The sequence below is a fragment of the Nyctereutes procyonoides genome, unplaced genomic scaffold, assembly GCF_905146905.1.
Source record: "Nyctereutes procyonoides isolate TBG_1078 unplaced genomic scaffold, NYPRO_anot_genome, whole genome shotgun sequence".
NCBI lineage: Eukaryota > Metazoa > Chordata > Mammalia > Carnivora > Canidae > Nyctereutes > Nyctereutes procyonoides.
This window is the reverse complement of record NW_026575044.1, coordinates 31224378-31280298: the sequence shown is the minus strand read 5'-3', so window position 1 is coordinate 31280298 and position 55921 is coordinate 31224378. Positions and strand designations below refer to the sequence as shown.

General features: G+C 37.4%; 1 protein-coding gene and 1 non-coding gene across 6 annotated transcripts; one reads left to right on the top strand and one right to left on the bottom strand.

The window, feature by feature from the left end:
• Nucleotides 1-9066: 9066 nt before the first annotated feature.
• DSC2 (desmocollin 2) lies at nucleotides 9067-40709 on the bottom strand. Of its 5 annotated transcripts, none has more exons than XM_055323821.1 (17): nucleotides 40313-40709; nucleotides 33989-34073; nucleotides 32717-32913; nucleotides 31644-31763; nucleotides 30239-30394; nucleotides 27607-27751; nucleotides 26520-26686; nucleotides 22436-22570; nucleotides 22021-22206; nucleotides 20029-20285; nucleotides 19583-19725; nucleotides 16845-17075; nucleotides 14368-14604; nucleotides 13486-13610; nucleotides 12013-12270; nucleotides 11296-11341; nucleotides 11077-11209 (listed from the first exon to the last, which is right to left on the bottom strand). In XM_055323821.1, the coding sequence occupies exons 1-16, from the start codon at nucleotides 40379-40381 to the stop codon at nucleotides 11306-11308; spliced, it is 2547 nt and encodes an 848-aa protein (XP_055179796.1). In that variant the 5' UTR covers nucleotides 40382-40709; the 3' UTR covers nucleotides 11077-11209; nucleotides 11296-11305. The 5 variants fall into 5 exon arrangements, with proteins under 5 accessions (XP_055179794.1, XP_055179795.1, XP_055179798.1 ...); XM_055323822.1 differs by having other exon boundaries at nucleotides 31644-31754; XM_055323819.1 differs by lacking the exon at nucleotides 11296-11341 and having other exon boundaries at nucleotides 9067-11209.
• A 9789-nt stretch (nucleotides 40710-50498) lies between these two features.
• LOC129509181 (U6 spliceosomal RNA) lies at nucleotides 50499-50604 on the top strand. Its single transcript, XR_008664295.1, has one exon. It is a non-coding gene; the product is annotated as a U6 spliceosomal RNA (small nuclear RNA).
• The last annotated feature ends 5317 nt before the right edge of the window (nucleotides 50605-55921 follow it).

Sequence of the window (55921 nt, the reverse complement as noted above, 5' to 3'; positions counted from 1 at the left end):
TGTGTGTGTATATATATATAGTATATATATGTACAATATAGTATATATATAGTATATACAATATAGTATATATATACAATACTATATATATATATATATATATATATATATAGGTGTTACCATAATTCAGATCAGATATAGAACATTTCTTTCACCCAAGTCAATACCCATTCCCACACAGAGGCAACCACTGTTATTTTTTTTAATCACAGAATAGTTTGACTTCCTTGTAATTTCATATAAATGGGATCACACACTGCATTGCCATTACACATTGCTATCTATTACTGCACCATTTTTTATTTGTTGCACATCATTTTTGCAATATTCCACAACTTAGTTGTTTAAAACAAGAACTTGTTATCTCACAGTTTCTATAGAATGTAGGCATGGCTTTCTCTGGCTCAGGCACTCTTATAAAGACTGTAGGGTGTTTAGGTGAGATTGCCATCATGTCAAGTCTCCACGGGTATTTCTTAGTTCACTTACGTGAATTTTGCCAGGCTTTCCTTCATGACTGTTAACCAGAGATATCAGTTCCTTGCCACATGGTCCTCTCTAGGGCAGTCCATAACATGGATACCTGGCTTCCCTGAGAACAAGCAAGAAAGATGAGGTAACCAAAATGAATATCACAGACTTTTGAAATCCAGTATCAGAAGTAAAATTCTTTCACTTCTGCCTAATTTTGTTGGCTATAAGTCACCATGCACACTCTAAAATCAACAGAAGGTGATTATGGCAGGACATGAACACTGGGAAGCAGAGATCTTTGGATGCCATCTTAGAGGCTGACCGTATGCTTTTGTGTCTGGTGTCTTTCATTTATCCTACTAATAATTAGAATAATGACTTGCTTTACTTAAAATATAAAACTTTCACAGACAGGGTGAGAATTTTAGTGTTTCCTTCTCTCTTCGCTAGTTTATATTATCAGAATAAAGGAGTTGATAAGCATTTTGTTTGCTTAATTCAAGTTTATATCCATCCACTTTTGAAAAAGTTTTATCAAATTAAATTATACAAAGCAGATAAAAATAATTAGGTATCAGTAAAACAACTGAAGTGGGTTAATTACTATCATTGAGCCCTGAATTTTGCTTGTAACTTTCTGGATATTCAGGCAAGGTATCATACTTTTAGTTTTGGAATTACATAGCTCTCATCGTGCAATAAAAGAAAATTGAAAAGTTCATCTATAGTGTTAAATTTCATCTTAGCATTGTATTAGCATGCTAAAAGAACCATTAAGTAAAAAAAATGAATCTTGTTTTCAAATATACTTTTTCAAAACATTTAAAACATTTGAATGTGATGTTCCAATATTGAACATCTTCAAATGCAAGCAGCATATATATGTAACTTCTGTCCTATCTCAAATAGGATGACTTTTGAATATAGGGCCATCTCTTTCTACAATATTACGCATTAACACAGGGAGCCCTAGATTATATCAAAGGATCAGTTGGTAGGTCATTCATTTCCTCCTTTCTGAGCAGAGTCAACTTTACAAGGTTTTAGTAAGACTTCCTTTAAAGGAAACATGGTAAAATGACTAAACAAATGATAGAATATTACCATTTTAAATTTCTTTCATAAATGTTGAGACTCAAGAGATGAACTTTGTCTAAATCACAAAAGATGAACTTTGTATAAATTGCCAAAAATATTATGGCAACTTTCCTAAAGCCACTCAGGCTAAGAAAGCAAAAGGGAGCATCCTTAGGAATTCAGTCAGGTGAAGACAAATGGTACAAATCAAAGCATCAAAAGAGTCCCAGCTTTAAGACAGAATTCTGTGGATTTGCCCACCAAAGACATGTGTATAGGGCCACTTACCAGATTCATGTAGGCGTGGAGCTAAAACCAAATTAATCCAACCACCCTTATCCTCCCTCTGGTATATAAGCCCACATACCACAGACAATCAAAATAAAATCTCCTCAACTTGGAAAACGTTTGACGATCAAAGTTTTACTAATGCCAAATTATCATTTCACTCATACTTAACATAGACTCAGACAATTATAATTGACTATTAAATATAGTATAACTCCTCATTTTATTGAAGAAACATATATACCCAAAGAAGTTCTATGACTTACTGGAAGATAAGAAGGTTGAGCTAAAACCCCAGAATTTTAGACTTCTATTTTTTTCTCTTAGAAAAATTTTATAGAGGTAAATGAGCCAGTTAATCAAAACCAAAATGGTTGAAAGCAATAGTGTTGTATTCTTTCTTGCTTGCTTAAACCTAAAATGTTTTGGCAGGGTTTAAGTTATTATCATTCTTGGAAGAAATGCTATGTTCAATTAAAACTGGAGAAAACAAAACTGTATGTGCAAGTTAAATCCTGTTCTGGTTTCTAGGAAAATATCCAAATCCTTTTATTTTCCTATAGCTTATTTTCTGAAGCCTTATGTGTAATGAATCATATAGAGCTTTAGAAATATTTTATTATGTAGAAGGTTTTTAAAATGATCTTATTATGATTTCTATATGCATTATGCAAAAAAGGAATTTAAATTAACTGATGTTTATTTTTAAAATCTTGTAAAATGAAACATTAAAGTATAATTATTATAATGTAATGATAAATTTCTTTTCTTGTTTCAATTCAGTCATTTACTGTGAATATAGTATGTTCATAATAGGCTTGACATTAGTAAGGCTTAGATTTAAGGGTTTTCTTCACAGGTTGGCAAATCTCCAAAACTCCTAAAGCCTATGAGCTTTTTTTTCTCTTCATTTCATTCTATTAATTTCCCCTGATTTTATAAATAATAATATTCATTGTAAAATGGAAACACAGAAACATATCATGAAGAAATATTCTCATCATCCAGGGATTACTGCTCAATATTTTAGTTATATTACATACAGTCTGATATTTAAATGAATTTGGGATTATACTGATCTGGAGAATTATTCTATTTTTTTCACCAGCACTATATTTTATGCCTATTCTTATTTAACTAAATAGTCTTCAAAATAAAATGATTGCATGATATTCCCTTATCATCATTATCATAAAAATAGCAGTAGCTACCATTTATTGATATATTCATTAGCCAAGCACTAAGATAGGATCTTTATATCTATTTCCTCATTTATTCCTATTTTGTTTCCATTTTTGTGAGTAAGGACTCTGAGACTTCTATGACTTTCCAAGCTTACCCACTTAGTGAGACCAAAACACAATTTGAATTCATGTCTTGCAGACTATGAAGTCAGTATCCATGAACATTATATACATTATACTCGATTGTGGTATGTATCACAATAACATATTATAATTCATTTACTTTCCTGTCATGGAGCATCTGGTTTATTTCCAATTATCCATGTACTTAATTTCACTGAGATAAACATCTTTGAATGCATATAGGATCTTTGCACCATTATCTTACTTCCTTAGGATAAGTTCTTTTTATCTGATTTGACTGGTAATTTTGCACTGAAGCTTGTATGTTGACACCCACCCCTTGCCCTCCACTTCTGGCTTTCTGAACTTCTCATTCCCTATGAGTTCCCTCACGTTTCTGGTTCTTAGAAATTTTCCGATTGGCCTGTCCATGGAAACACTCCTTTAACTGAAAACTCTTGACTCTTCCCTCATGTTCCTTTCCTGTTTCATAGGCCCCTTTGAACGTCCCAGCCATGATAGTCACCCTATAAACATTACCTGTCACCCTACCTGACATGCCTTCCACACAACAGCTTAGTGCTGCCAAATAGCTGCCACCTCATGGACAGGTTATCAGAAGCATATGTTATTGGCCTCTCTGGTCCTATTTGTCTCTGGAGATTTGCCAATCCCAATTTGTTTTTGGAATATATGCAATATAATTTGGATGCATCTTATTGGCTAGCCACATTTATGTAGCAAAATTAGTTAACTTCTATTTACTCTTTACTAACTGTACTTGTCCCACGATACTTTCTTATGATTGTGCCTCTGGTTCACCTCTGTGTGGTAAGTAAGAACCGTGGAGTAGAGAGTACATTCTGAAATGGTTCCTTTACTGAAAGTGTAGAATTTTACTAATCTGTGTTTACTAATCTAAGTGTAGATTTTACTAATCTAGTACTAATCTGTACTAATTAGTACAGTTCTATCATCTTGTTTAATTCATCTTATGTGAAGAAGGAAGCTGAAAATGCTTAAGTGTCATAACCTCTAAACCATCACATAGACCCAGTCAATAAGTCCCTATCAATGGTTCTCAAATTTCAGAGGATATAAATAAAAGTGGCCTAGAAAACTTACTGAGAAATGAAGGCTTTTATCCTTCTTCCCTGTCATCCTTGTAATTCTGATTTCATAGGGGACCTTTATTTTGACAGACACTACAGGTGATTGGATGGAGATAATCTGTGCACCTATTTCAGCAAACTTGTTCTAATCCTTGTCAACTGCAAAAGAAACAATATTCTGCTCTGTCCTCTTTCCTGCATCCTAACATAAGAACTAAAAAAAAAAAAAAAAAAAAAAAAAAGGCAGCTAGTAGAAACTCCAGTTTTAAACTCTTAGGTATGCCCAGATTTCCTGTTGGAGCATGAGGGCACAGTCACAAAGGAGCTAAACAGTGGCAAAAAAAATAGCCCTTGACTTCCTTTGCACTGTTGCTACCAACAGAGGGCCAAGTTCATATATACCTGGAACTTAAAACATACCAAATGGGTTTGAAAGTAAGGAGTATGTCCCAAAGCCATGATACAGTCATGGTCCTCTATAAAATAAGATGTGGGTCTTTTTTCATAAAAGCTCAAAATGTTTTTCATAAGCTCAAAATGTTCTGCTTACTACACTAGCTATATGCAAAGCACTAGTTTCCTTTTCATTTCCTATTTTGTCAGCACTATGTTGTTTTGTTTGACATGAAGACTCTATGCTGTGTGTTTAATTTAAAATGCAGCTGGGGGGGGATCCCTGGGTGGCGCAGAGGTTTGGCGCCTGCCTTTGGCCCAGGGCGCGATCCTGGAGGTCCAGGATCGAATCCCACGTTGGGCTCCCGGTGCATGGAGCCTGCTTCTCCCTCTGCCTGTGTCTCTGCCTCTCTCTCTCTCTCTGTGACTATCATAAATAAATTTAAAAAAATTAAAATGCAGCTGGGTAATGCATTGATTTGCTCTCTTGTAAAAAGTTGAGGAAAAGTGACTTAAGCTGTTATGCAGCTGTTGGGGTATTAATGGGCAGGGGATGAGGACAGAGGACCCACCTAGGGAGGAAAAACAAGATCTCACTTTTTAAGATTTCAGTTCTTAGACTGAAACCAAGACCCGGGACAGAGGAAATAAAAAGAGACATGAATGATTCCTAAAAGCCAAAAAAACAGAAGCAATAGCTGACTTGTTATTTACTAAGTCTAGCCCACCATTCACTGGTTGGGTCCATTCCTTAAAACAGCAGGGCAGGCATTTCTGTCTTGTGTTATCTTCAGGCCACATTATCAGCTCACACTGCAATAGATAGAGTCACTGCCTCCCAAACTCATGGCTACATGTGTCTTTTCCTTTCCCCTCAGTTTCCTTCTGGTGGTGCACTTGAGCACCGTGGTGTCCTGTTACAGAATGTTGTCCTGCTCTAACTCCCAGGAAGCTCTTGAGATCTGCATCACTTTTCATGTCTTCTGGTTTCTCAAGATACTTCCAGAGTCTAGGCCTGACTTTCAAGTTTATAGATAATTAACTTGGTTTTGGCAAACCCATAAGAATCATTTCTAAAATATGAATGGCTCTTTGTTGCTTTTCCCCAGTGGGGCGGGGTGGTTAGCCCCTTAACAAAATTTATTTTCACTAGTGTTAGAATATGTTGTAATGAGAAGATGATCAAAAAAAAAAAAAAAGATTTACACATTGGTCAATGAGTTTCACATTGAGGAAGAAATGGCTTTAAAAAAATTTTTTTTTAAATCAAGTAAACTCTACCCCCAATATGGGGCTTGAACTCATGACCCCCAGACCAAGAGTCACATACTCTACTGACTGAGCCAGCTAAGTGCCTTGGAGATAAATGGTTCCTTAGGCAAAACTGCTGTCTAATCTCAGTCAGGTATCTACGTGAATTAATTCATCCATTCATATAACAAACGTATAATAAGTCTACTGTTTTATATGCTGAGCACACAGTGGTGAAGATGAACAAGAACAATCAAGGGCTATATTTTAGTGTCGTGTAGCTGGTTCTGAGGTCAGGCAATTGTTGGAGGTAGGAAGGAATTAACTAACCTGAACCAGAATTTGCCACTCCCACCACCGCAAGGGAGAAGCAGAAGGCATTCCAAAATCTCACCATTTCACTTTTTAAGTAGTGAATGTGAATGTTTGATGGTCTATGTATTCGATGTCCCAATGAGGAAAAAAGAATTCAATGCAGAATCTAATATACATCACATCTCAAATAGAAAATTTATGTCAAGGGACTATTAGATAGTTTGCTAGGAATCAAATAACTTAATTTGTAATCTTCTTCTTTTTTCCTTTGTGATGTGGGCAATACAATTTGACTCACCAGAATGTACCGATGGACCAGAGTTTGATGTGCGTACAAATGGGAACACTTTTCCTTGTCTTCAATAAGCTTCCCATATGAAAAGAACACACACACACACACACACACACACACACACACACACATGCACTTATGCATGCATATACACACATGACTATACACCTGTAAGTGAAAATTTTGTAAAATTTTGTGTGTCTAGAGCAATGTGCCCTAGACACATAAATGTCATGTAGCTAGAAGAGATGGTTTTTGAACTAAATCTTTTAAAAAGTCATATTTTTTCAAGAAGGAAGTGGATAATGAGTAGACACTGCAAAAGCAGGCCTTATTATGAGCAAGGCACAAGACAGAGTATGTGTGTGGGGGGCAAGGGAAGATTGGTATTTGAGTGTGATTTGCATTTCAAATTTATCCTCTAAAATCACAGAAGGCCCTATGCAGGAGAATGCCATGATCATATTTGTTCTTTGGCAACAGGTGAAAGGATGGAAGAGGGAAGAGTTTGGAGGTACAACCACTGTTGGAGCTGAGTGATGCTGAGGAACTGAGCAAGGATACTGTGGAAGAAACATATGAAGAGGAATGGAGGACAATAAAGGTAGGGTACTCATGCTCATGAACACTGGACTTGGGAGTAATGGAAACAACCTGACTCACTAGAATAGTAAAGTTGTTTTGCATCATCTGGAATTTTCTTTACTTGTATTGAGCACTTACCATGTGCCAAGTATCATGTGATGTGTTTTACAAGCATTGGACCATTCCATATTCACATCCACTCAAAACTACATTGTACTACGTCTTGCAGTAAAGTGTGTGGGTGGGAAGAGTAGCTAATTCATCTTGTACCTTGTCATACCAGCACACAATCTGTGTTACAAAGACCTCACATGGCTGTACTGGGGAGGCATTAAATGGCCATATATAAATGAATGAATAAATAAACTTGTATTTAAAATTCTCAGAAAGTTCAGCAGTTGGGGCAACAAACAGAATGTGCTATGCAAACAAGATAAAAAAGGAATTGAGTTTTATGATGTCTGCATGGGGTCTTGGAGCTTCAATTATTCAAGGCAGTTATAAGTATGATGGCTGTAGACACACACAAAAAAAATATTGGATTTCCAGTATGTTGCTGCCTAAGGGGTTGACCAGGGCAAAGTCTGGTGTCAAGACTTCAATGTGGAACCCAAGAAAAGCTGGAGATGGAGACTAAAAGGGAGGCCTATAGTCAAAGTCAGATTCTGCACAACACGATCAGGAACAAGATAAAAAAATATCTTTAAAATAGGGGATCCAAAAAATAAAGCAGAAAATGATTTCAGGGATAACCCAAATACAGACTAAATTGAACTAACAATACAGCTCTGTTGCCTTCCACCTGTTGAAGTAGCCCTTCCCATTTCTTAGGGGAAATCTCTCAAGGAGGCAAAATCTGATAACTAGAAATTTTATCTGTTTTTCATTTAAGTCTCAAGACCTATCACACTGATTTGTGGTCTATGGATAAGATGTAGCTTTCTGAATACCAAGAATGAGAGATCTAGAAACAATTATGAGCCATGAAGTTCCCAAAGGCCATCACAGGTAAAATACAAGTCACGCTTCTGGGAAAGATGAATGGGAATATGATGGCAAAATGTCAGCTGTAAGGCACAATGCAACTTGAGACTGAAGCTATGATTATCCCAACTAAGGCATTTTCTTCTCTTATGATAATAATAGCAGCTAATGTATATTGAGTGCTCCTTCTGCACCAATTCTTTCCATGAATTAACTCTTTTAACTCTGACAACAAAACTATAAAATAGACTTCTACAATCCCTTCAAATATAGAGAATATAGTAGAGGAAACTAGACTCAAAGTTAAGTGACTACTCAAATCCCACAATTAGTAAGGGTGGAGTTGGGATTCGCATCAAGGCACTCTCTGGAGTCTTTGTACTTTTAGGGTTACTATGGTGACTGCCAACTGCCTTAAATTCCCTGGCAAGCAACTGCTTGTCTCAGAGACAGGGAATCTCTCTAGCTAGAAGTGAAGCCCAGAAAGGGCATGACAGGAAGAGTCTTAAGAATATATAAGTTTTATAGGGTTTTAGAATTAGTGCCCATTTTAAGAAGTAGATGTTCTCCTTTCCATCCTATTTAAACTAAATAGTTTCATAGTATTTCAAATTAAGCAATCCTTCTCAGATGTTTCAGAAATCTTTGCAATATATGATCTGAACCACTGGATCTCTACGACCCTGTCATGAGGTAATCATATGAATAGACATATTCTCAAATTAACAGACATTCTAAAGTAAAGCAAAGCAACTTTCAATTATCCTATTTTAGTTGGTTTTTGTTAATATGAATCAGGATGTACATGTGACATATTTTAATCATTTAGTATTATAGGAGTGCCTTTTAGGTGGACCACTCTATATGAATTTCATGCTTAAAAGCTATTTTTTATTCAAATGTCTTACAGTCACCCTAGGAAAGGAGTTATATTACCATCCCCCATTTTATGATGAAATTTTGAAAAAAAACCACACAGACACAGAGAAACTATGTAACCAATATCCCGTAGCATCACAACCTTTAGAATAGCAAAATTATATACATTTGGTGAGAACAATGGACCAGTGATCTCTCCACATCAAACTCTAAAATTCTAAAAAATGTAGAACACGATTCTAAAGAACAGACTCATTTCTCAAAGTAAAACAAATGCAATCTTATAAGGTCATATCAGACACATGATTAACAAACACACTAATATTTTAAAACTACTTGATTTACTTTCTCATAACTAGTAATACACACATTGTGGACATGATTTATTTAAAACTTTGAGAAATAGTATTTTGACCGAACAATAATAAAACTATTAAAAAGATAAATTGATAATGGAATAATTACCCAATGTTAACCTTTAAAAATAATTGTTACAAGCCAAACTTGTGAATTTTAGATAGGCACATTATTAACAATTGTAACTATCAGAAATACTTTTAAAATGTCCATGCAGTTAGTATACATAAAAAATTCATTAGCTGAAATCAGCTGTGAAACATGGTCTGAAATTTGGTTGGCTGTTAAGTTTAATGTTGTCTTATTGTTTCAAAATATAAATAGATTGGCCCATTCTACATTTGTTAAAAACTGTAATCTTAAAATATGAAACAAAAAACTCTGATAGATATAACTAGGCATTTCATCTAAAAAGTTGTAAAATACTTATTCCTGGAGAACTTTCACAATCCCTGTACCTCAAAGCTTATTTCAAAACCATCATTATTTCTCATTTAAAAACTATACCCTTGCATTGAAGATATAAACTGTAAATATGCTATTATATACGAACCACACATATGCCAATTTTAATTACCCTTTTGTTAACATAGAATATTGCATCTAATAAAAGCATGACTTATTTTTACATTTTCAATGGCAAAGTTAAAGTTCTTTTGTTGAGGAAATAATGAAGCAATGACCAAGATATCTGAAACAATAACGTCAACATTATAACATTACTCCGATAAACAGAGAATACTACACTTACATAAAACACAAACAGAATCACTCACTTTAGAAGAGAAGAGAGATGGCATTTTAAAATACTAGACTCTCCAACCCAAGTAGAAATTTAAAAAATAAAGAGAAGAGAAAGATAGTGAGAGAGAGAAGAGTGTACACACACACACACACACACACACACACACACACATATATATATATATATATATATATATATATAGAGAGAGAGAGAGAGAGAGAGAGAGAGAGAGATCAAGGACCAAAACCATGTAGAAGTAAAAATACATTCTAGCAGTTTTTAAACTTAAGTTTTGCTGACAAGAGAGGTTAAGAGAGAAACATAGACTCAGTGCAGGATTTTATATAGAATAAAACAGAAACTAAACTCCACCAAAATGGAATTGTATTAATAGTTAATGCCTGCCTGGGACTCTCTCTTTGCATTAAAAAGAAAGGTAATGTTGTAAGAAGAAAACATTATCAAGAATGCAATATACATTGTATAATGTTTAGGAGAATGGCAGTTTTCAAGCACCACACGATTAACTAATTAGGTAAGTGAAGATAATATTAAAGCAAGTTCTTGACAATTTTCTATTAGGTTATACTTTAAGTAGTGTATGACATACACTTGAATTCATTACATTTTATTGCACTATAAAGTGGTTATTATCATTAGACTCAAATGTAAACAATAATTCCTTAATTTTCCTTAATTTTCCTATCTGTAGGTCTCCTTGGGTGGAAGACACTAATAAATAACTTTGTAAAACTTGGGAAATTTGGATACATATTTATAGCATTATCTTGTAAACATGCATTTGGCCAAAGAGATCCCATCAAAATAAAGAGGGGAAAACCCAAAACATAACATCTTGTATTTTTTTTAAAAAAAATCTGGCTGGTAATGAAAAAAGTAGTGGTTGGAAGGAGATAAAGTCACTGGGTTTTGTAGATTTATCAGAATACATTCATCTCTTGATGCATGCTTCTGCTAGTGTCCTAAATTTGGGTTCCAAATGATCCAAAAATTCAAGCCCATCTTCTTCTTGTCGTTCACTGCAACAACCTATAGAACCAGCCACGGATCCTTTTCCTTCATAGTTATATGTAAGGACATAGTCTTGAGCATGCTTATGCTTGTCATCTTGATTACACAGTTGCACCTTCTGCCAGGGGAGAAACACAATATATTTTATTATTATTATTTTAAACACCAAAACTTACTAACATAAAAATAATTGCTTTGATTTACCTTTCATTGTTTAATTTTTAATCAGAGTGTGTCCTCTAATGGATTCCTACATATAAAAAATGCACATGATTGGTCTATATCATAAATCATCTCTAAATTCACTATACAGCATGCTTTTAAAAACTCACACGCAGCAACAAGTATACAAGGATTCATATTAAGTAATCATTAGTTTCCCTTTCAAAATCATGTCTAAAGTGAAATGCACCCGTTAAACTGAACCCAAGTTGATATGGGCCCAGATCTTTCCAGATAGGCTTAGTGACCATAAGGCTTTAGTTGCCTCGTACCACATTTCCGGTTTCTGTGATGTGATTTGTCATGTGGGAAATAGTAATACAAAGTCATGGAAAAAAATAATTTAAGTATCATCCCACAGATAGCTTCTATATTTTAAAAATAAAAACATATAAACTGGGATAAAAATTCTTTTCAATTGTTCTTATACCAAATAAATAAGACATTTCATGTCCAATACATAAATAAATATCTAACACTATTTCGTAAGAATTAAACACCAAACAAAATAAGAGGAAAAATAAATACCCACTTAATATCTGAGCATTACTAAATTGAAATTAAGGAAAAACAATTTTCCAATTAATAGATTTAATATTTAATGGAAAATAAAGGTCAGGCCACTAAATTGTAGTGATTTAGAAAGTTGAAGAGAAATGAAAATAAATTCGTAGGACACTCAGGGAAACTCAAACTCACTTCACCAAGGCGGGGCTGAGTGAAATTATGCCATTCGGAGTAGGTGTATCTGCAGGTGTCCACCTCCACATGTCCTCCCCTACAGGAATCCAGGGTGTGATGATGCCCAGTCCCCCGGCATGATTCCAGGGTCTGATGTCCACCTTTCACCATTTCAATGCTCTCCTGCCCTCCATTTTTCACTCCTGATCCCATGGTGCCACACACTCCCTGAGCCGAACTGCCCACAGTATGGGTTGTGAAGCCATCCGTGGAACACTGAAATGAAAACAATTTGTGTACAAATTGTAAGACGAACAACAATAACATGCAGATAATGTCATACATTTTTGTGTTAGAAGGTAGGCTCTCTGAGAGCAAGAACTAAATCTTGCTCTCTTCACAATCCTGAGTCTCACCCAGGACTTGATGCAGTATCCAATGCATCTGCAAACTGCAGATATCAAGTGGTCTAAACCTTGAAACAAATCAGAAAGCTGAATATATATTCCTTCTTTAAATATTTCTTAGAATACTGTACATTGTTGTTTGTTAAATCCTTCCAAAATCTCAAGGCTCAAAATGAGGATTCCAGTGTCAATGCCTCACGTATATTTACCCTGTTTGTTTTAAATTCACTCCTTCACCTGACTAGAGCAGAAACAGAAATGATGATGAGTATTCTTATTCAGTGTCTAATCTCATTTCCCTTGATTAGAACAAAAAAACAGGAAAAAGAGTTGCCATAAAAATCTTAGCTTCAGTATTAAACCCTTGTGATCTCAATAAATACAAATAAATCAGCAGGGAAAATAAGAACACCAACATCCTGGTCACTAATTTCCTATGCTGTGCTTTTGTAGGAAAGTCTAAGGTGTTTTTTTTCCAATACTTTATTAAATGTCAACACACTTTTGCTTTCTAAATCTTTCCTGTTCTTATCATTATGCTTTTTGTAAAAAATTTACATGTTCCTCATCCACGTAGTAGGCTAGAAATCAAAGTTGGAGCTCTGTAGTCACTTGCTAGCAATGCTGTTTCATATATTTGACCTTTCTAACCATATTAGAACCAGAAAGACTCCATTAAAGTTCTTCCCACACTGATCAAAGCTTGTAGTCATTTTATTGCTGCTGCCAGAAAAAAAATAAAATAATTATGCTGATGACCTGTGAATAATTAAATGAAATATTTTTACAACACAAACAGCAGTTTCAATATTTAAAAAAGACTGGATTTAAAGTTGAAATCATGAAACATTTTAAGTAGAAATAATAATGATGTGCTAAAGTATTTTTACTATTAAGGAACACTATATGACCACATTGAAAGGCCACACACCACCATGAGAATCAAGGTCATTTTATCTATTCCATAGGGCTGCTGAAATTTTACGTATTCTAAGTCACCTGATCAAAAGGACTTCTCTCAGAAAAGTATTGATTAAACCAAGTTTGTCCTTTGTATTTATTTTAAAAAGAACAAACTACTTACTATTTTGTCATCTCCTGGAGCTTCTGTATTTGACACAATGAGGTTCTGCTGGGCTAAATCATCAGGAAATACTTTGGGCTGTTTAGCTGCCCCAGTACCCCCACAGACTAAGGTAAATAGGATACCTGGAGGATGAAAGAAGTTATTTCAGTTTATCATAAAACAATGTGGAGTTGTAATTCAGGATGATTAATACAAAGATGATTTTCCAGAAAACATAAATATGATGGCTTGTGGAGAAGTAGCACACAACCGGAAAGTCTGCCCTAACCAGGTATGCCATGAAGACGTGCTAAATGCCGTATTTCTGCACTAAATTTTACGTCTATGCTGAGATAACACTAGAACAGTAAAATGTGTTGAGTTGAAGCATCTGGGTGGCTCAGTCAGTTAAGCATCTGCCTTTAACTCAGGTCATGATCCTGGGTCCTGGGACCCAGCCCCACCTGCTTCTCTCTCTCCCTGGCCCTGCTCATGTTCCCTCTCTCTCTCAAATAAACAAAATCTTTTTTAAAAAACAAAAATAGGGGATCACTGGGTGGCGCAGCGGTTTAGCGCCTGCCTTTGGCCCAGGGCGCGATCCTGGAGACCCGGGATCGAGTCCCACGTCAGGCTCCCAGTGCATGGAGCCTGCTTCTCCCTCTGCCTGTGTCTCTGCCTCTCTCTCTCATTCTGTGTGACTATCATAAATAAATAAAAATAAAAAAATAAAAAAAAATAAATATGTTGTATTAAATAGAAATAGAGAACTATATACAAATGAACAGCTACAGATAGCAGTGCTGATTCTTTTTTTTTTTTTTTTTTAAGCAGTGCTGATTCTAAGAATGTGTCTCGAAAGTTATTTCAAAGGCTGTTATTTGAGTTGGTGAAGGAACTTACAAAAGAGCAACGCTATGCCCAACAATATTGCAAGGATGGCCCACTTTCCAAGTCTCACATCTCCGCCACCGGTCCTCGCATCTGTGCGAAGTGTGCAGTCATTTTCAGTAACACAGTCACATAAAAGTACATTTAATGGAGTGATGAGTGACCGGCCATGTCTATCTGCAACTCTGACAGATATGTGATATGTTCCAAAAGGAAGGTCCTTCTCATAGAAAAGACGAGCTGCCGTATCTGAAAGAAAATAAAACGAAGTGATAGAGAATGTCACTAATCTCTCCTAGTGGTAGGATATTCACCCTATTTCCCAACAAATGTATCTTCCTGATGGGAAGGCACAACTGCTACAGGATTGAGAAGATGAGTGGACTGGAAGTTCGAATCTAGAGCAACGGTAAACATACTACATACTACGTATATAAGTTTCTCTCTTCTCCCTCTTACATGAATGTCCTTTGGCTTTTATAGTAATATATCTTTCTGTCCATAAATAGACCTTCTATCATAAGTAATAGGCTTGTTAAGACATTGGTTTTGGGATGCCTGGATGGCTCAGTGGTTGAGCATCTGCCTTCAGCTCAGGACATGATCCCAGGGTCCTAGAGTCCTGGGATCAAGTCCCGCACCAGGCTCCTGGCAGGGAGTCTGCTTCTCTCTCTGCCTATGTCTTTGCCTCCCTCTCTGTGTCTCTCATAAATAAATAAATAAAATCTTCAGAAAAAAAAAAAAAGACACTGGTCTTTACCACATCTTTGAAAATATTTGCCTTCAGTGCAATTTTCTTTTATACATGGCTCATCACAGGGTAATAGTCTGAAATTCTGGATGGTTCCCCTTACTTTGTTTTCATATATTGTGCCAAACAAACATAAATAATTATTTTTTTAAATTTTTATTTATTTATGATAGGCACACAGTAAGAGAGAGAGAGAGGCAGAGACACAGGCAGAGGGAGAAGCAGGCTCCATGCACCGGGAGCCCGACGTGGGATTCGATCCCGGGTCTCCAGGATTGCGCCCTGGGCCAAAGGCAGGCGCCAAACCGCTGCGCCACCCAGGGATCCCCCAAACAAACATAAAAAACAGTTGTGGCTTACTGTCAGCCTGATTCTGACAACTCAGAACATGGCTGACCTTGAACATACTGGCAAACATGAGTTGTCCTGCTGCTGTACCATCTCATCATTCTATAAGACTCTGGAACCAACTGTCTAGTTTTTAGTTTTGATGTATTTTTTTTTGGTCAAGGATAGAAAATATCCAGGTCAATCTCTAATTCAGTCTTGGGTACAGATCCAAAGATATAATACTATTCTGAATATAAATGCTGCATGCCAATGCCTAAGAATAATCTCTCCTCACTTAACTGGCCTAGTGTGACAGTTCCATTTATTTTTAGGGTGTTTGAAGCTCTAAATATAAATTTGGGGGTTCGGGTAAAGAAATCAGTGAATAAGTCTGTTTTAAAAGAAAGCATGGTTAAGTTGGTAAGTCTATGTGTAAAAAATAAGACTAACAAAACCAAAATTTATGATGCATAATGTGTCATGGGCTGATGCATTAATTATCTTGTTTACTCCCCCAAATAATCCCATTTTACAGATGAGTAAATTAAGGCCCAAAGAGAATAAATAGCACGGTAATATTTATATCACTAATAAACAGTGGAGCCGGCATTTAACATAGCCTATCTTGACTTCAAAGCCTCTTTAGGATTCATTCTTCTTAACTTGATGCTTCCCAGACTTTTGTGTTATTTCACAGATGAGTAGAACTTTAAAGTCACAAAGCTTTGACCAACATAATCTTACCAATGTTTTACTGTATGAAGTAGGAACACTAAATAAATAAATAAGTAAATAAATAAATAAATAACTTCTTTCATATGATCTAAAAAGAAATGTTATGACTACCCAATCAGTAGAAAGGAGGAAATCTAAAAATAAGGTTAGTTCTTCTCAAGAAAGTTGACAACCTTACACACACACACCAGAATATTGTTAAAAATACTGAAAATGTTATCCATTCACAGAGCAGGATTTGGGACATGGGGCCGTAACTTGTCACCGTGGCTTCTATGCATCCTCGATTTTCTTCTCCCTTCCCGTTCCTCTTCCCCTGGCTTGCAACTTAGTTTTTTAATTTGTCTTAAGAGAAAATGGAGGAATATTCATCAGAAGCCTGGGGTTAAAAATCACATTCAAGGACACTTTAAAGGCAAACCCCCTCAGTTTACAGCAGATCTGAAAGTTGTGAACGCTGGAGTGCTGGGGGACCAGGACTTCAGGGCCAGTGCGTAGGACAGTCAGGACATGTGGAAGACACTAAAGAGTTTACAGCTGATGGAGGGAGTGGTGCAGCTAAATGGATAGGGGGCCCCTCCATTTTTGCCATTCTTGTCACCATAGTTCCTCTCATGGTTAAAGTCAGAAGTACAGACTAAGAGCTAAGTTGGTATTAATGATATTTACATACCATTAATTTTTGTTAATCTCCATGTTCTTTCTATGTCTGAATCAGGAATATTCTCCAATCTGAAGTCAAAGGGTGGGCCATTGATAGGCTCATCAGGGTCTATAGCAACAATGTCCGCAGATGGTGACAAGACGGTTTTGCAGATTACCACTGTGTGTTTTGGTATCGATGGGCCATTATCGTTCACATCTTGAAGTATAATTCCCAGTGTCCCAGTACATGTTCTCCCATCTGAAAAATTGGACATAATAATTATTTTTAATGTTCTGAGTTTTCACTGGGAAGTTATACATTGAAAAAATAGTTTTAAAAATGAATGTGGCACTTGTAACCTAGAAATGGCAGTGACAAAGACCAGGGAACCAGAAGAAATGAGATGTAAGAAAAATACAACCATCTCTTGCTTTGGACCATTTAAAAGAAGAGAGATGAGCAGGGGGATGTGTATTTTCTCCAGCTGGCATACTTTGCATAGGGCAAAACAATTTCACCTCTCAAAATCTCTTGTTCTCAGACTACACACTATTTTCTTGATCTCTCTGAAAACCAGGGCTGTGGAACATCCTGAACATCTCTTCCCATTGGAGTCCACCCACAGAGCACATGGCTCACTGACTGAATCCGGTTAATTGCATTGTCTTTAAAAACCAACATCCACGATGTCTGCTCTTCTACCGTTGTGCTAAATGCCTGAACTTCCCTTCCATTAAACGTTTAGAGTTGTGCAATACACTCTATTTTTTTTGGCACGTCGTGATTAGTATTGGTGTACAATATTTAAACCAAAGCTCTTAGGCATCAAATTCAGTTTCACGGCTCTGTTTCTCATGTTAGTTAAATAGATCACACTCTTATTCACTGGAGTGTATGCATGCCATGCTCACTCTCTAATATTAATGCGATTCTACGTGAGTAATTACTAATTCTGAATACAAAGTCATGGAGAATGAACTACCCATGGTTTCATGATTTTTTGTGGCTGGTACACTCCTACTCAATGTTTCAAATATTTTGAAAGCACACTCCTCCTCTCCAAAGCAGGAATAACACAGCAACACAAACACCTAAAACTGAGTTATATAGAAGAGATATCTGAGTGACACTGCCAAGAAAGTTTAATTTGAGAAGATACTGAGAAGAAGAGAGAAACTGAACCCAAAGCTGAAGAAATCGCTCTGCTCAGGTGAGTGGAAAGTACTACCAGAAAGCACAGGGACGAGAGAGGAAAGCGTGGAAACCTGTACACACACAAACCTTGCAAAAGAGTTTTAGAAAGAGGAAGCAAGTGCTGCAGAAAAGCAGGAGGATGGAGAGTGAGAATAGGCCCGAATTCAGTGCTCACAAGACAGCATCTTTCATTAAGAGCAGTAGGGAGGGTCCAAATGAAATTAGCCAGTATAGATTTTAGAAAAGATAAAAACAAGGTCCCACGACATATTTATTCCATTCTACAATGATGATTAGCTCATCTAAACTCATACAAATATTTGATCTCTCAATTATTTTATTTCCTCTGCAACAAAGGAAAATGTAGAATAAAATTATATCCCAAATCTCTAATTCCAGACAGTAATTTTATCTGACCTACCAACAAGCTATTTGTTATGTGCTGTTAAAAACGTAAGAAGATGGGATCCCTGGGTGGCTCAGCGGTTTGGCGCCTGCCTTTGGCCCAGGGCGCGATCCTGGAGTCCCGGGATTGAGTCCTACATCAGGCTCCTGGCATGAAGCCTGCTTCTCCCTCCTCCTGTGTCTCTGCCTCTCTCTCTCTCTCTCGCTCTCTCTCTATATATATAATAAATAAATAAATCTTAGAAAAAAAATGTAACAAGAATAGATTTGATTTTCATCTGCCTTTGACCAAAAAGCATGTCCTGACAAAGGGATAAAGGAAGCTGAGGCCTTAAGGGACAGTCTTTAATGAATCAAAGTTGAATTAATAATAATCACAACCTTACCAATTCAGTCAATGGATATAAACCATTTCTCACTTTAGAGAGAACTGAAATTCCTAAAACATCTTCCAAAATCACTTCTAGACTCTAATGTTGTAAGCTATAGTGTAATAACTGATGTTTACTGTAGTCAACATATTTAGTTTACGGATGCACAAAGGCCAAATGTAACTCATACACTAAATGGATCTCATAACCACTGTGTTTACATTTCTCTCCATTTTGTAGCACTCATAGAACATTTTACACTTTATATGGTTTTATGGATTCACAGTGTTTAATTTTATAAGGTACTGTTAATCATGACTATGATTATTTTTATATAATGTTCTCAATCAGAATTCTAACCTCCACGTACACTGATAGTTCCCTGTAAAAAGACAAAAACAGTTTTCTAGGAATGCGCTATGGGGCAATAAGTATGTGCTCCCTGCAACGAACTTTCCTGCCAAAGTGAGTATTTTTAAAGATACGACTAGATAAATTGAAGCTAATTTTACTAGAGTAACTGTCTCACTTTTCAATGATTGTTTACTTTTAATAAATTATGGTTTCCAGTATTTCTATTACTAAATTTTATAATTACATACAACTGAGGGTGTTATTAGGAAACATCCATGTGTTAATAAACTACATCAAACCTTTCAATTGCTCCATGTCTTCCAGGGAGAAATATATTTCGAGAATACATGCAGCTGACTTAAAATCAATGTGGTTGGCTTAAGAACTGAGGATGAAAGTAGGGGGAAACTGATGTAGCTGGCTTAGAAACAAAGTTCTTACCTTTGTCTGATGCAAGAATTGTAATATTATATATACCACCTCTGATCATCTCTGCCTCTCGATCCAGGTTTCTGAAAATTGTAGGGATTCCTGTGTTTTCATTTATTCTGACCCAGTCTTTCGGATCACTTAATCTCCTGTACCTGTTAATAATGAAGTAAAATAACAACTGTATCATAGGCCCAATTATAATTTTGGCATCAAATTATGAATTTTAAATTTTTTTAAAATTTATTTATGATAGTCAGAGAGAGAGAGAGAGAGGCAGAGACACAGGCAGAGAGAGAAGCAGGCTCCATGCAAGGAGCCCGATGTGGGATTCGATCCCGGGTCTCCAGGATCGCGCCCTGGGCCAAAGGCAGGCGCCAAACCACTGCACCACCCAGGGATCCCAAATTATGAATTTTAAAAACATAGTAAATTTGGAGTTAACTGAACCAGGATACCTTATGCCACTGCTATTTCTTGTTTCGGGGTCATACGCTTTGTATCCTTGAATCTCTGTCCCCACTGGCACATTTTCTTTAATTTGAGTGGTTTGTACTTGAGGGCTACACTCGGGGCCCTCATCTTGATTTTTTACATTAACAGTAACTGTTGCTGTGCTCATGGTAGATCGTAAGCTAGCCTCTTTCGAGTATGGAGCTTCATTAACTACAACAATCTGTAGGTCCACCTGTTGTCTTTCTTCATAATTCAGGGGCTACAAGAAAAAAAAATTTGTGTGGAAAATGAGCTCAAGACAGCTAATATTTGGCAATGCTAACTGGCATGCATAACTAATCTTGAGAATAGTCAGGAGAATATTAAATATATACCCAGAAACGCGGAGGTGATGAGAGGAGGGGAATCCAACTGATTCAGGATTTGGGTGGAACCAGAAAAACCAAACCAAACCAAACCAAACCAAAACTGTTCCTCAACTGCCAGTTATGTCAGAGGTCCTGATAATGAATTAAAAAAACTATTTAATAAAAAGGTGTTTCAAGGTTAACCCTTGAGAGATAACTTCACACACTACATACCCTAACCAAAAGTTATTTACTATACATTCATTTTGGGACAGCTTATCCTATCCTTCTGAAATGAATAAAATTATTTGTACCTGGTTTGGAGTAGAAAATGTAGGCCAAATTTTATCAAATGTTTTTCAGAGAGAAAAAATAGAAAGCTTAAGGACTTTACACTCTCCTTTTTCAGCTCTTCCATCTCAGTTACTTTTTAAAGAACTGGCAGTAACAAATTTAATGGAAGGTTTTTATTTTATCTTGCCTGATATGTGTTGTAATGAGAATAGGTAAAAGGCATTTCCTGCCAGACAGAAATCCTGTGAGGTCTTGGACTTCACAGAGATAAAATTGTTTCTTAGGATATGAAGGGTTAGGGCAGGAGTTAGGTGAGGAAAGAGATAGGATTCAAAGGATATTTCTTTGCTGTTCTGAAACAGAGAAATGAACCCACAAACTGCAGTTAATTTTCATCATTACAATTTCTTACAAGAAAAAGAATTTGTCATTTTTAATTCATGTTCTTTGTGAATAGGTACAAAAGGGAAAATGCATGAACCCAGGATAGAATAATGTTCTAGTTAAAGATTTATTTTATTTTTATTTATTTATGATAGTCAGAGAGAGAGAGAGAGAGAGAGAGAGAGGCAGAGACACAGGCAGAGGGAGAAGCAGGCTCCATGCACCGGGAGCCCGATGTGGGACTCGATCCCGGGTCTCCAGGATCGCACCCTGGGCCAAAAGCAGGCGCCAAACCGCTGCACCACCCAGGGATCCCTAGTTAAAGATTTAGCAGAAATAAGACTATGACTGTGTCCAAAGCAAAAGGAGCTCAGGTGGCTTTAGGGGCTAACTGGCTCCTAAATTAGCAATGAGATCTTCTGAGATGTTGCAGAATAGTATTAGAAGGAGGTTTTACAAATATTTGCGTCTTTGAATGGTTGAGGATTCCCATTCTCAACCCAGAAGCTAAGGCTGTAATGTATGCTAGGTATAGATGAACAGATCTACAAATGTTGCCCCTCTGGGTCTCACCAGGAATAACTCACCATTTGGGAAATTCAATAAATAAGTGGAGGCACCCTGACCCAGCTACAGAAAGAATGGGCTACAGAAATTTGGCACTGTCCCATGGGCATCAAAGCTATGCCCATTTTTTAATTATTAAGAGATGTTGGTTTCAAAGTGGATACTATTGGACACACATACATATATAATATTATCTTAAATATCATTAGTTTATAAAAGGTTCTCCAATTTGAATATACTCATCTCAATATAGATATGGAGAACACAGCATTTATATTTACCCGTATATACATTTTATTTCTCTATTTACCAGAATTCCCTTTTTTTTTATTAAGCTTATTTTTTTATGCTTATCTATGAGATTATAAGACACAAAGAACTAATTTACTAATTTATTCTTACCTTAACCACACACAGAATTCCTTCATTGGTTTTCGGGTCTGTTACTATTTTAAAATTTTCATTTTCATTACCCTTTAAAATGGTATAATTAGCTCTCCAATTCGCAGTATTCATTAAATCCTTATCCTCAACAGTAACACGGAGGATTTCGACATCAACAGTATTTTCTTCCACTGATGTCACATACTGAAATAATAAAAACAACAAAAGAGCCTTAATTAGTAACTATTACAAATAGAACACTCTGGGAAACAAACTCAGTTTTTCTAATTTTCAAGGCCTATGTTTACATGATTGTAACTGTCACGTGGTTGGGGATACTGCGTTTGAAATCATGGGATGTGGATGGAGTTATGAATGTTTAACAATTAACACTGGGTCATACATTTTTCTTTTATTACTATCATGTACTTACAGAAGTACGGGTAAATGTTGGCAAGTTGTCATTTACATCATCAATATTAATGATGCAAATTGAAGTTGTCTGCAAACCAAAATATTGACCATCCATATCTTGTACTTTTATTTTCAACTGGTATTTATCAATTAGCTGAAAAGAAAGAATTTCAAAAAAAAAAAAAAGAATTTCATTACTGAGTGAAAGCAACATTATAAATGAAATCTTAATTTATACTCTGTAATTTTTCTTGCATTAAAAATGTAAGAAGTACACCATTAAATTTCATAGTTTTCAGGTACTGGCAAAAGAATAATTTCCTCACACTAGTCATTTTCTATTAATTTATGAAAATAGATTAGTTTTTCAAATTTAAAGTGCTACTCTATATAGAATATAGAAAAATTGGTTTTGGTTTTACTCTTTCTGGTGAGTAAATGAGCACATTTTAAAGTGCCTAGCAGTTAATCAAAATCTTTATTTCCTATCCAAATTACATTCTCATGTTGAAAACTACATAGCAGTGACTCTCATACCAGTCTTTTAATAATGAGGTAAAATACTCTCTCATAAAAAGGGCAGATTTTAAATATTTACATTTATAGAAAGATGAACTGTAATTTCTTTTCTCTCTATGGAAAATGTAATCTGGTTCTTAGGGTTTTATATTCATCAGGAATTGTGGAAGTCTCATTGCTAATGAAAAAAAAATAGTTTCTCCTCATAATGGTTTCATTTATCCTAAGTAAGGCATGAAAGGATTAAAAGCAACTCTAATAATAAAGCCCTCTGGATGAATTTAGAAGCTTTGGGTTCTTTTCCTAACTCTAAAAATAACAAATGTAATCTTTCTGGCAGTTGGAAAAGTCTTTTTAAGCTAGATTTTCTCTTCTATAAAATGATGATGCTAATACCTTTCCTATATAATTCATCTCTTTTCAAAGGACAAAATAATATGTAAAAAACCATCCTACCCTTCTACCAAGAATGTTTACCTTTCTCTTAATTTCATCACTTCTTAAACTTTCTTGTCCCTTATGTCTTACCTAAAATAAAACTAAAAATTTCTCTATCTCTATGCTTTTGACACATAATTTTCCTGATTTACTCTTCTCTCATAATCACATCTGCAGAATTGAAAAATACTGGCCTCATTTAAAAACTCATGCTAGTATACTTTTGGAGAAAATACATATTTTGTTTAATTAAGATTTACTCAAAATAATCAACTGGCTGATAAAAAAGCGAAAGAAATGAAGTTTGGGACATAAATATTCACTTGCAAGATCTTCAGATGGAAGAAAAATTGTGACACTTAAAGCGCTTAAGGGATTGAAGTGAAGAGATGAAAGCTGGAATCCTGGCATCAGTATGTGTCTCCAGAGCACTCTTAAGTAAAAACACTGCAAGATTCCTTCATTAGTCCAATGTTTTCAACTGACTTATTAGAAAGGGATATTCAAGACTTGATAATAAAAGAGGACTTGGTCTATATTCTGCTTTTCCTAAGCACATAAATTCTATGAAGAATCTGTATAGTTCCTGGAGCTATAATACAGAACAATTCATTCATTCACTTATTCTGCAAATGATACTGTATTCTTCACTGGCACATACAGTAAAAATAAATGAATTTATAAATAAAATACAATTATAATAAAATAAAATAAAATTTCACTTAGAAATGTCCTTGTAGATGCAGTAAAAAATTATAATTTTACTAAATTTTATTAAATTTCAACCCATTAGTCTAGGGAAGAAATGGGAGGTATGAATAAAGCAGTTCTGCTACATAACATAGCATGATGTTCTTCTCAAGGGAAGTACTTGTATGATTATTTATGAGCTGAACTAGCCATTGTTTTGGGGTTCTTATTCCATAAAATACCACTTTTACATAAAAGACATCTATCATTATTCAGACTAGTGTATTTGGAAGACCTTTTTTTAAAGATTTTATTTATTCATGAGAGACACATACACAGAGAGAGGCAGAGACATAGGCAGAGAGAGAGAAGCAGGCTCCATGCAGGGAGCCCAATGTGGGACTCGATCCCAGGGCTCCAGGATCACACCCTGGGCCAAAGACAGGCACTCAACTGCTGAGCCACCCAGGCTGCCCTGGAAGACATTCTGTTACACATAAAGTGAATCTGTCACTTCAAGGAAAAAAACTATTTGTTGCCAATGATAAATTGGAGTTTCAAACAAAAATGAGACTTCTTGAAAAATTTTATCAGCCATTGTAGTATCAATAGAGGTGAGAAGGTGACTTTTTCCTATATTGCTTAATGGAATGTGTCAATATATTGAAGATCTACATAACTCAGTGAAACTATTTTCCAAATGGTCAACACATGATGTTACAAAATCATACATGGGTAAATTGTCGACTCAGAGTACAAGATAGACCCATGGATTTTAATGTAACAAATTATGAAAGCTCATTGACAACAGGCTTCAGAATGCCCACTGCAAAAGACACATTTATGAAACTAGCATTTACAAAACAAAACTTGTCAAGTTTTGGTGTAGCATCAAAAGAGTAGCCACAATGATGTGAAATTACTATTAAAATACTCCTCTTTTGGGGTGCCTGGGTGGCCCAATGGTTGAGTGCCTGCCTTTGGCTCAGGTCATGATCCCAGAGTCCTGGGATGGAGTCCTGAATCAGGCTCCCTGCATGGAGCCTGCTTCTCCCTCTGCCTCTGCCTCTCTCTGTCTCTTATGAATAATAAAAAAAAAATACTCCTTTCTTTTCTAACTTCGTATCACGTTGGGTTTTCTTTATACATTTTAGCTAAAGCTACATATTATAACAAACTGAATACAGAAAGAGATAAGAGAATCCACCAGTCTTATATTAAGTCAGGTATTAAAGATACTTGGAAAAATGCATTATAGCTTCAGTCTTATCAGTAAATTATTTACTGTTTTGGAAAATGTAATTTTTTTATAAAAATGTTATTTATGATAGCATGTAATATATTTATTATTTTTAAAATGGGTGAATAAAGAAATATTTTAAACTTGTGTCAGCTTTAAATGCTAATGGAGTAAATATCAATAAATATTAACTCACATAAACAAAAGATCTTGGAATCTTCCATAAGATTGTAAAAGGTCCTGAGACCAGAAAATTTGAGGACCACTACTCTAATCCATGAGGATAAAGGAGAGGAAAATGAAATGAATCTGGTATGAAGTTTTAGGAATCAAGGAAATACCTGACAAACATGTATTACTATAGTTTAAGGATTATAAATGTAATAAGTAGGCCAGATAAACTGCTATAAGAATTCAGATGAATAAATGCTTGGTGAAGAGGCAATAGTTGAATAACCATGTGAATGACTCACTACATTAGGATAGTTACAGTGGAAATGGACAGAATATAAACAAAGACAATTTTGGAAGTAAGTGATCTGATCGAGGGAACAAGAGGAATCATCAAATACAATTTTGAGAATGTAAATTCAAGGTGTCAATATAAAAATTATCAACAAGAAAAGAATGTATTAATGTCTTTTTAACTAGAAAACATAGCAAGGAGAAAACATGTTTAGAAGGAAAAAAAGAGTTCGATTTTACATGAGTTGCAACTTTGGTACCTGTGAAACATCCAAATAAGGATTTCAAATAGTCAGTTGAAAATGGTAAACTAGCAATAAAAGGGAAATAAATTTACTTTTAATCAAATATATACGGGGAAGAATATAGATGAGATTGTTGGGGAAGGGATGACATAGGCAAAACAAAAGAAACATTGTTATCTGTAAATAACAAATTTCTGCACATTTTCAAAAGTTTCACTTTTCACATTTGATGTTTCTTGTTTTTACTACTATACTATAAAAATGTTAATATTGGGAAACTTGACTTTGTAAAACATACATATTTCAAGAGAGAACAAATTAGCAGTTCAAAATTGGCACATGGCAAAATTAATGACCTCCATCTGCATACTTAAAATATAACTTTTCTAAAATTAGATTTACAACATGCTTTTCACAAACAAATCCACAGGTGCTCTACAGAGATATACAGATATGATTAAATGGCGATGTGATAATCAGGTTGTGGCTGCTAATATTTATGTTACCTCTCTGTCTAGCTGAGATGAGGACGTGGTGATCACGCCTGTAGTTGGATGCATGGAAAATAGTGTGGGATACGCTGGCAACTGCTCGATGATGGAGTATTTGAGACGTGTGTGCATCGTGTCAGGTTCATCTTTGTCAGTTGCACACACCTGTCCCACCGTAGAACCTACATATGGGAAAAATACTTTTCAATTTCCAAAACTTTTGCCTTTCCAACTCTCCTTTTATTTCACCCCTTTCCATTTACCTCAAAAAGCTTTTGGGCCATCTGCAGACTTCTATATGAAGTATTATTTTTAAAAACTATCCCAGCATTGTAACATTTTTGAATTTGGGGACCATATCTGTATTTATTGTATTTAATGTATGATTTTTATAAATGTTGATAATATCCCTCCATTGCCTTTGTATCTCTAGACAAAAGAATTCTAACTACTCTTTACCCTTTTGCTATTTGTAGGTCTGCCCTTAATTTGATCAAATGGTCAAAAATTTGTCCAAAACTCTTAATTTAGTTAGATCTTTCTAGGAGACTCAAAAATGGCATTCTGACTTCCAGCTGTTATGGTCCATTGACATAAGCTTAAGAAAACATTTGTATTATTTTCAATGATCTTTATGATAATGCTCAGAATATTGTCAATCACTTAACCAGTACAGAATATCAATAGATCTCTTCAAGGCTAAGACTTCAATTGCACAAAGACATTCTTTTCAGAGTGTGTGCTCTTAAAAGTATTTATCTCACACAGAAAGGCAAAATAACATGTATCAAGTAATTTCTCTAGTTTTCGGGCACTGAGCTTGGCATTTCAGGTTTATGATGTGTCATTAATCTTCATAACAATCTTGCATATCAATAACCCGTTTTACAGATAAGGAAATAAGGCTTGTCAAGACCAGGAAACTTGACCAGTGTTACAGAACACAGCTAGTGAAAGGCAGAGCAAATTCCACCCACAGCAGGCCTGATTGGCAAGTCCCTTGTTCTTGCCAGCAGGATATGCTTCCTCCCAATAGCCAAAGTGAAATTCAACTTATGAATTAAAACACTAACTTGCACACATTGTTAAGGTAGATACGCACCAACTCTGCAATTTTCAGAAATTGTAAAAACATAAGTTTTTTCTGTAAAAATTGGGTAGTTGTCATTTTCATCCTCAACTCTGATTACCAGTGGCAGTGGAAGTTCTGGAGTGTATCCGTCTGGAGTTGTGGCAAAGGCAATTAGCTGTGAAGAGTTAAATAAGGAAAAAAAGCAAAATCAAAATATGGTTCCAACTTCCTTTGGCTTTAATTTGGAGACTGTTCAGCATTGCAGTCTGAGTTTCACCATTTGCTATTGTCTGGGGATGTGGACATAACCTTAATGTCACAGGAGGTAGTTAATCTCATGGTGTACGATAGCATTTTGTTTGTCTAATATAATAACATAGGTAATTTTGGTTTCTTTACTAGTGCTGTACTGTTGATGAGTGTTAAAGCTTTTATTATTATTTTCCCAGAACAGTCTTAAAGATTATTTTGTGGGTTTTTTGCTTTGTTTTATTAAATTTCTTATTTTAACTCCATTGTTAACATAGTGTTATATCAATTTCAGGTGGACTATAGTGATTCAACACTTCCATACAAACACCCAGTGCTCATCAAAAGTGCCCTCCTAATCTCCATTACTTATTTCACCTCCCACCCACCTGTAACCATCAGTTTATTCTCTAGTTAAGTCTGTTTCTTGGTTTGCCTCTCTTTTATTTTTCCCTTTGCATGCTTGTTTTGTTTCTAATTTGTTTAAATATTTTATTTATTTATTCATGAAAGACACAGAGAGAGAGGCAGAGACACAGGCAGAGGGAGAAGCAGGCTTCATGCAGGGAGCCCAATGTGGGACTCGATCCCGGAACTCCAGGATCATGCCCTGCGCCAAAGGCAGACACTCAACCACTGGCCACCCAGGCATCCCTGTTTTTGTTTTGTTTCTTAAATTCCAAGTAAGTGAAATTATATGGTATTCATCTTTCTCTAACTTATTTCATTCAGCATTATATTCTCTAGCTCCATCCATGTCATTCATGTCACTGCAATGGCAAGATTTCATTCTTTCTTATGATTGAATGATAATTCCTCCTTTATTGAAGATTAATTGACCATATAATTGTAGGTTTGGGTTTATTTCTTGGGTTTTCTATCCTATTCCATTGATATGTCTCTATTTTCTTTTTAAGATTTCATCCATTTATTCATGAGAGACACAGAGAGAGCAAGAGGCAGAGACACAGGCAGAGGGAGAAGCAGGCTCCATGCAGGAGCCCGACGTGGAACTTGATCCCGGGACTCCAGAATCACCCCCTGGGCCGAAGGCAGGCGCCAGACCGCTGAGCCACCCAGGGATCTCCGGATATGTCTCTATTTTTATGCCAATACTATATTGTTCTGATTAGTATAACTTTGTTTATTTTTAAAGATTTTTTAAGTAATCTCTACACCCAGCATCAGCTTAACCTCACAACCCTGAGATCAAGTCACATGTTTCACCAAATGAGGCAGCCAGGTGCCCCAATTAGTACAGCATTGTAATATAACTTGAAATCTGGATTTTTTTTTCTTTTTCAAGACTGCTTTAACTATTCAAGGTCTTTTGTTGTTCTATAAAAATTTTCAGACTGTTCTAGTTCTGTGAAAAATGCTGCTGGTGTTTTGATAGTGACTGCATTAAATCTATAGATTGCTCTGCATAGTATAGACATTTTAACAATATTTGTTCTCCCAACTCATGAGCCTGAAATCTTTCCATTTCTCTATTATTTTGTTTTGTTTTAAAGTTTCAGGAGCATAGATTTTTTTTTTCTTTTCTTTTTTTTTTTTTTTTTTTTTTTTTTTTTTTGGTGCATAGATTTTCAATATCACTTTCTGGATCTTTGTTAACTTTGGATTCTTAGAACTCCAAACTCCCCAGGTACAGTTAACTAGAATATTATCTTATTACTTACTATATTATCTTACTATTCTTAGTAAGTAGAATTTTATGCATATTGGTAGTTATATTTAGATAACTCTCTTCATGAGGATTTTTTAATTTAAAAAGGGAAGTCAGAGGATTTTTTAATTTAAAAAGGGAAAGTCAGAAATAGAATAAATGCACAGCTATAAATTTTGCGTGGAATGAAATTTCTTTCTCTTAATTTTATAATATGAATTTCAATTCCAATTTTTCTCATAACAGTTCTCAGAGAAAGCAGACTATCTCAAGTACTTAGAAGGCCATCTTGTAGCAATTCTAAATTAAATGTTCAATTCTAGGGGTGCCTCAGTGGCTCAGTTGGTTAGCATCTGACTCTTGGTTTCAGCTCAGGTCATGATCTCAGGGCTGTGAGGTTGTGAGATTGAGTCTTGTGTAGGGCACTGTGCTCAGTGTGGAGTCTGTATGAGATTCTTTCCCTCTCCCTCTGCTCCCCCCTCCCTACTCAGGATCTCTCTCTCTCTCTCTTTCTCTCTAAAATAAATAAATAAATAAAATCTTTTTTAAAAAGTAACATTACCATACCAAGATCAATCTAAGAATCTAATGGTATTTCTTTTTGTTTCAAATTTGTGCTATCAGATGTAACCAGAGCATAGACAACAAGCTCAGAGAATAGAAAAAGGTAAATAAATTGAGAATGAGAGATTAAATAGCCAAGCTTAATAATCATTAATACAATATGTAAACTTCAGACTTTACCTCAAAGGATTCATATTCTTCACGATCTACAGGACGAGTACAAAACAGATTTCCAGTATCTCTCTCTACATAAAATAAATTCTTAGGTTCTCGGTCCACCCCAGGTCCTCTTATGGAATAGAATATAGTGTAGTTTTGTGCAGTGTCAGATTGAATCTAAAAAGTAGATATTATATGCATAAGAGACAAATTTTTATTTCAGCAAAACTTTCATCTATATATATTTCTCCAATCACGTTGCCATGTTTGTTGCAATAAGTAACTGTCCCCTTTATTATCATGTATGAGTAAGAAATAGCAATAAAATAAGGAAGACTCATAACTGAGAAATTTCAAGAGCAAGGCATGAGGACAACAATGTAGTAGTGTCTTAGTTTTCCAAAATAACTGAGAAATGCTTTAAAGGCTAAATGGATCCTATGTGGACCAAACATTTAAGACTTTAACTGTCAGAGAAAAAGTATTCTGAGCATGAAAAATTACCCTTTTGTCAAGTTTTTAAGCTTGAGTTTTTATTATACATAACATCTGAGACGTTCAGTTTAAAGTTACTGTCTACAGGACAAAACCATGGGAAATGCCTTCCTTAATTAGTTTCTGTTATTTGTCAGCATCTTTTTTACTATGGAAGCTGAGGTGAAAGAAGGGGTGGAAATGGATATGAGTGAGAATAGAAATGACATAATATCCTGGTAAGTGTTATTTTCTGGTAAAAGCCAGTATTTCCCCTCGTTCTTTTGATCCTCTTAGTAAGATCTTAACTGTATGTCAGGATGACTAACAATTATTTTCAAATTATTTCTTTCCCAAATTTAATATGCTCTTCTCTCAGCTACATTAAATTTGTTGGTAGGAAATAAAGAAGAGTTCTCTCTCAAATTTCAAGAACTGAGAAAAAAGAAACCTAAGTCAAAGATTGAATGGTAGTGGCTGTGGATATTGGAAGAAGGCAAGATTTGCTGAGGTTGCTACTAAAAGTTAAAAGAGAGAGAAAATATGGATCTAGTATGATTTAAGTAGTGGACTTGAGGAAAAACAATAAAAAGGACGTATGTGTCTTTTCCCCTTCATGGCATTTGTCTTTGTGTCAGCAATTTCATCTATTATGGAATATGGGGGTTGCTAGACTATGTACGCTTGCTAACATGAAAATTCATTAAGGAACCATGTGTTTGAGAGTGCTAGATGGGTTTTACAATTTCATAAATGGTCTTTGCATGAGTAAACTACAAAAAACTGTATGCTAGTATAAAAATATATATTTATATCCATTTATTGAAACATATAATACACATACTCATGTATTCATATACAACTGTTTTTAAAATAACTACATATTCATTGTCCAAATTAAAAAAAAAAAGGAAATCATGGAATTTCACAGTGAAAGGATAGTAAATTGTACCTGTTGAAGAAAAAGTGGGAAAGGACCCAAAGAATTCTCTTGCATTGAACAAGGAATAGGAGCCCATCTTCTCTTGGCACGTCTTAGAACTTTTTCTTTAGAATGTCTTTTCTTTAGTACCTCAATTTAGAACACAGGAAAAAAAATAAAGTCAATGATTACTTTATTCACAAACGTTGGAATTCTGACACATCTCTCATGAGGATTAACTGGGAAGGTGTAAGACCATGGTCGTGCTTGAAAACCAAAGTAAATATCAACACTGCAAAAAGGTAACAAAAAAAATAATAACTGTCTTAACTGTTATTACATCAATCCTCTTGAGAAAATAACTTGGTACAAATATGGAAGAAAAAGAGATGGAATTGGAAGCCTAGAAGCAAATTTTAAAAACAAAACAAAACAAAACAAAACCAATGTTACTGCTGCCATACTGCATACATGCAAAACCATGGGAGGAGAGAGATGCAAGAGAAAGGAATATACAGTTGAATGACCTTCTAAATCCAGCATATGCACCTTCCACTCACCAGCAGCTAGGAAGAGCCACAGGCCAAAATAGAGATCTGTGTCAGAATGAGGAGGGAAAAAAAGGGTGATAACTCTCAAGCTGCTGCAGTGAATAATGGCCAATGGTTGAACAGAAGTCGTCTGGATCTCTAGTATCAGAATACAGGAAGCATGTGTGAGGTCTTGACCTCAAACTAACACAGCCATTTACTGTTTAAGACTACAAATTACGCTGTCTGAGACACAGAAGACCTCCAGAGATAGAGTTTCAAAACTTGTGTTTTGAAAGGAAAGATCAAGCAATGTGTCTTTGTACCTGATCTCAAGTTCTCATGCTGCAGCATCCCCATTTCTCCATTCATGTCCCATATGAAAAGGAATTACAACCTAGAATAACTGATGTGGTGACTTTTCCATCATTTGAACACTTTTAAAGTGCATGATGGTTTCCATTCTTCACCAAGCTGAGCTATCCCACATCTTCTCTGATTCCACATCTTCCCTGGTAATGCTACAGCTGCAGAAAATAATTCATTATACTTCATTCCTATAGTGTGGCATACCTTAGTTTGATGCTGTAAAAGAACAAGTATTTTCTTTTCTTCTTGGTTCTCAGTGTTGGAAAGTAATATGCTAAAACTTCTCTCCTCTGAAGACAAAACAGCATTTGTTGTATAGACTGAACCATCTTCTAAAATTTGGAAATCAGGATCACTCGAATGAATCAGATTTGCAGACTGAAAGCACTCCTTCAGGTTAACTGTAGAAAATATACACAGCAATCATTTGTAAGGAAAAACAAAACAATATATGGTATTAACAGTAATCTATGCATTTGTGGGGGGGGCAAAAACTTAAAATTCATTACACTGATTCTTGTAAATGTTGAATTTTTAAAAGCACATATGAAACTATATGGTTAATTAAACTGTGCATAAACACTTACATCACTTCTAATACCTACTTTACATCCTTAAAAAAAAAAAAGATATTTGTCCTGAAATAAAGGCATGTAAGGTCCAGTTTTTTAATATGTAAACCAAACCAAAACAAGTTTTTCTTTATTAACTGAAATTAACTATAGAGTAACACATGTGAGACTTAAAGGGAATCTAGAGACTTAATCAGTAGTTTTTAAACTAACTCTTTGTAACTACTGTTAGTCACTATATTCTGTGTTCTCACTGGTCTGCTCTTTCCTTGTACATTTTGAGTTTTGTGAAAAAACTAACTGATAAGGGGTGTCTGGGTGGCTCAGTTGGTTAAATGTGGGACTCAACTTCAGCTCAGGTCATGATCTCAGGGTCGTGGGGTCCAGCCCTGTGTCAAGGCCCTCTGCCTAGGATACTCTCTCCCTCTGCCTCTGTCCCTCCCCTGCACTGTGTGCATGCACTCTTTCTCTCTCTCTCCCTTTCTCTCTCTTGTGCACACGAAAAAAAAAAAATGATATAAAGCTATATGTGGAAATACATATCGGTGAGAAGCCAAAATGTTTAATGATTAAATCCAAAAACAACACTTTTAAACTCAATAAACAGTTTCAATACTATTTCCCAGCTTCATAGAAGAATGTTACCATGTATACTGTACTTTGCATCTAGTATAAATACTAATAATTATTTATTACTCAAACTAAATCTTTTTATCTACTTTATGTAATCATGTTTTTCAAAAAAAGGAATATTCCTTTTATTGAAATGACACCAAATGTATTACAAATGATAATGTATTATGTTAGTTTTAACTATGAATTCCAAGTTATCCTTCTAAAAATTACATTAATTTTACAATATCATATCAAGTAAGATTTATTACACATTTAATCAGTTTCTTACCTCTACCGACAAATTTCTCAGCATCTAGTTTGGAGGGGACATGTAGTATGACTTTTTTGCAGGCATCACAGGTAAATGTTAAGATCTAAAATATCAAATCAATATTATGCATTTAAAAAATATCCTTTTAATGTGCATATAGTTTACATAAATTAGAAATTGGCATAATTATAAATTAGTTTATACAATGAGAAAAATAAAATTTAAAAACATAACACTGGGAACGCCTGGGTGGCTCAGGGGTTGAGCGAGAGCCTTGGGCTCAGGGCATGATTCCGGGATCTCGGATGGAGTCCCACATCAGGCTCCCCGCATGGAGCCTGCTTCTCCCTCTGCCTATGTCTCTGCCTCTCTGTGTGTCTCTCATGAATAAATAAATAAAATATTTTAAAAAACAAAGCATAACACTGTAGTAGAAATCAGGACAAAATTGTATGGAAACAAAGAATAAAACAATAGACCAAGGGATGCCTCAGTGGCTCAGCGGTTGAGCGTCTGCCTTTGGCTCAGGGCATGATCCCGGGTCATGGCTCCCCCTCCTTCACAAAGCATGTAAAACCCAGGAATTCCGGGACGCCTGGGTGGCCCTGTGGTTGAGCATCTGCCTTCGGCCCAGGGCGTGATCCCGGGGTCCTGGGATCGAGTCCCACATCGGGCTCGCTGTGAGGAGCCTGCTTCTCCCTCTGCCTGTGTCTGCCTCTGTCTGTGTGTGTCTCTCATGAATAAATAAATAAATCTTTAAAAAAAAAATCCAGGAATTCCTTACCCTCTTGGGTTTTGTTTCTTATTCTGTAAAAAAGAATTAATAGTAAATTCACTGACTAATTTAGTGAGTATATCCAGGAACGAATGACACCCTGTGTGAGAGAATAGTAACAATTCAGGAAGGCAGCACAGGTATGCGAATAGGAAGGAGAAACAAAAACAAATTTCCAGAGTCAGCAAAGTGTTTCAATTGTCAATTGCCTATGAGCTATGGTACCAAATCAATAATATCTTAAACAAAACCCAATGCTTTACAGAGAAGCATGAACTCATTATCACAGAGCAACTTGGAGATTATTTATCTATGACCCCATACAAACAAGCACATAACTTTGAAATATGAATTTATTTTGGAGGCACATCTTCTCATAAATGATCAAGGTCATTTTATAAAACATTCCACTTAAAATTTTTTAAATGAGTTAGTGATTTATGGCAACCAATTCCAATACTATATGTATTTGAACACACTGAAATTTAATTCTGTTCTAAAACTGTATAATGCACACTTCTGAAAGATTCACAATTCTATAGTTTTGCAAAGGCCTTTGGCCAAAAGCAAGATAGCTGACTAGCACTGACACTGTATTTACAAAGTCTATAAACACAAATTAAAATTTGGATTAAAATATTTACGTCTAAGACAAGTTTTATTTCCATGACACATGCCAATATACATTTAATTATCCAAGTTAAATTATATAGGAAGTGATTACATGTCATTTGGAAATCAATGGATGGACACAGTGAAGAGCCTACTTGGAAATTAAAAGTTGAGAAGAGTGTTTGTTTGTTGGCTGTATCATCTTAGAACAGGAATAAAACAAGATGTGTGAAGAGTCCAACTCAAGGTGGTTGAAAGCATGTATCTACTTATTCATTCAACCCCCATTTACTGGTTGCTTACTAGGTGCAAGGCAATGCTCAGCAGTGAACAAAGCAAAGTCCTTGACCTCACGGAGACTACCTTATATTGACTGAGAGACAAAAAAATAAATACACAAAGGTCATATAATGCCAAAAGATAAACATTAAAGCAGGGAGAAAAGGTGATAAAGGGAAAACCAGAAGCCTGGATGAAATAAGGAAGCAAACCAGTTCACTAAATAGGGAAAAGTCTTCTAGGTGGAAGAAAAACCAGAACAAAGACCCCAGAAGAGGATTTTACCTGGTGTGTTAAAAGAACAAAAAGGCAGTCATGGAAGGAATGCACAGTGAGGGAAGAGTGATACAAGATGATATTAAAGGGACAATCATGGACATATTATGTGGGATCTAAAAGGTCATAATGGGAGTGCAGATTTTATTCTGAGTGCAAAGAGAAGCAGCCATAGGTTTAGAAGCTATGGAGTGGCATAATGTGGTGAGCATTTACAATGACTCATTCTGGTGGCCCCAAGAGAATGGACTACAGAGAAGCAAGAGTAGAAGCAAGAAGACCAGTTGGGAGGTTCCAACAGAAATCTAAGACAGGGGAGATCCTTGGGTGGTTCAGCGGTTTGGCACCTGCCTTTGGCCCAGGGCGTAATCCTGGAGACCCGGGATCAAGTCCCGCGTTGGGCTCCAGGCATGGAGCCTGCTTCTCCCTCTGCCTGTGTCTCTCCCTCTCTCTCTCTCTCTCTCTCTCTCTCTCTCTCTCTCTCAAATAAATAAATAAATAAATAAATAAATAAATAAATAAATCTTGAAAAAAGAAAAAAAGAAATCTAAGAGAGGGAGAATGGTGACTTAGACTAAGATAAAAAGAGCAGACAGAGAAGGTGAGAAATGTCAGATTATGTCAATACTTTAGAGAACAGTATCCTGGACATCCATTCATTTGTGCATTTAACTAATATTTACTAACATTACTGAAAGTCTACTATGTACCAGACACAGAGCAATAAACCCAATCTTCATGAAACATTGAGTTCAAGGATAAGATATAGTTGTAATTTCAATAAAGGAAGATAAATGCTCTAAGAGAGAGAGATATAGGATGCTATAGGATAGCAGGGGAACTAGCCTCATCTAAGAGCCAGAGGAAGTCACCAGAAGAGGGGCTATATATTAGCCACGCCAAGAGCTTATATGTTCCAAACACAGAAATGGAATATGTGAAGCCCAGAAATGACACAGATCTTCCTTTATGGGCCATTTTTATTACTTTATGGCACCTTCTCACACCCATGCTCATGCTGGACTATTTAATTTATGAGAGCTCTTTATATACTTGTAGATAAGCCTTTTAAAATATGATCTGCATTTTTTTTTTCCAATTTGAGTTACCTTTGACTTTGCTCTTAATACTTTGGTTTGGTTTGGGTTTTTTTTTTGCCATGGACAAGTGTGTATATGTCTTAATATAATTGATTTATATTATTAATAATATATTTACATTAATTATTATAACAATATAATTGCTTTTCTCGATATTAATAAATGGCTTTTGAAATCTAAGCCATGTGAACCATAGATAGGCCTTCTTGACTCCAACTTAAATAGGAATTCACCGTGTCTCCTATTATCTGTATGGTATCATATGTTACATACAAATCTTTCATCTGTTTGGACTTCTTCTGTGGTGCTCTGCATGAGGTATGGGTTCAACACACAACTTTATTCACTGTGACATTATTTGTAATAGCAAAAAGTAGTAGCAGAGGTTATGTATAGAAGCAGAGATATCCGCAAGGTAACTCTGAATGTAGATTTAATGGGACTTAATGATGGATTTGGGGAGGGGAGCAGTGAAGAAGGAAAAACAAACAGCTTCCAAACTTCCTACCTGAGCAACAAGGTGTATGGTAGTGTCATTCACTGAAATACAGGGCTCAAGAAAAGCAGCATTGTTTGAGAAGATAATAACTGCTGTGTCACACATCATATTAGGTAGACATAGACTTATTGTTCGAGGAAGACATCCCAACTAACAAATTTAGTATAAGGAGGCACCTATACTACTTATACTAAGTCCTATTAGTATAAGGCACCTATACAACTTATACTACTTATACTAAGTCCTATTCAAGGACAGGACCTAGAATAGAGATTCTAATTCTGAGTAGTCAGAAACAGGAAGGTCAAAAGAAAAAAGGGAGTGAGTTTCAATAAAGGCACAATCTACACGGTGGAATCCTATAAGGAATGGTTTATATTTAGCAAGGGAGATCCCTATGACCTTAGAAAGCGAGCAGCCTACTAAGGTGTTTAGGTAGAAACCAGAGTTCAAATGGTTAAGACATGTGTGAGGTTAAAAACGATATCAGGAAGCAGGAGAAGCCCATTTGTGGAATAGTGAAGGATTAATCGGGTACATGGAGAGAAGGAAATGTAAAGGGTGTTTCTCCAGTGAATAGGAATTATTCACTCTTATTTAATAATATCTTCTACTCAAATGCTCTTTACACATCTATCATACTCGAGGCTCCCAACCACAAGAACCGTTTGAGGCTGGCAGGACTTTGCCCAGCCAGATATGCACACGAACACCAGAACAACCTGAAGAACGCACACCACACCTTCCAGCTAGAATGTAGCAGGATAAGGGGTGTACCCAGAGCCAGCGCTTTTTTCTATCTATCCCACTTCAGGCTAAACCAGCTTTGAAGCTAAGAAAAGCCAAGGAATGAGGATTAGGAATAAATTCAGAATAAGCCAAGGAATGAGGAAAGAATCCCCTTTCGTTTATATACTTTATTGTTTTTCTTCTCAAAAGGATCTGAGATCACACAGAGAAAGTTTTGTGCGTAAGCATATGTGAAGCAATGCTATTTATCGCCCATACGTATTATTGTCCATGCTTAATTACTCCTTTTCCTTCAAAGAATGATCAAAAAGAAGTGGCAACTTTATTAGGGATCTAACCAAAGTTGTTTCTTTGTCATTGACTACATATTTTGCGACCGTTATTTATTCCATTCTTAGTTTTCTGAACGGTAAAATATTAATTGCTATGCACCTGGCACTTTCTATGATACCAATGTGCCCTGGGAACTTAACAAAGGGTTTGAGTCCATAGGATTCCTAGAGAAAGACATTAATGATAGTAACAACGACAATTTCGGGGCTTAAAAATTTAAAGAATTCACCGTCAACTAAGAGCAGTTGAGAAGTGAAGTAATTCGAGTATTTCCTCCCCCCTGTTCCAGCACTCCCAGAAGGAATCTTCCTGCTGTCTGTTCTTCAGGTGTGTCCCCTTGTCCTTCAGGGAACTTTTTTTTTTTTTAAGTTTTTATTTATTTATTCATGAGAGACACAGAGACCTAGGCAGAGGGAGAAGCAAGCTCCCTGCATGGAACCTGATGTGGGACTTGACTCCAGGATCCAGGGATCAGGACCTGAGCCACCCAGGTGCCCCTCCTTCAGGGAACTTGAGTTCCAGTGCTTGGGGCTCAACAGGAAAGGTCACTAGCGGGTTGAGCACTCTTTGGCACCTGGTCTATTTAATTTTTCTCTTCCTAGGGGACTCAGGAAATCCAGTCTGGGAAACCTCTGATCCCAAACTCTCCCAGGGGCTGTCCATCGGCTTTGAATTCCCCTACCTTCTGCCTCCCCCTCACTCCCCCTGCCCTGGCCCGGCCCTGAGATCCCAGTCTCTTCTGCCAGTGAGGGGGGCTGTCCCTCCCCAAATAAAACCACCCCTTCTCGCTCCGAAGATTGGGTGCGTGGAGTCACTGCTACAGTGTTCTTTAACATGGGAAAGAAGTTAGAGCCAGAGGGCCTAGGAAGAGAACCTCGATGCCTCTGTGCACAAGAAATCCGGACGAACATTTCCCTAAAAGATGAAGGTGGGGCAGCCGGGGTGGCTCAACGGTTTAGCGCTGCCTTCAGCCCAGAGCCTGATCCTGGGGTCCCAGGATCGAGTCCCGCGTCCGGCTTCGGGCATGGAGCCTGCTTCTCCCTCTGCCTGCGTCCCTGCCTCTCTCTCTCTCTCTCTCTCTCTCTCTCTCTCTCTCTCTCTCTCTTTGTCTCTCATGAATAAATAAACAAAATCTTTAAAAAAAAAAAAAAAAAAAAGGTCAAGGTGAAGGCAACCGCACAGGCCGACAAACAACGGGACCATAGAAAGGGTCACCTAGGGCCCGCCCCTCCACCGTTTCCCGGCGCAGAGGGTCGAGACCACTCCTGCGCGCACACTCCCACCGCGAGCCGCCCCTGGGAGCGCGCCCCGCCCTCCCTTGGACCCCAGGCGAGCGCTTTCCGCGGGGTCCTCCGCGCCGGCCTTCGCGGCGGCCGGGCCGGGCCGGGCCCCCAGGCAGAAGCGGCCCGCGCCTCCCCCGCCGACGGCAGGCGCCCCACGAGCCGCGCGGCCCGCTCCTACCCAGAGGCCACGGTCTGCGATGGGCGTTTGCGGCTGGCGTCTGCGTCTCCCGCCGCCCGCGCCGATTACATCTGCGGCCGACACCCTCCTCCCCGCCTCCGGGATCGCGGCGCCCAGGCCGCCCGCCCGCCCGCCCGCCCGCCCGCCTCGCGCTGGCACCCTGCCCCCGTTTGCACTGCGCCCCGGGTGCAGCCAGGCGGCGGCCCAGTAACCCCGGCCGCCCCCCCCGCGCCCCCCAGGCGGCCGCGGCCACTCACCGCGAGGGTCAGCAGCAGCTGCGCGCCGAGGGCTCCGCTGGCGGCGCGGGTGGCGCGGGCCGGCGCCATGGGACACGGCGGGGCCCGGCGGGCTACTGCGGAGGCGCCCGCGGCCGGAGCGCGGGAGGAGTGCGAGCCCCCGCCGGCGGCGCGCGGGGACGGCGCTGTCCCTCGGGTGTCTGAGGCGCCCGCCGCGCAGCCGAGGGGCTTTTCCTCTGGCCGAGGGTGGGGCTCCAGGCGCGGCCGAAGGACACCGATCGGCCCCTCCTTGCTGTGTTCTCAGGTCTTCATTTCTGGAAGAGCGCAGCAGGAGGGAACTCCCTGTCGCCGCCACCCAGTCACCTGCGCTAGGTGTTCTCAGCCACGGTCGCCACCTATATGCCCCATCACCCCCTCCCCCGCCCCGGTGTCCGCCTGGGAGATCAGCCGCCGGCCCTGCCCAGCCGGAGCCCTGACGGTAGCAAGACTCACGGCCCGGGCGCTCCCGGCCCCGCCCCGCCCCGCGCGCTGCCCTCTCGGCCCCGCGGCGGCCAGCTCGGGGGCCTCCCAGCTGGAGCTCACGCCGGGAACAGCTGCAGCCACGTCCTGCAGAACCGTCCAAAGTGCGGTTCAGAAGAGAGGGTTTTCTTCTGTGGCACGCCTTTCTTTGGGGCTCTTGTTTTGGGTTTTAGAAATTGCATGGCCGATAGAGCAGAGACGCAAGAAAATTACCATGAATTAAAGACGTTAATTCATTACTTAAGGGATTCCAGGCTACAAAAAATAAAAAATAAAAAAAATAAAAAAATCAAGGGTAAGCCACTACAGAAAACGCATCTCTCCAGATGCTAGATGTTGACTAAATGTGTGCTATGGCTCTACTCCAAGACCTTCCCTTGTCCCGAGGTAAAGCCACCCACTGACCTTGTACCTGTCTCCTAAACTGACCTCCTGGACATCTACTGGAGATTTCACTCTTCCTTTCCTACCACCAAAACCAGAATTTGCAGTGAGAAAAGAAATAGAATGGGACACAATTTATGTTTGGTTTGCAGTTTACTTAAATGTCTGCAGTCCTTAACCTAGACGATTAAAATCTGAAAGCAATATGCTTGTGCCCTCCAGGAAACAATGACAGGGCGTTGTGACTCACCTTCCTGCACCTCTTTTCAACTACTGGCTTAAACCAGGAAGCCTGACCACAAAGGAGAAACCTGTCGGTTCCATTTCATTTGGTTCCTCACCCCTGGCATGTTTGGAGAAACCTGTTCGAAAAGCCTACCATGTCACTCACACCATTTCCATTCCTAAAAACAGGTACCATCCTATACCATTATTCACAGAGTCAAAACTCTTATAATACTGACATATAGCTGAACTCAAAAGCAATGTCAAGCACTACCTGGCTTACATTCTACGTATTAGTCCCATGCTCTTTTCTATTAATGAATGACACATAGTGAGCTATTCTGTTATTTCCATAGCCACAAAATATATCATTGAACTTTTGCTAATAAAATAGGCCTGGGTCATCGGCATGAGTCTATAGTTGACGCGCTTCTGTTTCCATGTTTTTTAACCCTCGTGTTTGACTGGCAATGATTTCATGAGCACACCTCATCCTATTAGTGACATCATGAAGCTTTCCAAAGGATAGAGAAGCAAGCTAGTTTCAGGTTCTAGAAATCTACTCAGTCTATCATCATAGTACTTGACAATAGAACATTTCCAAACTCTTCCCTACCTTTCAACCCCTAATGCCTTGAGGGTAGCTTGTGTTTTTCCTCATTCCAGAAAAGGGTGGAAGAGCAATCTGAAAAGAATTCATCTTAGATACTTATTTTCATATTTCACACCAAGTGCCTAATCGAAGGTATTAAAATGGTGATGGGGGGTGGGAGTGTATTGTGACCTTTTTTTTAGACAAACCAATTAAATACAACGGACTTACTATAAACGAGTGGCCCAATTTATTTAAGGATTTCGATTAGATTATATGGTCACTGAAATGGATTCCTCTATAATACAATTTTGAAATAACAGGTGTAAATTTGAAGAGACAATGAAATGGGTGTAGAGGAATTTTTTTTAAGAATGTCTTTTGGTCTTTTGGAGGGTTCCCGAGTGGCTCAGTTGGTTAAGCCTCTGCTTTCTGCTCAAGTCATGATCTCAGGGTCCTGGGATCCAGCCCCATATCTTTGAGCTCCCAGCTTCTTTCTCTACTCTTCCCTGCTGCTTGCTGCTTATGCTCACAGTCTCTCTCTTTCTCAAATAAATAAATAAATGATCTTTTATGCTTTTAAAGAAAAAGAATGTCTTTTGGCTGAGAAGATAACTCTGCTATCTTGAACTGGATTCCCAAAGTGCAGCAGCAAAGCGTGCACCAGACCAAAAGTCAGAAATAACCTAAAGGGAGTCGCAGAGAGATGAGATCATTAAAGTAATACCGGCTGCTATCTATAGCTTCCCCTTGTAAAATTAAACTACTTAGACTTCTTGTGGCTGCTTTCTTGAAAAGCTTAGCTGGAAATGGATGCTGATACATTCTACATGGAAAGTCAGAATCAGAGTAGTCCTTCGAGAGAAGAACAAACAGCAACCCCAGGTCCCTGGGGGCACATCTATGGCACCTGGCTTCATAGTTTTCTAATTTCAGAAACCAGCAAGTACGCACATTAATGGTGACAAAAACATCTCAGTTACTCACTGAAGTGAGTAATATAGAGATAGCTCTTCCTGAGTTGCATGATTTCTGCCAGTCTTCCCACTACTGGAAGCTGGGGAGGAGGGTCCACATGCATAGGTGACTCTCAGGGCAAATCTATCTGGGGGTGGTGTAGGGCCCAGAATGAAACCCAAAAAGTAAAGGAATCACAGACTTCCTGAGAAAAGAAAAAAGAATAAAGGACATCTCTAGTTACTTGAGAGGTGAGGGTACAGAGGGAAACAACTGATAACCACAGTAAAATGAGTACAATTAGAGCATTTACCTCCCAGAGTTGTTGCAAAATTAAAGGCATGCAGAGCGTGCCGGGGTGGCTCAGTCAGTTAAGCATTTGCCTTCAGCTCAGGTCATGATCCTGGGGTCCTGGGATTGAGTCTGAGCAGGGATCCTGATGTGGGGACTCTGCTTCTCCCTCTGTCCTTCCCCTCTGCTCATGCTCCCTCTCTCTCTCTCTCTGCCTCAAATAAATAAATAAAATATTTTTTTAAAAGAAGAAAGAAAGACCTCTAGAATAAAATCTGGCATGTGCTAAGCATTCCCTAAGTGCTAGTTTGGTATCCCTCCTGGGCTACTTTACTTCTACAACCCCCTCATAACCCCACCCAACCTCATCTCTTCCGCAGCTCCCCGGTTCCTGTTCTTCCAGGACCCACCTCAGATCCAGGTCTAGGGCTAACCCCCAGGGTCAAGTCACTCACCGACTCAAACTCTTCAACCGCCATCCCCTCAACATGACCCCCAGACTTTGCTCCAAACGGATCAGGTATGCAATACCAAGATGAGATGCCACAATGTGCTGCTGTGTACTTTCTGAAAATTTAGACCATTTTTTTCCTAAAAAGAATCCTTTTATGTAATGGGAGAAATGTTTTTAAAATGTTGTTTTTTGTCCCATAAATCAAATTTTCATTTTGTCAATGCTGCCCATATTTCTTTGAAGTTCTCTTTTCAAAACTGACCTGAATAAAGCATGGTATACTAATCAAACTCAATTTCCATGGCATTTCAAAGTATATTTTTGAACTAATTAGAGTGTGAAATAAATTATAAATCAATTCTTATTACAGTACTTTTGACTTAATAGACCCTCCATAAAAACAAGGCAGTGAAAGAATTTTGAGGCAGTTGTGTTGAACATGACCAGAGATGGTTCACGACACCTGCTCCACCTTTACTAGATGCCACTTGTATATGGCCCCCAGAAGTGCTATGAACAAAATTACAAAAGTAATTTTGCAGTAAAACTGCAAGACTTTCATATGTTTGCCCTACTAACTCATTTGACAAGTATTTATTGACAACCTACTATGTCTCAGGCATTGTTCTTGGCATTGGGAATGCTCTGGTGGGCAAGACAGGGGCCATGCTCAAGGGAAACACGTAGGGAAAAATAAAATAACCCAGTAGGATAAAAAGTACCATCTGAGATAAACATCCTGCTGACTCTTTTGTAAAAAGAAAAGAGAAGGTTAATCTCAAGTTAAGTACAAAAAGATATATATACAGCACTCTACAAAGATGAAAAAATCACCAATATAAACATCACGTATTAAATCTGTTCATGGATTATGAACTGTTACCCTCTTCCTCAAAGGACCTAGAGACGAGAAATGCACTGCTTTGTGAGATAGTCTAGCCTGGAGCATACTTGCTCTTGGCTTCTTTGACGGTGTGTCCTGTTTCCTCTTCCCTTGCTGGCTGTGCTTCTACATTCTCGCTGGCTAGCTCCTTCTGCTCTGACTCCTAAATATCGACACACAAACATATCTGCATTTTTCAGACCTTTGCACTCAGGCCCTTTCTATCACAGGTGCTTTGTACATGCTCTTTCCTCTACCTGGAACTTTCTTCCATCTCTCTAGGCTGGTTACCTCCTGTCCATCCTACAAATATTACCTTTTATTTTACCTCTCTTCTACAAGGTCAAATTCTCTGTATGAAGTCAAGCCTTCCTCACTAAACAGCAACTCTCATTTAGAGTACTTGTCACAATTACAACATTAAGTTTGTTTGAATCATTTTTTGACTAATGTTTGTTTCTCATCAAAGACTCCACGGTTTCATGATTTCAGTGACTTGCTTTTTCTCACTCAACCTTCCGTCTCCAGCTCTATCCATCATGAATCCTGACCCATAGACACCTAATGTTTTTTGAATGAGCGAGTAAATGAATGAATAAATGAGTAATGCCTGAGCACTTTTTTGATCAGTAGTTCTTTGTTTTTTCTTTCTCTATTTTTAATATTTATTGGCCTATAAAAATGATGTCTTGGATCAAATTTAGCAAGGTGAGAGTTCCTAATCTGATCTTATATATTATGGACATGTATTAGCATATTTGTTAATGTGTGAGATGGACTTATCAAGAATTTGTAGTTTTTTGTTGTTTTGTTTTGTTTTGTTTTGCACAAGAACAAATAAGCTAATGAATTTTAACTTAGAACTCAGAAAGAGACCAATGCATAACTGGGAACTTAATATCTGATAAAATGGGGACAGCACATACTATTGAGAAGAGGGGAGATTATTTAGTGGTGACATTAGGAAAACTGAATTGTTATTGGAGAAAAACATAATTAATTCCCTACTAAATACCACATACAAAGTGGCCTTCGGGTGGGTTAAACTTTCCTGTGGTGACAAAGACACAAAATCCATGGAAAATGGATATAGGAGAATATCTATGTGATGCAGAGGTAGAGAAAGATTTTTGAAATGATACTCCAAAAACATGTATCATATAAGAATAGTAATAAAATAAGATATATTCAATTACATTAAAGTCAGGCTTTCTATTCAACAAAGGACACCATGAATAAAGTTAAGACACCGATGACAGAATGGGAAAGATATTAATTATGATTAAAACCAACAAGGGAGTGATGTCTAGAACATGCAAGGAACTCCCACGCATCGATGGGAACATGACAGAAACCTCAATAGAAAAACAATGGGCAGATATGGCCAGGCATTTTACAATAGGAGAATCTCAAAGCCTGCAAAGTATATTTTTAAAAATTAGGAAATCAATATTAAAATCATAAAATATTCCTTTATACCTGTTGAACTGACAAAGTCAGAAGCTGATTGTCCCTTATCAAAGTTACTTCCCAATTAAATTGAACTCTCCAGCTTCCCAGCGACTGCATACTCACCACCGAATGTGGCTGAAGATGAACTCATACACAATTCAGGAGTTTCACATTAAGGTCATGATCAGTGTCTTAAGCTGCAGTTAATATTGCCCACAGCCTTACCCTACCTGCCTTGTCCACCCACTCCCCCATTTTCCTTGGCAATTTTTTTTTTCAAAACCTCCTTTTCTCTACTCTAACCTCCTATATACCCCCTCGATTCTCACTTTTTATTCTGACTTAGTTTTCCATGTCACAGAGAAAAAAGGAACTGACAAGAACTTCTGCGAGCTGCCCCACACCCACCACCTGCCTGCATCTGTACCATCCACGTGGCCTTTTCTTCTGTGCTATGGATGAACTAGCTCTGTTCACAGCTAAGGTCACCTTCTCCCTCTGTGCATTCATTCCCATCACCTCCCACCTACTCAAGGGCTTTGTTGGCATAGTTCTGCTCCTTGTCTCCAACATCGCCAATTTAATCCATCACTATATAAACTAAACTAAACAAAAATAAATAAAAACAAAAACAGCAGCAACAACAACCAAAATACCAGAAATCCCTACCTTTCAAAGTCCTATCTCTCCATCCAGCTAACATGCCCCATTTCTCAGCTCTTCTTTTACAGAAAAGAACTCCGGGAAAAGATGTTTTATGTTCACTGTCTTCAATTTCTTTCCTCCTTCTCTCTTGCACTCTTTCTAATCAGATTTTCTCACCTATTGTTTCACTAAAAGTGTTTTGACAAAGAGTTGCAGAAACTTTCTTGGTCTATCTCTGTCTATTAGAATGGCATTTTCATGAGGTTTTATTTTTTTTTATTTTTTTTTATTTATTTATGATAGAGAGAGAGAGAGAGGCAGAGACACAGGCAGAGGGAGAAGCAGGCTCCATGCACCGGGAGCCCGACGTGGGACTCGAGCCTGGGTCTCCAGGATCGCACCCTGGGCCAAAGGCAGGCGCCAAACTGCTGCGCCACCCAGGGATCCCCCCTTCATGAGGTTTTATAGTGCTCTCCACTTTCAGTTGCTACAGCTGTGCCTGTCACAATATGGGCCCTTGGTAAATATTGGTTGAACAAATATATATATGCTATCAAATGACCTGTAATCCATTGACTAATTATTAAAAAATTATGATGTTACTTTGAGATAAACATATGTAAAATACTGGCTATAAGCAAACCTTAAATTTACGCTCAGGCATCTGAGAAATCATCCTATATAGAGGCTATTATCCTTCAACACAACTGATAATGTAGGCATGAGAGATTTATGTAATTTCCAGTTGCAGAAAGCATATGAAAAACATTAATGAACATAGTGGTCAGAAACATGAGGGTCAAATAAAAAATAACAAGTCCTGGGATTCTTAACTACAAGCATTGGTTTGCAACAAAGCTGTATTCCATATAAACAACTCTATGGAGCTTGATCCAGAGACAGTAACAGCAGGAATTAATGTATTTAACTATGGTTGAGTTTTTCATCTAATCAGTTTTGGGGAAGCCAACTAGTAAATATTGGGTAGATATAGAGATAGTTAGATGAATAGATAGGTAGATAGAGCTATAGATATAGATAACTATCCTGATGATGATTAAAGTGTGATTATCAGGGGCTAAGAGGTAGGGGAGAGATGGAGATGCCAGTCAAAGGGTACAAGCCTTCAGTTCTGAAATGAATAAGGCTTGGAGATCTAATGTACAGCCTAGTGATGATAGTTAATAACACTGTATTGTGTATTTGCAATTTGCTAAGCAGGTAGACCTTAAAGTATTCTTACCATACATACAAAACCAAACAAGGTGCCTCTAAAAATTGATGGATTTGTCAATTAACCTGATTTTGGTAATTAAAGTATATGTATAGTAAATCACATTGTATATATAAATTTTATTTGCCAGTTATACCTCAATAAAACTGAAGAGCAAAACCAAAAACAAATGCCATCATCCCCCCAACATTTGTCTGGCCAATGACTGTACCAGCACTCCTAGCCACCCACATCAGGTCCAGCCTCAGCCAAATGGGAAAATGGTCAGACACAAACCTGCTCAAGAACTTCTCTAGCCTTCTCAATAGGTATTCTTATTATGCTGCAACCATCTTTAAAATTTTTCTCTTCCTTCTCAATATTCTATGTTCAGTTTCTAGCTGCTCTCTGAAAATTTGAATATAACTTTTTCCTTTTTTCTACTTCTCAACAACTATCACCATAAATTAAAATAAACTACCTCCTCATCCTTTGAGCTCTTCTTTTTTTCTTTCTTTTTTTATAACACATTTTTTGAGACATAATCCACAACCTTCTTTCTTACATTCATCTTACTTCACTCAGTAGTAATCCTCACTAGCATGTTGCTGGTTGGCTTGATTTTCACAACAAATCCTAGAGTGTAGAGGGTGAAAGGGTACTGGAAAGGAGGCAAGAAAGAGGTGTTAAGGGGGAAATGCTTAAGCGGTCCTGGATGAGCAGAAGAAAGACAAGAAGTTTTGAATATTTGTTCAGATAAAAAAAAATATTTACACGACTAGTTACTTAGAAAGCTAATTTAAAAAGTGGCCCCTGCCCTAAATGAACACCCAATATTTAGGGATGGATAACCTGGATATTAAGTAATAACAGGTGGGAGGTGGAGGTGGGGAGCATCAATTATGTCCTTTCCAACTTTGAGACAGGACATACCTCCTTGGAATTTCCACAGATACTTAAAGTTTAAAATGTCTCAAACCAAAGCCATTGTCTTTCCGTAACAAAAACCACTTTGCTTTTCTCTTCCTTGTAGTTAATGGTTTCATGATCCTCCCACTTACTCAAGATAGAAACCAGGGAGTCATCCTAGACAGTGTCTCTGCCTCATACTCACATCCATCAGTCTTCAGGTTAATTACTGTATTTGATTCCTCATCTCTCATGTGGACCACCTTCATTGCTCTTCCAGCTCTACAAGCCTTCCAGTCCATCCTCTGTAACAGTGGTTTTCAAATTGTGTTTTTGGGAACTCCAGTCATTCTTGTTTTTTGTTTGTTTTGTTTTGCTTTTGGTTGTTTTGGGAATCCTTATTTCCACCTTAACTAGAGTGCCTCTTTCCACCTTGCTCATGGAGTCTTCTCTAACTGTAGGGAAAAGGACTTCCAGGTCTTCTGTGTGCATACAGGCTTTGACATGTGCCTCTGTTATCTGTAATCTGACCCAAGTGTTGTAATTACTTGATTTATAAATCTGTTTCCTCTGGGCGTGCATTAATTTTCTATTCTTCATATGCCCAGATAATTGCAGTTTGATAGATATTTGGACAAAGAGTGGACGATACCGGTAGTAACAAAGATAAGGAGAGCAGCAAAGTGCTCGTTTGTGAAGGCACTAAATAATTTGCTTTTGAAGATACTGAGTTTGATATTTCTGTGAGTCATAGAGCTGGAAATAATTAGTAAGGAATGTGGATGTGGAATTCAAGAGACATCCAATCTGGAGATGCAAACTTGATTATTACCAATATACGCATAAACAGCACAATTCCAAATGGAAACAATTCATCCACTTAACCCATAGATTCTGGTGAGGAGAGAATTCCTCTGAAGTAAGAAAGACTATGTTTTGTCATCCTCCTACCCACAGAAATTTACCAGCTGACGATTAAAATTTACATTTCAATGAGCAACTTAGATTCACAGGAAGCATAATTTTCTTTTAGAACTAAGAAGTAAAAAACATTTTTTTTCCATTGTATTACTGATATTGAGAGCCATTTGAAGAGAAATGTTCAGGATGCAATCATTAGTCTGACTCGCATTTAAATTTTGGCTCTCTGGAAACCTAGCTAGCAATCTGAGCTTGTTTGAGTCAACTAACTTTTCTCAGCCTCAGTTTTCTTATTAGTAAATAGGAATAATAATATATAAATTGGAAGTATGCCGTAAATACTTTCAATGAGATAATATTTGTGAAAAGAGCATTCTGGAATGCTTGCACATAGTAGGCACTTAATAAATTTCTTCAAAAAACATTCATTCAGTTCTCTTTAAGGTGTTGTGCACAGTTCTGGTGGAACTTACGCTCAAATGCAGGGAGAGGAGAGAAAAAAATAAACAATGAACACAGGGAAGAAGTAAATGATCTAGTATGTCAAACGGGAACACAATTCATTTTGTATTGAAACTCATATAGTGCAAGTAGCTACAAACTTCAATGCCTGCAGGGGTCAGGAAAGAAATTAAAATAAGTAAGTCATGTTGGTTGAAACAAAGCAGCCCTTTTTAATTATTCTGAAATTATTTTGAAAAAGATAGAAGTCCAAAAAATCTGTTTCTTTTCTTAAATATACCTTCAGAAAATAATAGTACAGTGCTTGCTTCAGCAGCACACGTACTAAAATTGGAACGATGCAGAGAAGATTAACATGGCCCTGCACAGGGATGACAGGCAAATTCATGAAGTGTTCCATATTTTAAAAGAAAGAAAGAGAGAGGGAGGCTGGGAGAGAGGGAGAAGAAAGAAAAGTCTAAGTGCCCTAATAAATGTTAGGTGAAGCCTTCCTATCATGAATGGCAAGTTTCAGAGGGCACTGGCATTGGCAGAGGACACCAGGAATGCCACTTTCCCTTCCAGCCAATTGGAATATAGACTCAGTGTCACCAGAACTGCCAGTTTTTTAAAAGAAGTCACAAATTTACATTTTGGGTAAGAATGTCTAGATTGGAATATAGTAATGTATTTATAATTATTTTCAAAACATTTGCTAGCTATATCTTGGCCTGCAAATGTAATTAAGTTTTAATCTCTAAAAAACATTTAGCTTGGGCAGCTCTGGTGGCGCAGCGGTTTAGCGCTTCCTGCAGCCCAGGGCCTGATTCTGGAGACCAGGGATCGAGTCCCACGTTGGGCTCCCTGCATGGGGCCTGCTTCTCCCTCTGCCTGCCTCTCTCTCTCTCTCTCTCTCTCTCTGAATGAATAAATAAATAAATCTTTAAAAAAAATATTTTTAAAAAAATATATTTAAAAAATATATTTTTAGCTTTACTTATGTGATTTTTTTTTAAAATAAGTTTTTGTTCTGCAGTATTTTGTAAAACTTGGCGATTGAAAGAGTGCATCTCTCCACTATACAGTCCCTTAACGATTATATAAGGAATAAACATTTCGCTAAGAATCATATTGATCTGGGGCAGAGTAACATTGGTTAAAAATAAGAATCAATATTCCTCCTGCACATTTGTCCCCAGATTACCTCATGTCATTATTAAACATCTTCCTTAGTTACTGTGCCCTGATTTTGTTCAGCTGAAAAATCACTTTTCTTACTTTCTTTCAGATGGGGATGAACATGTGACTAAGTTCTCCCAAGTACATGAGAAGTTGTTGGAGAGATCTTCTGGAAATGTTCCCTAAAAAACAGTCTTCCTCCTTCCTCTTTTTTCCTGTTATAGACACAGATGTGATGGCTGGAGCTGCATTACGCATTTTGTGACTGGGAAGCAATTTGTACAAAAAGATGGTTGGGCAGAAAAGTAAAGGTTCCTGGGACATTAAGAAGCATCCACACAGAAGAAGAAGAAAAAAACCCCACAAAACAACAAAAAAGTCCCAAACCCCAAAATTTATACTTCACATGACAAAAAGAATACAGAGAATAAAGAGTACATGATGAAAACATTTCTTTCTCATAAGAAAACAAGTCCTACTTGTAAAATGTAACCATTAATCAAAGCATTTTTATGTAACCTACCAAAAATCTTCTGAACAATTTCAAGTATTTTATGAGATATTCTATTCCTCCATAATTTATCCTGAATATATGTACTGAAAAATTGTTTAATTTGAATGAAAGTGATACAGTAGTAAACATGTTTAATTTTTCATTGTTTTAAATCAGTGAGTTTAGAATATTTTCATTTGTTCAAATGAAATTTAACTGTCCTTTCTTCTGTGAATGATCTGTTTATATTCTTTACCTATTTTACTAAGGAATTTATTACTTTCATATCATTTTATGAAATTCATTAGTATATTACTAACAGTAATATATTGTCTCTCACAAATGCTTTTTTTTTTTTTCCTAATTTTCTTGTTTTTTTTTTTTACTTAGTTTCAGGTATCTATTCCTCTGGAAAAATGTTTAGACTTAATGGATTCAAATCTGTAAAGTTTTCCTGTCACGGGAATTCTAAAACAAATGTTTTAAAAACAGTAAAAAATTTTTTAAAAGAAGCATCCATACAAGTCCAAGATTTTGAGCTTGTTTTACATTAGTGAAAATAAAATTTTATATTGTCTAAGCCACTTTATTTCTGTTACCAAGTGCTGCTCTAAAGCAAGTCCTAACCAATTCACTAAGATCATTTTTAAAATACATTTTTATATAGCCACTAATGTAAAAAAAGCTGAATTCCAACTGAGTCTATTAGCATATGGAATCATCATTTGTCATATACCAAAACCATAATGTTGTCTTTGTCACATGTGGAAACCTCTGTAATTTCCTCTGTTTGTCAAACACATCTTTATTCATTTTGAGGTCTGAGTTGGCACAAGAACAGTTTTAGATTATAATGGAAATTCATTGGATTAATGGAAAAATAAATTGTATTTACCTACATATTAATTAACTGAAACACGAGAACATGTCTTAGGCTATTAGAATGGAAGAAAATATTGAATCTTTCAGACTTTCTAGGAGGATGCAATGGTAGAAGTAGTACGCAACATTTAAAAATGTGTCTTGGGGCACCTGGGTGGCTCACTGGGTTAAGCGTCTGCCTTCAGCTCAGGTTATGATTCCAGGGTCCTGGGATCTAGCCCATCATCGGGCTCCCTGCTTCTCCCTCTAACCCCCCCAACCCCCCGCTCATGCTCTCTCCCTAGCTTTTTTCTCTCTCTCTCAATAAATAAAACTTCTAAAGAAATTTTTTAAAAAATGTGTCTTGGGGCACCTGGGTAACTCAATTTGTTAAGTGTTAAGTGTCAATTTGTTAAGTGTTTGTATGCAGCTCTGGGCATAATCTTGGAGTGATGCAATTGAGTCCTGCAGGGGCTCTGCTTTCAGCCCCAAGTCTTCTTGAGATTCTCTCTCTCCCTCTTCATCTGCCCCTCTCCCCACCCTGCTTTTGAGCATGGTTTCTCTATTTCTCTCTAAATAAATAAATAAATAAATAAATAAATAAATAAATAAATAAATAAATAAATCAAAAAGAAAGAAAGAAAAAAAAAAGAAAACTCTGAAATGTCTTCAAGACTAAACATTTCTAAAATCTTAGCCCAAAGAAAATGATTTTCCAGTTTATTGAATCATGACTTAGGTGAATTAATTATTTCCACTCAGTCTCTGTTTTCTCCCTATATCAGACAAGATTCAGCTACATTTAATAGAAAATTTAAAATTCATTGCTTAAACACACAACGATTTTTCACTTGAGTGAACAAGTCTAGACATGGGAAATCCAGGGCAGGCTTGGAGATTCCACAAAGCTACCAGGAATTCAACCTCCTTCTATCTTTATGCTCTTCCATTCTCAACAAATGGCTGATGGCTTCCAACCTGAAGATCATAAGGTTGTTTGGGCATGGGGTGGGGGTGGGGGGCATCATATCCGTGTTCTAGACATCATGAAATACAATTTGGGGAATCCCGGGTACCTGGATGGCCCAGTCGGTAGAGCATGGGACTCTTGATCTTGGGGTTGTTGAGTCCAAGCCAAACAATGGGTGTAGAGCTTACTTAAAAAAAAAAAAAAAAAAAAAAAAAAGCAATTGGGAGAAGAACAAAAATTCTTCCAGCTGAATCAGCTCCATTAAGACATCTACTCAGAAATATTATACATAGCATTTCACTTCTTACTGGCCAGAATTTAGGGGTTGTCACAATTGGTTCAAGGGGTTTGGGAAATAGTGGTCTCTCAGTGAGGCACATAGCCAGCCCAAATGAAATCAGAGCTCCATCTCCAATGAAGAACTAAGTTAGGAGATAGTTGGTAAACAGCCAGCAGTCTCTGACACGACTCTCACAAAATACCAAGGGACATGTGTTTGTAAGTGTCAATAGTCTACTTAATGTTTAACTTCACACATATTTAATATAAAAACATCAATGTCAAATTAGTATTTAATATTAACAGTTAATATTTAACACATTTAATAACTATATTCTATATTTCTATGGTATTTTATATTTAATATTAATAATGTACTATATTAAAATAAAATATTAAAATTAAAACAACTCTGAGAATTTGTCTTAATTTTATTCTACCCAATATGAAACAAAAAGAAATAATTATGACAGATTTTGGTTACTTAATATAACATCACTGGTTCTGACAGGTTCTCAGCCACACCTATAATACTCAAAGTCGGCTACGCCCAGAAAAATAAAACGTTATAAATGTACATGGAAATTAATTGGCTCAGGAAGAAAAGAATACATCAAGACACATATTTGCCAAAATGAAATCAGGAAACTGTGAGTGTATTGCTTAAATTATCAGAATTATTCAGGTTGATTTTTAAGCACAATTTGGTAAATTTATTGGATAGGCTTGATCAAAAATAATATCAAAACGTGATTTTTTTAAATTTTGAGTTAGCAAAATAAATTTGGTAAATAAAGTGACAATGAAACATGCCATCTACCTAAATTTGGTTGCCTTATGCATCATTGTATATTCTCCAATTCAAAGCAGTCTTCGGTATAAATTTCACAGAGAGTCGATTACCCAGGTACACAAGAACACAGAGTGGGAGGTTCTACTTTCTGGGTAGTGAGAGGCAAGCAGGCTTGAATTTAGGCCACCAGGTGAACTGCGACAATTTCCCTACCAGATGGCAGCTACAGACCTGCTTCCTGAGGCTACTTGTGTAACTTGCTCTAATTGGCTGTGTTGTCCACAGATTGGTTTTTGCAGGTTCCTCTCAGGGGACCAACTGCACACACTAATCAAAGTTTCCTGTGCCTGTAGACCTCCTGGGGATCTTGTTGAAATGCAGATTTTGATTCACGTCTGGGGGTGGGGCCTGAACCCTCGGTCCTCACCAGCTCTCAGGTGGTGTGAAGAAGCAGAGTAGCAAAGAACTAGTACTGTGAATTTGTTAAATCAAAAGCAATGGCCAGAGGACCTCACTGTCCCTTTCCTGTCTAAAGGAACTGTGGGAGGGACTCCAAAATTAGTATTTCTTTTTTTTATTATTATTTTTATTTATTCATGAGAGACATAGAAAGAGGCAGAGACAGAAGCACGCTCCCTGCGGAAAGCCCGATTTGGGACTCGATCCCAGGACTCCGGGATGAAGACCTAAACTAAAGGCAGTTGCTCAACCATTGAGCCACCCAGGTACCCCGGAATTAGCATTTTTAACAAGTTCCTTTGTAATGTGGATGCCTCTAGTCCAGGAATCAGGTTTCAAGAAGCACTGATAATAGAATTCCAGTATAGATCTCAGATAGGTAAGAAATATGGAAGGCATAGAAGTAGCGTATCCGTCTTAGAGAATACCTGCTATGGACAAAATGTCTTTGTGAATTTCAATTTTAAATTTTAGATACATAAGCTATACAAATGCCATCCACCCTTATTTCCTAAATTTTCTTTTTTTTTTTTTTTTTTAAATTTTATTTATTTATGATAGTCACAGAGAGAGAGAGAGGCAGAGACACAGGCAGAGGGAGAAGCAGGCTCCATGCACCGGGAGCCCGATGTGGGATTCGATCCAGGGTCTCCAGGATCGCGCCCTGGGCCAAAGGCAGGCGCCAAACCGCTGCGCCACCCAGGGATCCC

What these genes read in the sequence shown, in the direction of transcription:
- DSC2 (XM_055323819.1), bottom strand. Translation starts at nt 40,381, where the DNA reads ATGGCGCCGGCCCGCGCCACCCGCGCCGCCAGCGGAGCCCTCGGCGCG. An exon ending in TTCTGAAAATTGCAGAGTTG is followed by an intron (nt 26,687 to 27,606) that starts GTGCGTATCTAC and finishes TCCCATATGTAG; the next exon opens with GTTCTACGGTGGGACAGGTG. An exon ending in CAACATTTACCCGTACTTCT is followed by an intron (nt 22,207 to 22,435) that starts GTAAGTACATGA and finishes TTATTATTTCAG; the next exon opens with TATGTGACATCAGTGGAAGA.